The 60,000-nt window shown below is 46.6% G+C and overlaps 3 protein-coding genes across 5 annotated transcripts in view; 1 reads left to right on the top strand and 2 right to left on the bottom strand.

Annotated features, from left to right (window-relative positions):
* Positions 1-21,909, bottom strand: part of LOC308134613 (transcription factor COE3-like) — a gene marked incomplete at its 3' end in the record, with an annotated part of 33,443 nt that extends 11,534 nt beyond the window's left edge. The window contains exons 1-4 of the mRNA XM_080502385.1: positions 21,720-21,909; positions 9,791-9,947; positions 6,219-6,282; positions 3,300-3,355 (exon numbers count right to left, since the gene is read on the bottom strand). Of these exons, the coding sequence (XP_080358511.1) occupies positions 3,300-3,355; positions 6,219-6,282; positions 9,791-9,947; positions 21,720-21,853 (411 nt within the window). The 5' untranslated portion in view covers positions 21,854-21,909. The remainder of the gene's footprint in view (positions 1-3,299; positions 3,356-6,218; positions 6,283-9,790; positions 9,948-21,719) is intronic.
* Positions 21,910-28,968: 7,059 nt separating this feature from the next.
* On the top strand, positions 28,969-35,203 carry ube2d2l (ubiquitin-conjugating enzyme E2D 2, like). 3 transcript variants are annotated; one of them, XM_080502143.1, is made up of 8 exons: positions 28,983-29,338; positions 32,607-32,670; positions 32,774-32,805; positions 33,427-33,504; positions 33,577-33,682; positions 33,770-33,863; positions 33,947-33,998; positions 34,752-35,192. In XM_080502143.1, the coding sequence occupies exons 1-7, from the start codon at positions 29,315-29,317 to the stop codon at positions 33,993-33,995; spliced, it is 447 nt and encodes a 148-aa protein (XP_080358269.1). In that variant the 5' UTR covers positions 28,983-29,314; the 3' UTR covers positions 33,996-33,998; positions 34,752-35,192. The 3 variants fall into 3 exon arrangements, with proteins under 3 accessions (XP_080358267.1, XP_080358268.1, XP_080358269.1); XM_080502141.1 differs by having other exon boundaries at positions 28,969-29,338; positions 33,427-33,682; positions 34,752-35,202; XM_080502142.1 differs by lacking the exon at positions 33,947-33,998 and having other exon boundaries at positions 28,969-29,338; positions 33,427-33,682; positions 34,752-35,203.
* Positions 34,890-56,114, bottom strand: nfkb1 (nuclear factor of kappa light polypeptide gene enhancer in B-cells 1). Its single transcript, XM_080502383.1, has 22 exons — positions 56,002-56,114; positions 54,433-54,476; positions 53,750-53,831; positions 50,245-50,285; positions 50,042-50,140; positions 44,014-44,165; positions 43,736-43,899; positions 43,134-43,292; positions 41,502-41,606; positions 40,649-40,740; positions 40,403-40,541; positions 39,540-39,631; positions 38,892-39,172; positions 38,659-38,773; positions 38,349-38,550; positions 37,879-38,048; positions 37,689-37,791; positions 37,503-37,618; positions 37,240-37,309; positions 36,973-37,136; positions 36,773-36,878; positions 34,890-36,659 (listed from the first exon to the last, which is right to left on the bottom strand). Exons 2-22 carry the CDS (start codon positions 54,469-54,471, stop codon positions 36,562-36,564), a joined length of 2,589 nt encoding a protein of 862 aa, XP_080358509.1. The 5' UTR covers positions 54,472-54,476; positions 56,002-56,114; the 3' UTR covers positions 34,890-36,561.
* Between the last annotated feature and the right edge of the window lie 3,886 nt (positions 56,115-60,000).

Here is a 60,000-nt window from a genome sequence, read left to right as displayed (position 1 = left end):
CCGACCAAAAGTTGCCGGTTTGAATCCCTTAAGACGAAGAGCAACGTACTTTGGTGGGCAAACTGAAGTGTGTGTGTGAGACGAACACGTCCGGATGAGGCGCTTGGCAGAAGGGACGACTTTCTTTCTGCAGATAAACTCCAGTTTGTTGTTCGTAGTGTAACAACCCCCCCCCTCCCCCCCACACACACACACACACGCACACACACACACACACACAAACACACCTTCTCTGTGTGGTACTGTTTAATCTGCATTAATGCACGGGGCCCTAACAGGCGCTCGGCGGGGCCGCCATCGATCCGCCGGGGGGGGGAGGGGGTGTGGGGGTGGGGGGTAGGGGACTCCAAGTCGACCGTCTGTCAACTCCGACTGTCGACCAATGGGGCGTCGCGTAGCGGGAGGTGAAGGTGTGTGTGTGTGTGTGTGTGCGCGAGCCGCCGTCGCCGAGGAGGAGGAGGAGGAGGAGGAGGAGGAGGAGGAGGAGGTGTCAGGATTATTGTCTCCAGTGTGTCGTCGCTGTGCCACATTAGGGCCTATTGATCGCTGAGCGCGGCTGACGCTTTGTCGGGGAGCCGCTTGGCGCATCGATCGGTGACATACCGACAGGCCGCGGAAGCTGGCGGGGGGAGGGGGGGGGGGTGTAGGGGGGGGGGGGGGGGTTGGGTGGAGGGAGAGGGGCGGGGCTTGCGGGAGCTTTAAACAGGTGTTTGCAGACGAGCGGCGTTGGGACGGCGGAGATTAACTCTGCAGCGTTCGGCCACACTGCAGAGCTCCGGATGCTGTTTGTTTACTCTCCATCGCCACGCCGGCTGCTCTGGAGCCCAAAACACACAGCTGCTCTTCAGACACACACACTTTTAACGCCGACGACGAACGTCTTCATGAGCTTCAAACTGTTAAGAAAATATATAATAAATCCGGATCATTTGATTAATTTTCTCTGGTCTGGAGCTGAAATCAGCATCTGAAAACGTACATTTATTGCTCTTTGTCATCTTGCGGCACACTTTAGTCTGATCTCTGGATTCTCTAAAGCCAAGATATATCTCTCGTTTTCCTGGGGAAAGGTTTAATTCTCTGAGCTCGTCCTCTTGTGGGTTTTGGAGAAACTAGTGATGTCATAACGACCTGGAACACTTTGCTAAAACCGGCCAAAATGGCTTTTATTCCCCAAGAAATTCCGTCCTGTGTGTTTAATATTACATTATTATGAAATGATTAAAGGATCTTTAACCAGGCAATAAGGTAAAGTACTGGCTCAAATACTTTGTTAAACTACTGGTAAGGGATTGTGTTTTACCTCTATTACATTCAAAATGGACACAAATATTATGCATTACATATATATATATATATATATATATATATCATCGTAAAACCACAAGTTTTTAAACTGTATTCTTATTATTTTGTCACTTTTACTAAAAACGTTTGGTAAAGTTCCTTAGTTCATTAATGTGACTATTTTCTGAACAATAAACGATATTTGATTTACTCTCCGTACGATAACCACACGTTCTCGACTAAAATTATTTAAAAACATAGAACATTTTTAAAGTATTTCGACATTATAAAAACAAAAATTGTACTCTTAAACCAAATAATCAGTTATTTCAAGGTGACGATTACATGAAGCTCCCTGCCGCACTGCACTCTGGGAAACGAAGCCCCGCCGGCTGTCGGAACCTCAGAAGTGAGGAAGAGGAGGATCGGGAGGAATGTGGAAATATTCGGGGGGGGGGGGGGGGGGTTGAGGGGGGAGGGGGTTGGTTGGCGGTGACGCCGTTCACAGGTTCGAATCCCTGGTGGGTTCCTGAGTGAGTGAGAACCGGAAAGGTGGGAGGACGCGGGGCGGCGGGCGGCCGGGAAGGAAAACACATCAGGAGGGAGCGAAGGAGAAGCTGGGAGGGGAAACACCGGAGCTGCATGGCGGCTGAGGAGGTGCAGAGGAGGTGCAGAGGAGGTGGAGGAGCAACAGAAGGTCTGAAGAGCAGCTTCAAATGAAGGAAGGATATAAATCCCTCAGCTGAGGCTTGATTCACCTCCTCCTCCTCCTCCTCCTCCTCCTCCTCCTCCTCCTCCTCCTCCTCCTCCTCCTGCTCCTCCTCCTCCTCCTCCTCCTCACTGTGAAGCTTGGAGACGATTAAATCAACACGAAGCCTCACACGGCAGTGACCTCCTGGTTGTGGAGCAGCAGATCGTTTAAACATCTCGAGACGTGAAGAAAAGGTGGAAACGACCAATAAATCCTGTTTCAACCAGTTTGACTGTAAAATGAAGATTTTCAGTTTGAAGTGAGACTCTGGTCACGTTTTTACCTGTTTCTTTTACAGAAAATGTCAATTTGCATCATGGATCAGAGCCCTGCTCTTCCTCCTCTTCCTCCTCTTCCTCCTCTTCCTCCTGCACCTTCTTCATCTATTGTACCTCCTGCATATCGTACATCTCCTGCACCTCCTTCTCCTCATGCACTTTCCTCTCCTCCCGCACCTCCTTCTCCTCCTGCACTTTCTCTCCTCCTCCCGCACCTTCTTCTCCTCCTGCACTTTCCTCTCCTCCTGCACCTCCTTCTCCTCCTGCACTTTCCTCTCCTCCTGCACCTCCTTCTCCTCCTGCACTTTCCTCTCCTCCTCCTGCACTTTCCTCTCCTCCTGCACCTCCTGCACTTTCCTCTCCTCCTGCAATTTCCTCTCCTCCTGCACCTCCTTCTCCTCCTGCACTTTCCTCTCCCCCTGCACCTCCTTCTCCTCCTGCACTTTCCTCTCCTCCTGCACCTCCTTCTCCTCCTGCACTTTCCTCTCCTCCTCCTGCACTTTCCTCTCCTCCTGCACCTCCTGCACTTTCCTCTCCTCCTGCAATTTCCTCTCCTCCTGCACCTCATTCTCCTCCTGCACTTTCCTCTCCTCCTGCACCTCCTTCTCCTCCTGCACTTTCCTCTCCTCCTGCACCTCCTTCTCCTCCTGCACCTCCTGCACCTCCTTCTCCTCCTGCACCTCCTGCCAGCCTCGCTGGGCTGTAATCCACCACAGACAGAAACTCGTCACACCGTCACCTTCTACCCAAACAGGAAAAGGTTAATTTTGTGGTATTTAAAAACAGACCATTGCAGTTTGATCAAATAAACTTCCATGTAGGAGGAAACACATTGTTTCTCCCTCTCCAGCGCGACTCTACTCTATTCTATTGTTCACTTGTAATAACTTTCGGGGACGGCGGCTCCTTTTAATGACGTTGAAATGTGTGAAACAAAGGAAGAAGACGTGAGTCGACGTGTGACAGGAGGAGGTGTGACTCACCTGTTTGGTCATGGAGTCGATCAGCCGGACGTACAGATCCTGTTCTGTCCGGATTCCTGCAAACAAACAAAAACAAAAACAACGTCAACAGCGAGCTCCTGTTTTCACTGACAGTGGATCTGGATTGTTCTTTTTTTGTGACGCTCTCCTGAAGCCCAGTGAGAAAAAACACATTTAAAGTAACAAGACGTCTTTTTTTAAGGAAAAAAACGATCTTCTGTGGCGAAAATATGACGTAATCGTCCGTGATGTCATCAAATAACCACAACAATCACACACTAAAAGCTCCGGAGCTGCAGAAGCTACTGACGCTAGCGGCAGGAAGAGCATAGAACTATAGAACTAGAATTATAGAGTGGTTTATGTCTGGGTTCATGAGCAGGATCCTACTTCTAAAGTTCTATTTGCTCTGTCTTCTTCTGTGTTTTTGGTGTGTTTGGTGAGTCACAGCGCCCCTACAGGCCTGGCAGGTGTACTACAGGCCCTGGAGCCTCGTGTTGAGACGAGTTCATAGTGACGAGTGGACGGAGTGTTTTTTTTTTGGAGGCTGGGGTGAAAAAAGATCGTTTTTCTCATCGTGTGGATGAACTTGAAACAGACTTAACACAGAAAGGACACGAAGCCCAGAATTGAACCGGAGACCCTGAGACTACACGGCACCGGAGCATACAAAGACTGAAATGACAAAATAAAGTTTGAAAAAAAATGTACTTTGTCTCCCCGAGACATGATGCACACGCACACACACACACACACACAAACACACACATGCAGAGTTTAGACAAGAATTACTGCTGTAATTATGCGAGTCTGACAACCAACATACATACATGCATTAGCCTCTTATGCTAATTTGCTCCCAGCGTGAGAAAAAGAAAAAAAAGAAAGGAAAAAAATCCCCGAAACAAAAGAAGTGACTCCTAATAATGTGCTGTAAATGAATTCTGGTGTTATTTATGTCCCGGTAGTGTATTTATGTGTTGTGTAGCGCTTGTCGCGGCTCCGCTAACCCCCTCCCCCCCCCACCCCCCCCCCCTACCCCCCCTCGGCAAAAACAAACATTAGCGCTGCTCCGGCGCCGTTCATTATTTATAGGCCGGGCCGCCTCTTTCCTCCAGGATAACAAGGAATCCTCGTTCTGCCCACAAATTAAATATCAATCAGGACTGCTTGTCTTTTTATTAGCTATGCATCCGGGCGTAAATGTGACACAGACACGACATGGGGCGGCGGAGGCAAATTGGCGGGGACACCTGTTAGCGGCGGAGGAGGAGGAGCTCTAATTGTGCTCCACGCGGTTCCTTTCTTTTTTTCCCTCTCTCCCCCTCGCAGCTTCTTCCGCTTTCTAATTGACATGATTCACTTTCTCGCGCCGCCGAGCGCCCGAGCAAGTCGGCGGCCTAAATGGCGGCTATCCGTCCCCCGGTTGCAGATGAGGTCAATTACCCCCGTACGCGGCTAATCCCGACCACGCCGACTCATATTAGAGTGATTTATTCCGCCGCGGAAGAAAACGCTCTTTTATGTCCCACTTTATCTGGCCGGTTTTTTTTTTTCCGCGGGGGTCTTGCGAGCATGAGCGCCGGTCCTGCTAGCTCTGGAGCCCGGCCAGGGGAAGCCGTGTGTGTTTTGAATCAGCCCCGAGCTCCCAGGATGGACAAACCAGAGTCGGGGCTCCGGCTCGGAGCCGTCACATATTCCAGATGTCTGACGTGCGCTCGGGCCTCTGCACGCCGATAATGAAAAAAAAAAAAAAGGTTTTTCTTTCTTTCTTTCTTTTTTTTTTTTCCCTTTCCAAGCCCGGCCCCGCGTTGTTAAAAATGCAGCAAGCGAGTTTAAAGTGGAAGTCCGCTGAGGTGACCTTTTTTAATACGAATTCCTGCTTCAACTTTAAAAATGGTGCGCGAACGAACGCAGGCCGTTTGTACCTGTGGGGTGAAGGAGCCGTCGTTAACGCCGCCGCCTCGATCAATACCGCAGATCTGAAACCCGGCAGCACCCGACAAAAAAGCCCCAAAAGAGTTTACCTTACCAGCGTCACGGATGTAAATATGTCTCATTAATTGACAGGTTGGTTTTTTTTTATTGTGACATTTTATTTTGCACGACCTCAAACCAGGAAACGTGACTTTCGGGCTGTCGGACAATAAAAACTGACAGACGTCCATATTTCCATGTTGGACGGAGTTTAAGATGCAGCTGTTATCCAGGTGGGGGGGTTAGAGGGGGGTTAGAGGGGGGGGGGGGTTACTGGAGTGGGTCCCAGGTTACACCCTGGACGGTTCAGCCGTCCGTCACGGAGACAGAAAGTCCCACTCGGACCTCGTCTTTACGCTCCTGCACACGTGGGGGTGGGGTGGGGGGGGGGGGGGGGGCATGCTAACGACCACGGTGTCATTCTCGGCCTCACAGGAAAAATCCCGCCAGAATAATCCGGATCGAGACTCGTTTCAGGTGAAAACACATCATTCACTTGCGTCGACGCGACGGAAAACGGCGCGGTCGGCATTGTTTTGTTTTTTTTATAATGAAACCGCACGCCGAGAACAAAACACTCCATACGTGATTGCGGTGACTGTCAAAATAAAAGCACCACGTCCCAGGAGACTCTGGACTGAGAGTCACGACACGACGGCGGAAACTTTGTTCCCATTGTCCGTCCACTGAGCGCGTGCAGAAGAGCTACGGCGTTCACGAGGACGTGGCGGTTTGCGTGTCTTCCTGCGTTTCCATGGAGACGGAGCTTTTGAAACATGAAGATCAGTTCCATTGTGGCCCTTCGGCCACGGCGAGACGTCGAAAACCGAATTTATCATCGTTGAGTCGGGAGACTAGTTAGAAACTAGTTACTAAACACTTTCCTGCCGCTCTGATTCTCAACCTGTTAATAAAAATAAAATAAATAAATTTGCTTCTCACCGTTGCTGTAGAGGAGCTGTAGCCTGTAGTGGATCCCGTTGTTGGTCTTCTCGCCGTTGTACTCCTGTCACACCGAACACACAGGAAGCATTAGTTTGAACCTGTTTTGTTTTTTTTACTGTCATTACTGCATAAATTGCTCCTCTTAAATATCACATTGAATTTTTTTTTTAATTAAATAAAGAATATAATATAATAGAAACGTAGAAATACATATATATATATATATACAATACAAACATCTCATTTGTTTTAGCAAAGCTCCTGCCAGTTCACCCGAGAGAAGCGTTTATCTTAAAATATGAAAAAAAAAAAAAAAAAAAACGTGTGAGAAAATCAGCGGCGTACACAGAATTTTTGATGAGAAGCACACCGTGGGACAGTTTCTAGGACGAGCTGAATTATTTAACCAGGAAAGAGCGATAAACGTGTCTTTTTGGTCCGTTTTAAACCACTTTACAACAGACGTGGATGTAAGGGGTGTTTTTTTTTTTTTTTACGTCCAGTTTAAAGGAATAAACGACACCCGACCATATATTTTACAGAGACGTCACTTCTCTTTCACATATCAAATTGGGGGCGGCGGCGAGAGGCCGGGGGGCGTCGCCCCGTCTCAGACCGACTTTAAACATCTGAGCGTCTCTTTCATTCTCCATCTCCTCTATTTTTTTTTTTTTTTTTTTTAGATTATTCTAAATTCCCTCTCTGCTGACCTCACCCCCCCCTCCCACCCCTTCCTCCTCTCCTCTCCTCTCACCCTTTACCCCCCCCCTCCCCTCCCTCCCCCTCGCCTCCCCTCGCCTCTCGCTCCCTCGGCCGCTCGGTGCCAACTGTGCCCGGGAGTGTTGGCTCGGTCCCAGTGTGTTGGTGTCGGGGCGAGAGACTAGAGGTCAAAGCAGAGGTGAGGTGAGCGAGTGGGCGGAGAGGACGCAGCGGTGCCAGCTGGCAGCCCATCAAACAACAAACCCCCCCCGAACCTGTCTGGGCCTTATTATGATTATCATTAGTGGGATTAGCAGCGGCGTTTCATGAGCCCACGACCAGCGCGGGACCGCCTTTGTCCTGTCTGCTCGTCTATGTACCTATATTTAAATATAGATACGGAGATACAAATACACACGTTTAGCCATATACACATACAGTGTCTCCCTCCCTTACACACACACACACACACACACACACACATCTTCAGAGCTCCTTAAACAAACATGGCTTCCATCCAGTGAACGTTTGGACTCAAATCCGACACATCAGCAGCTTTTTTTTTTTTTTTTTTTCTACTTAAATGCGATTCAGCCTACAACCATTAACTTGTGGAGAAATTCTAACGTTACACGTCTCCTGTAGTGAAAATGTCCATCGTCTCTTCTCCGTCTGTGTGCAAATAAAATAAAATAAAAAAAATAAAAATTCTGCACTACGTCGGGAGAGAAAACTCACCCTGTACAGTTTGACTGCAATTAATTTTGCTGCAGCCTTTGAATGTCTGCGACCTGCAGGCAGCATGTAGAAAACACAGCACCAACTAGTGGCCCGGCATGCAAACTGCGGCGCCGGAAAAGCCGGGCCAGAAACCCTTTAGAGCAGGGGTGTCAAACATGCGGCCCCGGGGGGCCAGAACCGGCCCACCAGACCGTCTAATCCGTCCGCCGTGTGATTTTTGAAGTGTGAAGTATTAAAAATGAAAACTGACAGAGGCTGATCTAAAAACACTCGATTGGCAAAAATGGCATTCAAAACCGCCCTTGGTCAGAATTAATTAATGCAATCTGTGGAGGTCACATGACTCAACACCTTTCACAATAAAAGTGTCCAATTTATGTGAAGTGATACTTTAGACATGTAAACTCAAAACAATTTCCAGATGAATACGATATCCAGCTACAGGTGACTGAGGGTTTTTTTGGGTGTTTTTTTTTTTTTTTTACAAATATAATAATATCTGATTTCCTTTAATATGTATATTTCAGAATAGACTGGCGAATTCTTGCAGTTTCAAAAGGATCAAAAGAAGGAAAGACTTTGCATTTGTCCATATCTGCAGTTTAATGTGATGTTTGACTTGTTGGGCCTCCAGAGGTCAGATCAGGTTGATGTGGCCCCTCAACTGAAATCAGTTTGACACCCCTGATCTAAAGTCTCAGAGTCTCCACCCATTTTCTGAAGCGAGGCTCCGTCACACTCTCCTCCTCTTTCTCCTCCTCCTCCTCCTCTGCAGCTCTGCTACGTCACCTGGACGACCCAGTAAAGGAGATGGATGGAGGGACACGACTAATTGGGTGTAAATTTGTTCTTTAAGTAGGAATCGTTTCACCTCGACGCTCCAAACAAACAGTGTGTTCCCCAGTCTGCATGTTCTCACTGTGGGTTTATTCAGAATAATCTATATGTTCTATTGTTTTCACTTTCCAAACACAGGAGAACATGAAAGTGTTCATTTTGTGCAGAAAATCTGTTAACTGATGCAGAAAGGTGAAGAAATGTTGATCTTTGGGTCCAGTTGGTCTGATTTGGATCATTATTCTAGATTGAATCAGGAATTTCTCTCTGGGATTAATCAAGTAGTTCTACTCAGTTCTATTCTAGTTTATTTCAACTAGTTGTTCTAGATTGATTTGAACTAGTTGTCCTTAATTGATTTGGACAATTTGGACCAGTTGTCCTGGATTGATTTGGACAATTTGGACCAGTTGTCCTAAATTGATTTGGACAATTTGGACCAGTTGTCCTTGATTGATTTGGACAAGTTAGATCAATTTGGACAAGTTGGATCCATTTGGACCAGTTGTCCTTGATTGATTTGGACAATTTGGATCAGTTGTCCTAGATTGATTTGGACAATTTGGACCAGTTGTCCTAGATTGATTTGGACAATTTGGACCAGTTGTCCTAGATTGATTTTGGACAATTTGGACCAGTTGTCCTTGATTGATTTGGACAATTTGGACAGTTGTCCTTGATTGATTTGACAAGTTGGATCAATTTGGACCAGTTGTCCTTGATTGATTTGGACAATTTGGACCAGTTGTCCTAGATTGATTTGGGCAAGTTAGATCAATTTGGACCAGTTGTCCCACATTGACTTGGACAAGTTGGACCAATTTGGACCAGTTGTCCTTGATTGATTTGGACAATTTGGACCAGCTGTCCCACATTGATTTGGACAAGTTGAACCAATTTGGACCAGTTGTCCTTGATTGATTTGGACAATTTGGACTAGTTGTCCTAGATCAATTTGGCCCAGTTCTAGATTGATTTTGACAAGTTGGATCAATTTGGACAAGTTGGATCAATTTGGACCAGTTGTCCTTGATTGATTTAGACAAGTTAGATCAATTTGGACCAGTTGTCCTAGATTGATCTGGACCAGTTGTCCTAGATTGTCCTAGTTTTGACTGCATATTGTTGAACATTTGTTATCGACTGTGTTTTCTTTCCGACTTTCTTCCCCAATAAGTTAAAAAACCCAAAACAAACGAGTCCAGAGCCGCTTCCCACTGAAGTCAATGAAGCCAAAGGCTTCGGCGGCTCTGCAACACAGTGTGTCCCACCAGCGAGGAGGACATGGTCACCTTGTCTTTCTCCACAAAGTCCACGTAGGACGTCCTCTCGATCTCCACCGGCTGGCCCTGCCGGTCGTACAGCGCCAGGACGAAGTGGAAGAAGTTGGACTTGCGCAGGTTGGACGGCGGCTGCTTCTCGAAGTGAGCCCGGGCCAAACCCACGCCGCTGAAACACAAAGGGAGACGGACGGTTCAGTCCTCGGGGACGTCTCGACAAGACGTGGTTACACATGAGAGAAGAAGGACGGCGGCGGCGTTCCTCAGGGCGCCGTGTTCGGTACTCAGACATTCTTCTTGAAAAGATAAAGAAGTGCAAAATACATCGAGGACTGTGGAATTTTAAGGGTGAAATTGGAGACGCGGACGTTGACGACATCGGTTTTATTTAAGTTGGTTGAAACTTTTAATAAAAATTAGGATTGTTGAGACGTTTCAGCAAAATTCTTTTAAAGCGACTGAAATGTAATGTTTCAAAGAAGAGGAGGAGGAGGAGGAGGAGGAGAAGGAGGAGGAGGAAGAGGAAGAAGGGGATGAGAAAGAGGAGGAGGAAGATGAAGAGGAAGAGGAAGAGGAGGAGGAGGAGGAAGAGGAGGAGGAAGAAGAGGAAGAGGAGGAGGAGGAGGAGGAGGAGGAGTTGTAATATGAGGAGGAAGAGGAAGAGACGGAGTAACAGGAGGAGCAGCAGAAATGGAGGAGTAATATGAGTAATCTGAGGAGCAGCATGAGGAGGAAGAGGAGTAACAGGTTGACGAGGAAGAGTGTAGTGTCTCCTCCTCCTCTCTCTTCTCCTCCTCCTCTCCTCCCTCCCTCCCGCCCTGCAACTATGAGGTGGATAAATATCTATTCTTGCTTAGTTTCTTTTTTGGAGTGCTCCTCCTCACTGCTCCTCCTCTCTGCTCCTCGTCGCTGTTCCTCCTTGCTGCACCTCCTCCTCACTGCTCCTCCTCACTCCTCCTCTCTCCTCCTCTCTCCTCCTCCTCTCTGCTCCTCGGCTCAGAGGAGTTTTCCCCCGGCGGCAGATTAATGCAGCAGTGACCTTTCTGTACCTCCATTAAGCTTCACGCTTCATTTGGAGGAAGTTTGTGGAGCTAATTCTTCCTACTCACAGCCTCTTCCTCCTCCTCCTCCTCCTCCTCCTCCTCCTCCTCCTCTCTTCCTCCTCCTCCTCCTCCTCTTCGATTTAGGAGGAGGAGGTGATGTGCTCCAGGTTCCAGACAATCACATCAGAGACTCTCAGGTAATAAAAGGATCAGAAAAGTCAACAGCAGTAATAAAAAATAACATTATTATTATTATTATGATTATGATTATGATTATTATTATTATTGTTCATATTGTTGTTGTTGTTGTTGTTGTTGTTGTCGTTGAACTTGTTTGGTGTACTTGATATTCACGGACTCACACGGAGTGAATCAGTGACTTCATGAGGTTTCAGGTGAACTTTGACCTTTGACCTCTTTTGATCAGGACAGGAAACAACTTTTGTCGCTCACTCACACACACACACACACACACACACACACACACACACACACACACATACACACACATACACACACATACACACACATACACACACACACACACACACACACACACACACACACACATAAACAAAAGGACTGAACAGTTTGAGTGATTTGTTTTTTCCGGATGAAGCTGATTTTTAGGAAAAGCTGTAAAAGCTCTCAGAGACTGAATCTGGCAGCTGCTTCATCTTCATCATCCTCATCATCATCCTCATCATCCTCATCATCCTCATCATCATCAGCGTCACTTCCACCACCGAACACCACCATTATCACCAATTACACCCAGACCGAACTCAGTGGAGGAGGAGACACTCTACTCCTCCTCCTCCTCCTCCTCTTCTCTCCTCCTCCTCCTCCTCTCTCCCTCTTCTTTCCTCCTCCTCTCTCCCTCTTCCTCCTCCTCTCTCCCTCTTCTCTCCTCCTCTCTCCCTCTTCTCTCCTCCTCCTCCTCCTCGTCTCTCCTCCTCCTCCTCCTCTCTCCCTCTTCTCTTCTCCTCCTCTCTCCCTCTTCTCTCCTCCTCCTCTCTCCCTCTTCTGTCCTCCTCCTCCTCTTCTCTCCTCCTCCTCCTCCTCTTCTCTCCTCCTCCTCCTCCTCTCTCCCTCTTCTCTCCTCCTCCTCCTCCTCTTCTCTCCTCCTCCTCCTCCTCTCTCCCTCTTCTCTCCTCCTCCTCTCTCCCTCTTCTCTCCTCCTCCTCCTCTTCTCTCCTCCTCCTCTCTCCCTCTTCTCTCCTCCTCCTCCTCCTCTTCTCTCCTCCTCCTCTCTCCATCTCCTCCTCCTCCTCCTCCTCTTCTCTCCTCCTCCTCTCTCCCTCTCCTCCTCCTCCTCCTCCTCCACTCACTGCACTCGTTATCATTATCATCATCACCATTATGTTAATTTCAGCTCCATCCACTCCGATCCGGCTGTTACCACTTTGGCACAAGGTGGAATAAAAACAGTATCGATGGCGTCTGAGCACGCTCAGAGTGTAAATCACACACACACACACACACACACACACACACACACACACACACACACACACACACACACACACACACACACACACACAGAATACAGAGTGTTGATGTTGGAGTAGCAGCGCTCACACCGACAGCAGCTCCTGTCGCCTCCACTGAGCAGCGCTCTGAAACAGGAAGTGGATCGGAGCTGCAGCAGAAAGTCTGAGAACCAGAAGCAGGAGCAGCAGGAGCTGCAGGAGCTGCAGGAGCTAAAGAAGCTGCAGGAGCAGCAGGAGCAGCAAGAGCTAAAGAAGCTGCAGGAGCTGCAGGAGCTGCAAGAGCTAAAGAAGCTGCAGGAGCAGCAGGAGCAGCAAGAGCTAAAGAAGCTGCAGGAGCAGCAGGAGCTGCAGGAGCTGCAGGAGCTAAAGAAGCTGCAGGAGCTGCAGGAGCAGCAGGAGCTAAAGAAGCTGCAGGAGCAGCAGGAGCTAAAGAAGCTGCAGGAGCAGCAGGAGCAGCAAGAGCTAAAGAAGCTGCAGGAGCAGCAGGAGCAGCAAGAGCTAAAGAAGCTGCAGGAGCAGCAGGAGCAGCAAGAGCTAAAGAAGCTGCAGGAGCTGCAGGAGCTGCAGGAGCAGCAGGAGCAGCAGGAGCTAAAGAAGCTGCAGGAGCTGCAGGAGCTGCAGGAGCAGCAGGAGCATCAGGAGTATCAGACACTGAAGAAGCATCAGGAGTTTCAGCTGCTTCAGTCTGACTCCAGCTGTGCAGAAACATCCTGTTAATCCAGTTAAATCTCAAAGAAATGAAGAGATTTGGGGCCTTTTTATGAGTAAAACTGGTGGAAATATAAATTAAAAAAAACAATATTCAGGTGCAGAACTCAGTGTTCTCGTCTGTTAAAATGTGCAACAGACGAGTAAAGAAAACTTATTATTAATCTGAATTAACGAGAGAGAGACAGAGAGAGAGAGAGAGAGAGAGAGAGAGAGAGAGAGAGAGAGAGAGAGAGAGAGAGAGAGAGCGAGAGAGAGAGAAAACGTTTCTCTGGGATGTGAAGCTGGAACCAAATTAAATGTGACACTTTGATGGTTCTTTCTTCTGCAAAAAGTGGCGTCCACTTTCAACATGAACCTGCTTTACTCTGTTATATACACACACACACACACACACACACACACACACACACACACACACACACACACACACACACACACACACACACACACACACACACACACACACACACACACACACCATCAGGTCCCTCTAATTGCGGTGGATGTTGGTTTGTCCTGATAAAATATGCACATATTGTTCCTGTACGCTGCTCCGTGTGTTGATTTATGCAGAGCTGCACAATTACCCTGGAATACATTTACTCAATCACACCCGTGTGTGTGTGTGTGTGTGTGTGTGTGTGTGTGTGTGTGTGTGTGTGTGTGTGTGTGTGTGTGTGTGTGTAATGGGAACTAATGAGGCGGCCGGCTCGTGAGGCGTTCGAGGACGGTTTCAGGTTCAGTTAAAGTCGCAGCGTTTGAATCAATCAGCTCTGATCAATAACTCTGAGAGTCGATAACATAAAACTGGAAATAAATCAATGAATCTCAGAAACTCTCTTTGATTTAAATCCTAAAATTAAAAAAAAAAACTAAAAAGAAACACCAAATTGTAAGATATAACAATATATATAAAAATGTAAATATAGATATTTGTAAGATTAGCGTCATGGTAAAAACTTCAAGGTTTTGTGTTTAACAATTTTGCTTTAATGAAACGTGACGAAATAAAATGAAGTAACATTTATGTTGTGATGAATATCAATCATAACAATTGACCGCATTTAATTGATGATTAAAAAAAAAGAAAAACTTCACAAAACGACAAATCAGAGCATCAGGTTTTGTTTCTTCACAATTTTAGCGCGTAAACATGTAAAAGTAATAAGATTACATTGTAACGGGAAAAGGAATGCAGATACGCTTTCCTGACTGCAGTTTTTTTTTTTCATTTCCAGGTAAATATTCACTTTTACGTGATGTCCTTGAACGCCTCTGCTGAGGATTTCTTCATTTTTAATATCTACAATGAAGTTTCACTATAAAAAAATCACACTTTTTACACTGGATTATAAGTCTTTCGTTCTTCTACCACCTTCCTGCTTCAGAAAACAGAGACTTTGTCTACAAGTAATCAGATTACAAGCGTGAAAAGCATCTAAAATGAAAGTTTACACTTTGGATGGATGAACCATAGGTTTCCAGTTTGACGTGAGGTACCTGAATGCATCATTGAACTGTCAACTGCTTTATTAGTAGTTTTACATGCACACACACACACACACACACACACACACACACACTTCACCAATAAACATCCTTCCAACGAGCTTCAATATAAAATTCCAACAAACGTTTCGAACTCCTCATCCTTACACATTCAAGACAGTAACTTTCTCTCAAAGTAATCAGATTACATCCCTGAGGCTTAGTTACAGTTACAATCCGCAGTGAAATCGTCGATAAAACATTGATTCGTCTTGGATTCCCAAACGCATTTGGAGGTGAAGCCCTGGTTAACGTGAGGTCCTCGAACGCCTCCTCAAAACATTCACATGTGTGACGTCACGGATCAAAACGATCAATTTACAACAAACGTTTGAAAATTTCATTTAACATATTAAAGGACAGTAACGCTTTTCTGAGGTGACGGCACCTTATTTTAAGACTGTAACTGTGTGTGTGTGTGTGTGTGTGTGTGTGTGTGTGTGTGTGTGTGTGTGTGTGTGTGTGTGTGTGTGTGTGTGTGTGTGTGTGTGTGTGTGTGTGTGTGTGTGTGTGTGTTAATTAGTACACTGGATGAGGTGTTCGGCGTGTGAAAATGCACAGAAGTGAAAAAGCAGACGAGGTTTCAGGAACGTCAAACAACCGAAGCAGCTTCACAACAACACACACACACACACACACACACACACACACACACACACACACACACACACACACACACACACACACAGGTCTGGTCTCCTGCTCCTCTTTTTTTCTCGTCTGTTGACTTTGAGCTTTATTCGTTCATTTACACGAGTCGGCTTCACTTCCAGCAGGATGAAGAAGAGGAGGAAGAGGAGGATGAAGAAGAAGAGGAGGAAGAGGAGGAGGAGGATGAAGAGGAGGAGGATGAAGAGGAGGAGGAGGATGAAGAAGAGGAGGAGGATTTACAGAGATGAAGCTGACACGACGTTCATGCAGGCGGATTAATTATCCAACACGTTTTACAGACGTCGTTCAAGAGTTTAATTGTGCGAAAGTGAAGAGGAGGAAGAGGAGGAGGAAGAAGAGGAGGAGGAAGAAGAGGAAGAGGAGGAAGAGGTGTTGACAAACATAAATATCTAGGTTGTGTTTTTCTCTTCACACATTGAAAACCTGAATGAAGAATAAAAGTGAACTTTGACTTTTTCATCCTAAAAACAAGTGCTGGAGTCCGTGGTGCGTTCAGGGTTTCCAGGAGAAAACAGTGTCACCCCTTCACCTCCAGTCTCACCCCTTCATCTTTCACCTCCAGTCTTACTCCTTCACCTCCAGTCTCATCCCTTCATCTTTCACCTCCAGTCTCACCCCTTCATCTTTCACCTCCAGTCTCACCCCTTCACCTCCACTCTCACCCCTTCATCCTTTCACCTGCACTCATTCAGTTAAAATGAGCATTTTTAAGGAAGCGATGTGAAATAAACGTCCAGATTAACGACAGGGGCCCCGCGGTGCGTTCAGGGTCCTGGACCGGCCCCGCGGTGCGTTCAGGGTCCGGCAGAGAACGAGAACAAACCCACTGCTTTTCTAATCCTCCATCGTTTCTCTTCTGATTGAAGGAATCTGGTTTTCATGTTTTCATTCCGTCTGAAACCACAAACTTTTACTATTTTTACAAAAGAGGATTTTCGAGTTTTCCCACGTACGTCCCCCCCACCCCCCACCCCCCCCCACCCCCCACCCCCCCCACCCCCCCCACCCCCCCCCACCCCCCACCCCCCCCACCCCTGTTCGCCCCCGGACCACCAGGGAGCGCCGCCGCCGAACACCGATGATTGAATCGATGACAAATGATGCCAAAGAAGAACGACTCCGTCTTTTAACCCCACAGGACGACGGCGGGGTGGAGAAGAAGGGATCACTCACTCTGCTCCCTCACACACACACACACACACACACACACACACACACACACACACACACACACACACACACACACACACATTTCTTCCAAAAACTGCATTTAACAGTTATTATAGATTCAGACTTTAACCTTAAAAAGCTTTAAAAAGCACTTTGAAGAGGAGAAAAGGATGAAAGAAACATTTTGCTTCACTGCTTCATGGGAAAAAAAACATTTTTTACACTTTTTTGAGTTTTTAACGAGAAAAAACGTCATTTTTCACCTCATAAAATGTGTTTTCAGACGTAAATCCACTGAAATGAGAAGGAATCAAACTGGAGCCTCTGGGAGGTCAGAGGTCAGAGGTCAGAGCTGGTTAGGTTCAGGTGCACGTGAAGAATGTGGGAACTTTCCACGTCTGCAGGATTTTCATCTCTAAATGTAAAGTTCTTCTTGCTCACTTTCAAACTTAAAACCTGTCAGAGTTTTAAACAAGTCGAAGGATTTCCTGTTTCTTCATTAGAACTTTTTGGACTAAAACTTAAAGAATAAATGTTGATTTTCCTTCTTGAAGTTCAGGTTCGACTCAAAACTGGAGATTTTTAATTTAATCGGGCGACTTTTTGAAACGCCTGAAAACAGAAACAGGCTTTTTTTTTTATTCTTCATTTAATCTTAAGCTTATTTGGAAGTTGTTTGTTATTTTTGTCAAACAAGTTTTACCCACAAAAAAACAACAAAACAAAACAGAAAGACTATCAGAGGAAGCTGTTACATTCAAGTGCAAATCAACGTGTGGGATTTTTCAGCGTCGGCAGGATTCACGTCCTCCAAACTGCAGATTCAGTCACTTTTAACAAATTAAAATGAATTTAGATGAAACGAAAACAACCGCATTCATCTGTGCAGCGGAAAACTGTGATTATTCTCATTTCTGTTGATCATTTTGTGGAGTTTTTTCATTTATTGTTGTTAAGATCTTGCGTCACGTCGTCATATCAAACTCCTCGTTTGTCCTTTTTGAAGCCAAATCAGGAAGTTTTTCTCCGTCAGAGACAAACAGCTTTTACTTCAAAGGTCTCAGAGGTCAAAGCTGCTTCAGGTGCTCGTCAAAACGTGGGAAATTTCTGCTCTCACTGTCTGCCGGCTTTATTTTGGCCTTAAATGTGCACATTTAGGAGTAAAGTAAAAAAAAAAAAGTGGATTATTTTAGTTATTTGCTGTTTTGAAAACAGATTATCTCCTGTTTCCATTTAAATCTTTTTTTTTTTTTTTTGAAAGGTTTTACATTGTTTAGATGTTTGTGGAGGCAGAGGAAAGAAAAGCAGAAGAAGAAAGGATCAAAAATGCACTTTTTTTACACGTGTATTTTCTGTTTTTGAGTTTCTGCTGAAAGACAAAACTGATTCAAACACAAACTGAGATTGTTGCTTGAGGCACTTTCACAATAAAAGACTCTTCTGTCCTTAAACCTTCTATTCACTCACTTCTCCTCCTGGATTTCACTTCCAAGCTGAATGAAATTCATTTAACTTCATTTACTGTTAATTTTATTCTACTTATTTTACAAAAAACGAGCGAAATCCTGAAGTCGTCCTTTTGAATCTTGCAGATTCGAGACGTTTTGAGAGAAAAACGACAAATTCTCTCCATCCTCTCTTGTTTTTTTTCACTTTTTCGCTGCTACTTCTCACTTCCTTGTGCAGATTTCGTCTTTTTCCTGACTTCTCGACGTCGTCGCGTCTCGTTTTGTTTATTCCTCCGACAGTGCTGCGGCTCGGCCGACGTTCCCTTCGCCTCTTCCTTTCCTCTGACGTGTCGCCGCACAACATTTCCCTCCGCATTTCACACGTTTTAACGTTTCCTCTGCAGCTCAGAGCTTTTTTTTTCCCCTGTATCGACTCTCTCACTTCCCCGTCGCTCGTCGTTTCTCTTTTGTTTTCGCCCGTCGACGTGTCGAAGTCTGACCTGAGCTTCAATCCTTCCTTCTAGACTCAGACCGCGACACTTTTATTCTCATTTGAATCTTGGAAGTGAATCAAACTGGGCAGATTCCAGTAGGTCTTTCTGGACGAGAGGTTAAAGGTCACGTGGTTCAATTACAGACTGTTGAGGAGCCGCAGGTCGATCCACCTGTCGCTTCAGGTTTCATCTGGACTCGTCGTCCTGAACAGATTATTAGCGATTATCGACATTTAAGAGATTTTTTTGTGGATTTTTTTTCTTTCCAGATTCGACACAAATGAAAATCGGTGATAACGGAAGTGAAGGAAACGACGTTTCCCCGCAAGTGAAATTCAAACCGAAGCCTTTAACGGCGCCTTCCGGCTCCGGAAGCTTCCGTTTCACCGTCTCTTGCAGCTTCGGGGGTAAAAAAAAAAACAAAACAAACAAAAAAACAAGCAGTGATTTTTGTGCAGGTTTCGCTGCTTTGAAGCCGCCGGACGGTCCAGCAGTTCGTCCCTCTGCTTCAGGCGTCCACCTCGGGGGACGGAGACGTCCGACCGCCGGGCCGGACAGGAAGTTTCAGCAGCAGAACCACGCAGAACCACGCAGAACCACGCAGAACGACGACGGGAGACGCAGACCAGGAGGGTTTCGGCAGACGAGCGTTTCTTTAACGTCTGTTTTATTCTATCTGTGGTTTGTTTTTTTTTAATCCTAAGAAACATTTCAGGGTCCGTGAGGAAACTTGGTGAACGTAAAAGAAAACACATTTATACTGAACGTCCCGAAGACTCAGACTTTTTCTTGATTTGGACGATTTGAAACCAGGGCAATGAGACATTTTGATAAAAAAGCCTCTCCTGCTTGCATGTTTCAGATTCTTCTCCTCTCAGGAGGTTGACAGCGAGACTCCGGCGTGACGTTTGACGGCAGAAGCCGCTGTGAGAAAACCTGGGATTCTCAGCGTCCAGCCGGTTTCTCAGAGGAGCTCCGGCTCTCGGCTGCTTTCCAGGGAAACGCAGCCGGACGTTTCGACGCTTCGCCGCTGATCTCAGGTCAGTGGAGAAGCTCGGGGACCGAAACGATACGGAAACACGGTTCAGGCGCTTTGACGCTCATATTGGAGGTTTGAGTGAAGAAACTGCTTCGTCTTTTTCACTTCTTTTCCTTGATTTCTGCTCCACAAAAAACATTTCTGACTTTTTAACTCCAGAACCAGATCAGTTTTTTTTTTGTTTTCTTTTTCTTCAAATATGTAAAAAAATAGGTGGAGGTTCCAAAAAGCTCGTATTTAACAGCTCAATTAAATCTCACTTTTATTCTGACTACTGGAGCTCAGAACGAGTAAAACTAATTTTAAAAAATCAGCTTTGATTTAAAATTAAAACACCAAATTCAAACTAACCTTTAATTTATTTGTCAGTTTGCTCATTTTAATGTAAATTGTTTTGGGGGGTGTAAATCTGTGACAGCAGTTACATGCCTGTAGATATTTAAGGATTTTTAGCCTTTCAGAAGTGTTAATTCGTGTATATTTTATTGTGATAAGGTGAGCATTTCCCCCTCCAGATCCTGTGCAGGGAGCTGCTGTCAGTCTCACATGTGAACATCCTGCCTTAAATAAAGTCGCCTCTGCTTCACATTAACTGGGTGCTGACAGCTTTTAGAGGTCGGGATGTAAAACAGGTGTTTCTGTGTGTTTCGGCTGCAGGATGCAACACCGGCTCTGGATCTCATTTACACTTTGAAATAAAGCTTTTTGCTTGCGACGTGTCTGAAAACAGCTGCAGCTTCACTTTGAAAACAGCTTCACCTTCCGGGAGGAGAAAGAAACAAAAAAACTAAAAAAAAAATCAAGATTTAAATGGAGGGTGAAATGCTGCGGGAACCGTGAAATGTTTGGAAGTTGAGAACGGTTTATTTTTTGTTTTGTTTTGTTTGTGTTTAGTTTTTTGTTTTTTTGTTTTTCTGTGAATAAGCTTCGCGCTGATTTCAACCTGAAGCTTCGCTGTAAAGCCGCATTGATTGATTTTGAGTGAAGCGGTCAGATTTCACCGCGGAGCGGTTTTTTTTGTTATCATTATTACTATTATTATTATTATTATTAAACTCCAACGGAAAGACAAAAGAAAAAAAACTTCTACAAGATCAGAAAATAGACGATGCATTTTTATTCCTACTTCAACGTGTAAAATTATATTTGTCATCCTGAAGCTTGGAATTACTATTAGATTTTTTTTATTTGATCCTATTTTATTAAAGCTTTAAAATAAAACAAAATGTATTTGAGAGACGCTCAGCCGCGGAGGTCTAATATTGTAAATCATTGCCTGTTAAAAGAAATGCTGAATCTTTAATTGAACCTGTGACAATAAAATGTGGATGAATTTTCTCTGAGCTGCTTCATAAATAAACGATCAAAATCTGCGTGTTTTTTGGGGGGATTTTTTTGTTTTGTTTTAAAGCAGCGCGTTACAAACTGTGAGCTGCACGCGACTTAATCCGCGAGCTTTAATTCAATAATGTGCTGTTAATTGTTGAATTCGACGTGCGGCGCCTTTTTACGCGCGGCGCGTCGGAGCCCGAAGTGCGCGGCAGGTTCGCGTGTGGCTCCGCGGCGAGGATCGTGTAAACATTGTTTTATCTGCGGGTTTTGGGAGGAGAAGAAGAAGGAGAAGGAGAAGGAGAAGGAGGAGGAGGAGGAGGAGGAGGAGGAGGGAGATGAGGAGGAGGAAGATCCGCAGCGCACCGGGGAGCCGCTGGAATACGAGTCCGCTGGAGAGACGCGGGAAGGCGGCGTGAGGAAGCTGCGGCTCCGCGCGCTGCTCCAAGCAGCGGGTAGAAACATAATAATAATATTAATAATAATAATAATAAAAGCTCATCTCAAACGGTTTGCTCTTAATCGGGATTTTAGGATTTTTAAACTGATGTAAAGTGACTTTTAATGCAGATTTGAGCGCTTTTGACAAAACGCCTGACGCTTTTTTTTGGGATCTCGGACGCAAAGTTCGCAGCTCGTCTCGCTTCTCTTTTCCCCCTCAAGTTTTCAGATTTATAGAGAAAAGAGTGTGACTCTTTCAGCTCCTGTCGTGCAGCAGCAGCGACCAACTTTTCTTTCCCCCCCCCACACCACATTTTTCACCGGACCTGAGCGTCCAGACCCGCCGCGTCCCGGACGCGCCCTGCGGGACGCCAGACGCCACTTTCCCCTTTCAACAATCAACATTGACAGGCAGCGGCTCAGGCGACACATGAAAAGTTTCCTGCTTTTTTTGTAAGGGATTTGTTTTGCTTTTGTGGTGGTGGGGGGGTTGGTGTGGTAGGGGTAGGGGTAGGGGTGGGGGGGGGGGGGGGGGGTTGTTTGTTTCCTTTACCTCTGAGCCGCCGTGTTCGCGTCCAAAATCCCCGCGCCCTGCATCCAGGAGCGGACCGGGGTCATGCCGGTGGGGAGCGGCTCCTCCTTCATGGTCAGGGCCCCCCGGGGGAGGCTGTCCTGGATGGAGAACATCAAAAGTGTCCTTCTGGGAGCTTTGTCTTCACCGGGAACGGCGGGAAGAAAGAACGAAGAAGAATAATCCTCCCTGTAGCAGCCACTCAAAACAGCCAAAAGGACCACCTGGATTAAGGTGGAGGAAAGAGGAGCGATGCGCAGGAGGAGGAGGTGGAGGAGGGGTGGGGGTGAGGGGAGGAAGGGGGTGGGGTGGGGTAGGGGGGTGGGGGGGGGCACGACACACCACGAGTACCGGGTCCTGATCCAGAGAAAAGAGTCCCGGATCCCTCTGGGTTTCTCCGGGCTTGTTTTTAAAGATCCCAGCCGCGGCTCGCTGCAGCCCGGGCTTCAAACCGGGTGTGTGAAGTTAAAGGAGGGCGGAGAGAGGCGCGGGGAGCCGGGAGAGCATCTCCGAGGAGCCGGGAGGAGAGCGAGGGAGAGTAACTGGGCTGTAGGGGTGGGGGGGCGCGGGGGGGGGGGGAGAACACACTCAGCCGGGATCCGGAGCGCCTGACGCCGGGAGGACGGAGCGCGGAGAGCCGGGGATCAGAGGGAGAGGCGAAGCAGCCGCCGGTTCGCGGAGAAATGAAAAGTGGGATAAAAAAAAAACAAGCCAGCGCTTCAAAAAGGAGTAAAATGAAATGATTAGCAAACAAGAGGGAGGGACGGACCGTGGAAGGCTGCGGCTCCCGGGGGGAAAGGGGGATTGGGCAGCGAGAAATCTCATCCCCTCCCTCCCCGGCTCTTTATGGCTCCTCTGTCCCGGCGGAGCGCTCCTTCTCCCGGGGTCCGCGGCTCGGAGCTCCCCGGGGGACCGGCGTGGAGGAGGAGGCGCGGGTGCGGAGGGAGGGGGGGGGGGCGTGGGGGAGGCGGTGACAGCGCCAAATAAGGGCGACTCATCTGAATACCAGCCGCGCCTCTGGGCCCCCGATTGGCTGCGAGCCTCGCGGTGCGTCATTGAGCGTTTTTGGGGGGGGGGGGGGGGTTTCAAGGCGCGCGCCAAATAAGGGTTTCCGCGTGTCGGACCGCGCACGCACGCGCGCGCGCTGCAAGAAATGAGGTTAAAACGCGGAGTTTTCACGGGGTTGGCGAAGCCAAACGCGGCAGAGAGCGGAGTTAATGAGCGCAACAGATGTGGAGGTGACATTTTCAAAACGTTTCCAATGAGCAAAACAAGAGACGGACGCGACGTCCCCGGTTTGTTTTGGGGGTTTTTTTCACGCCCCCCCACCACCACTCCCCCCCCCCCCCCCGGAGCTCCGCGGGGGGGCCGCGGGTCACCAATCACTGCTCAACACCCGCAAACATCCCGCAAAGTGGCTCGTTCCTGCGCTGCGAGGAATTTTTTGGGTTTTCTTATTTACATATTTCTTTTATTTTGGGAGGGGGGGGAGGAGGAGGGGGGGGGTGTAACTGAGACTACCTGAGTTGTGTGAAGCTGCAGAGACACGAGGTTGAATCTCCTCCATCTCCAAAACCTTCCCGCGTGTCGTTTCCGCCCCGGGCCCGCTGCGCGTTTATTCTGCGGATACGAGACTGTAATACTGAGGCTGATCACCCCCCCCCCCCCCCCCCCTCCCTGACCCCCCCAACGATCTGTATTCACTCCCCTCAGCCGCAGACTTTCTCCAGGTTCCGCGGGATTAACTGGTTTCATGTGGAATAATCTCCTCTGTCATCCCGCGCGCAGGTTGACTGACGCGAGCGGCGCGTAAATTTGGCACCAATTTGTGCTCCTTTATGCGCGAACATATGGCGCGCTCCTTCTCTCTCGCTCTCTCTCACGTGCACGCGCTCACACACACACACACACACACACAGACAATTAGGCCCTGACGAGCACGTGCCTGCCTCTTACGTTTCAGTTCGAGTGTGAAATACTTAATTTCTACTTTCCATCAAACGGATCAACTAGACATCAACAATAATGCCGCTATGAATAAATAAAGTGCGGTGATTTAAGGTTCGCTCTCTTGATGTTTTCAGGGGATATTTGACGTCTCCAGCAGTTATTTCGGTTGATTTCGTGGCGGGAGCAGAATTCTTCTAATTAAGCAAAAAAAAAAAAAAAAAAAAAAAAACTCCAGAGCAGCGCTGATTAAATATTTATCCTCCTTTAGCCCGCTGCCTTCCTCCTGGGAAAGCCAAACGTCTGGAAAGCCTGGAAAAATACTTGTGCGCAGGGAGAGAAAAAGTCAATGAGACGCTGCAAACATGTTGGTGATGAAGAGGAGGAAGAGGAGGAAGAGGAGGACGGAGCGCGCGCTCATCGGCCCCGATCAGCAGGAAATAATTTAATTTACAACTATTGAACTAAAAAAAGCTCAAATACACGCGTCACTTTGATGCTTTATAATAAACGTTATTTTATCAATATGAATGAATGAAACTAATTTAGTTGCTTTTAATCGATTCGTGACGTTATAAATTGTTCTTTTAATCGTATATTTCATTTACAAATTTCCTCCCATAACGTATATATCTCAATTCCAATAATCTCATTTTATTAAATATTAATTTCTATAAAATGACAGATACTCAAACCCGGAATCTATTTTTTTGAAATTGAAATGCCTGGAAAAGCTTCTTTTTTTTTAAATATATAATGACAATCTAAACAAGCTCCTTGAAGTGAACCTGGAAATCCTTAAAAAACTAAAAAGACTGAGCTCTGAAAGGTCCTGGAATCCCCTGGAGAGTTTTGTAGGTTTTTTTTTTAATGAATCTGTTCCAATTAGTTAAAAAAAAAAAAAAAAAAAAAAGGTTAGACCTTGAAAAACCTGGAAACGAAGAACATGGGAACATGACTGGAACGTGCTTTGTTTTTTTTTTTACAGGAGGAATCTCAACAGTCCTTAAAACTCCTCCAGAGCCTCTCAAGCCTTGAGAAACTCCAGAAAACCCAAATCAGGCTCCTGGAGGAGCCCCTGGAACCCCCCCCAAAACCTCCTCACCACCCCGAACCCCCTGGAACCCACTGAGAGGAGGAATTAACACCAGGACCTCCTTCCAGGACCCCTGGAACGGTTTCAAGCACTCCTGGAAGTCACTGCGGACCCTTCATCCCTCTTCAAACCACCTCGAACCCCCCAGGAGGAAGAGGAGGAGGGGGAGGAGGAGGAGGGGGGGGGGGGTCTCAGAGTCTCTGCCAGGCCTCGACTTCAACAACAACAACAACAAAAAATTAAATACACTGAAAATAAACATTTAATATTTTTAAAATACATAATATCAGTTTGGATTGATTTTTTTTCCCTCGTTTCAGGTTTTGGAGGATTTATTGGGAGAGCGGGGTCGTGTAGTGCAGACAGAGGGCGACACGCAGCGGCCAGGCGCGGTACTGCAACTCGGGTACAAAGGTGATCTTTACAAAGGGGAAAAGTGAGAATTTTAAAAGTACTTTAACAGGAAAGTTTCACTGCGTTTGCAGCTTCATTCCGACAGACGCTCACCTTTCCTCTCATTGCATTTCAACTCTGACTTAAAAAAAATTAAACAACAAAAAAAAAAAAAACATGAAGCACTTCTGCAGAAATCATCAACTTTTGTTAAAACACTCCCTTCATCATTGTAACTCTATATGACGTCATCAAACAGGCTGGAATGGACATTTTAGACCCGCAACGATTAATGGAGTATGAAAAGAAATGATTTAAGGACCTAAAATGGAACATTTTTAAAGTTTTTTTTCTACTAGATCACATTTAAACCCACATTTGGATGCGTTTTTGTTGTTATTTTGAAAATGTAACTGCTTAAAATGTAATTTGATGGGTTTAAGATGAATATTGATATTGCTTTGGGGTTTTTCATGTCATAATAATCCCGTTACAATATTTTGTACCGGCTCAGGAGGAGCAAGGCTACAAGCTACAGTAAAAATAATGATGAAGGAAAAATGATTTTAACCACTAAAAGTTGAATTTAATGGATTAATAAGTTCATTATGGGACTATTTTTAAAATAAAATCTGATCGATAGATGATTATATTGCAGTTGAAAAAAGTAAAAGCTTTGAGTCAAGAAGTCTGTGGAGAATAAGATGATTTTAGTTGTGAGAACGTTTTTAAATAAGAAAACACACACACACACACACACACACACACACTTGACCGAAATGTGAAAATCCAGAACAAATCCTTCTTTCAATCCTCCGAAGTGACTCGAGGCTCCGATCAGACCTCCTGCTGTGAGGGGGGGTCACGACACCACTTCTAGCATCTGAGGGGGCATTTAACCTCTGAGACACCCCCCCCACACACACACACACACACACACACACACACCAGCGCTTCTAACCTCGAGCACATTTCCTGTGCAGTTTATATTTTATTCTCAGAATTCATGGAAACATTTTGCCATTTCTTCACCACAACGCAGAAACATTTTTTTTTTACCAGAAACAAACAAACAAACAAGTGTCGGGAAACAAGCGGAGTGACTGAATGTTCTCAAAAAATACGCATAAGGATGGAAAATAAGAAGGCAGAGATCATTTGAATCATCGGAGGAGAAAGAGCGATCGTCACCCATTCAAACGAACAGAAGGTAAAGAGCGACCTCCAGTGGCCACCGCTGGTATCACACCCGTCAAACTCGCCCATTTCAGCGTTTCCTCACTTCTAACAACTTTTAAAACCGCTGGTCAACTAGTCAGGACTTCATCTGGACACAACCGACAGGAAGCAAAGCTTAAACTACAACAAAGTTAATTAAATAAAGAAAAAAAACCAAGCTCAAGACACCAAACTCCCAACAAGAGACAAAATGACCACATTGAGAATCACAAAACTGACTAAAACAAACATGACTTTTATATTAAAGAGACACAAAAAGACCAAATAGAAGCACAAAACTAGAAGGAGACGAACAAAAAGACGCACAACTGTTTCTAGGAACACACAAGAGACTGACAGACACATAATCTGACAGCAAAAGAAACAGAAACGTGGAAAAAAACCACACAAAGCCTCTAAAAACTACCGTCAACAAAACATTTCCTTGAATCAACACGAAATCCTCACAAAACTAAACAACAAAATTCCCATCGACGCCTAAATCTGTAAGCAAAAGTCACAACGTGCAGAAAAATGCAAAACGACAACAGACAGAAGCTGAGAAAAACATAAAATATTGAGGGAAAACTACAAAATAAAATTTTTAAAACACCAACTGTCACAACGACACACAAATATGTTGTCTGGAAAAACCAAATGCAGCAACTGAACCACCACAGAACTGGCAAGAATAAAGTGTCATAACTGATAAGATGTTGTTGTTTTTTTTGTTTGTCTAAAGTACCAAAAGAACACAAAATACACAAATAATCAAAAACTGGTCCAACGTGACAGGAAACTGCAATTTACCAACAAAAACCCTGGTAGAGAAACACAGAACGGCCTAAACACACAATAAAAACAAACAAACAAAACAACAAAATAGCAGAAACTGATGGGGAAAAAAACTGAAACAGAAAAAAGAAACACATAAAAGTGCTGGACGAGACGACGAGACAAAATGTAAACAGAAAAACTAAGAAATTAAAATAATCCACAAAAAACAAGCAGAACGTTTCTATTTTATAGAAACAGAAAATGCACAAATATTTACAAAATTGGGGTAAATAAAGTCTATTGTTATGTAATGTAATGTCTGCTATTGTAATGTAATGTAATGTTTAGTATTGTAACGTAATGTCTTGTATTGTATTGTAATGTAACATAATGTGATGTAATGTAATGTATTGTAATGTCTTGTATTGTAATGTAACGTAATGTGATGTAATGTAATGTATTGTAATGTCTTGTATTGTAATGTAACGTAATGTGATGTAATGTAATGTATTGTAATGTCTTGTATTGTAATGTCTTGTATAGTAATGTAATGTATTCTAATGTGAAGTAATGTGATGTATTGTAATGTAATGTATTCTAATGTGATGTAATGTGATGTATTGTAATGTAATGTATTCTAATGTGATGTAATGTGATGTATTGTAATGTAACGTAATGTCTTGTATAGTAATGTAATGTATTCTAATGTGAAGTAATGTGATGTATTGTAATGTAATGTATTCTAATGTGATGTAATGTGATGTATTGTAATGTAATGTATTCTAATGTGATGTAATGTAATGTCTTGTATTGTAATGTATTCTAATTTGATGTAATGTAGTGTCTTGTCTTGTAATGTCTTGTATTGTAATGTAATGTATTCTAATGTGATGTAATGTGATGTATTGTAATATAATGTCTTGTATTGTAATGCATTCTAATTTGGTGTAATGTAGTGTCTTGTCTTGTCTTGTAATGTCTTGTATTGTATTGTAATGTAATGTAATGTAATCCTGATTCAAACAGACACAACTGTTCTAAAGTTAGAAAACATTCAAAACAAACTCAGAACAGAAAATATCAACAAATATAAAAGTGCCAATAAAAAGCAACACGTCGTCTCAGAACAACGAAAACACTGAAACAACTTCCAACAAACAAAACAAACACAAAAAACAACAATAGGAATTCTAAAAAGAAGTGTAAAGCAGTCTTCTTATTTTGAAATTACATCATTTGGTACAGTAAGAGTAAAAAACCGTGACTTGTGTCACGGCGGTTGACGACTGCTTCTCGTAACGTCCTTCTTCTCCGGCTCGTCTCTAGAAAACTGACCCGTTCAAATAAAATCTGTTTTTGTCCCCGAGTGTTTTTAGACGTTGAACAAAGTCCAGAGTCGACGTTGTTCTGAAGACGATTGTGGACGACTGCTCCACTGGTGGATTTCTCATTAACTGCATCACGGAAGCACTTTCTATGTTTGGAATTACACACTTGTTGGGTCTGTCAGTTTCGATTTCACCGGCAAAGTTCTGTGCTGCCATCTAGTGGTGAAGAGTATTTATACATGACTACTCTGCAACACACTGTCGGCTGTGAGAGCAAATGTTTTTTAGAAAGCAAGTGGGTTTTTTTGGGGTTTTTTTTAGAAAAAATGTGACTTGTTGTGACCCCCCCCGGCCCGGGACACGGTGGGGCCCCCCGGGCCCCGGAGCCTTTGGGTCCGGCCCTGCGCGCCTCCATGTTGTCGGCCGCTCGGTCGCAGCTTTCCGGGGCGGAGTGAGACGTCCTGCTCCCGGGCGCGAGCGTGACAGCTGCTCGCTGCTTGCCTTGAACGGAAGACATTTTGAGCCGCTGCGGTCCGTTCGGTTCCTTCTCGGAGTGTCAGCCTGAACCCGGGGGTGGGGGGGCTGCCGTGCTGGAGAGGCTCCACGCCGAGACAAAACACGACGTTTTAACGGAAACCCGCGTGCTTCTGCCGTTAGCTCGTTTTAGCACCTGCACGAGCCGCCGAAGCTCGCGGTCCTCGATGCTAGTGAGCTAGCCTGCCCTCTTCCTCTTCCTCTTCCTCCTCCTCCTCCTCCTCCTCTCGCTCCAACACCTCCTCCTCCTGCTCCTCGACGGCCGGTCCCTCCTCGCCGACACAATGGCTTTGAAGAGGATCAACAAGGTAACGCGCTTCTTTAATTCAGCACGAGCGGCTCGTCTGTATGCGGCTGGCAGCGTTAGCTCGGCGGCTAGCAGCGTTAGCTCGAGCGACACTCCGCCGCCGCGCGGCGTTTCTGGTCCCAACTGTCAATTGGTGTGTTTGGGATGTGAATGCAGATGTGCAGTGTGTGTGCGCGTGCGTGTGTGTGTGTAGGCAGGCTCCAGACAGGGTCGCGGAGCTCCGGCTCTGTCAGGCTCCAGGACCAGACAATGGCTCAATGCAGTGAGGAGAGCCTGTGACGGGCCTCCGACCAGACACACTGCTGGAGTCGTCTACCTGCAGTAAACATCACCTGGAGTCGTCTATCTGCAGTAAACATCTGGAGTCGTCTACCTGCAGTAAACATCTGGAGTCATCTACCTGCAGTAAACATCACCTGGAGTCATCTACCTGCAGTAAACATCTGGAGTCGTCAACCTGCAGTAAACACCACCTGGAGTCGTCTACCTGCAGTAAACATCTGGAGTCGTCAACCTGCAGTAAACATCACCTGGAGTCGTCAACCTGCAGTAAACATCACCTGGAGTCGTCAACCTGCAGTAAACATTACCTGGAGTCGTCAACCTGCAGTAAACGATCTTCAGATCTTCCAGTGCTGCTTTAGGCTCCAGGTTCAATATGAATCAGCGACTTTACTCCTCCTCTTGGTAAAGTTACTGATTCAATCCTTCCTACTTGTGAACTAAATCCACCAGGAGCCGTTAAAAGTAGAGTTACACTTCTTCTCCCATGTTGAGGAATCAAATTCCAGGAACTTGTTACTGATCCGGGTCCAAACGACTGAACGCCACGCTGGAGTTCACCCTGGAGGACTGGAGTTCACCCTGGAGGACTGAAGTTCCTCCTGGAGGACTGGAGTTCATCCTGGAAATCCTCCCGGAGGACTGGAGTTCATCCTGGAAGCTCAGAAGAGACCAAACGACTGAGGCCCATTGCAGAACGTCTCTCAACATCATGACCTCTGGGTTTAAAAGAAAAACAAGACAAATGTCGGGTCTTGTTTTTTTATTTCAACGACTCATGAGCTGAAACATCAACAACAGAAAGACTTGACAAATTTCTTCTGGAACAAATGCTCAATAAGGAGATTAAACCATTTGAGACGGCAGCCCCTCGTCCTCCGAGTCCAGAACCGGCTTGCAAAGATAAAACGCAAAACTGACGGAGCCGTTCTGAACGGTTCCGGTTCAGGAAGTACCGTTTCCACGTGACTACACAGGAAGTCGGTTACGGGTCCCCGACGGACGCCGTCGCCACGACTCGCCTCTGGACGGACGGACGCCCGTCTGCTTTCTCTTCGCCACTTCAAGTAGCTTTTCAGAAACTTCCCACTTCCTCAACGGGAGATTCCCAGTGACGAGTGGGACTTCAGTGAACAAACCCAGAGGGCCCGGCCTCGGGAAGGAGCAGTGACGTGGAGGAAATGATCATTTTACCAGCAACTTCATCTGAGTGGAACAAAACAAAGGTTGTGTTTGAGACGTGGAACGTCGTCGGTCCACAGCGGAAGTCGTTTCTCTGAACAAACGTTGAACAAACGTGTCGTTCCAACAGAACCAGAGACGACTCGTTGGTACCGTCTGCTAGCATCCCGGTTATTTTAATGTTCTGTCAAACCGAAGTGAAAGAGGAGCCGTCTTGAGCCTGACATGTCCGTCACATGCAGGCTGCTGTTCCTCCTCCTGCAGGCTGAAACTCAAACCCGTCATCCTGCAAGCTGCCGCGTTTCTGCTGCGACATCCCGATCCGGCCTCCCGACTCTTGTGTCCGCACGCCTCTGAGTAAAAATAGCCCGCTGCTGACTCGTCAGTATTGGCCGGTGTGTCTGGTCGTGCTTTGTTTTTTTTTTTAAACGCTGCATTCACACGGGGGACGAGCTGCAGGCCGCAGCCGCTGCATCTCCTGCAGGTGCGACCGCCAGCTCCCGGCCTCCCCCCGCTAAAGCTTCCGGATCAATTATTGGCTCCGTGAAAAGGTCGGCGGTGGTGAAACGCGGCCAGTGTGACGGGATGAAAGTGGCCGTTGATGAACCTGCGGCGGAAATGATTAGCATGAATTAAAAATGCTGGTCGGGACACAAGAGAGTCTGTGTCTCGACCCGGAGCTCCATTAAAAGGCGACTGTGACTCCAGCATGGCTCTTAAGTTCGTCTTGAGACGCTGCAGCGCTCTGAACGCCCTCCGGGACGGCGCGTGTGACCGCGCGGCGCCCAGCTGAATCTGGTGGCAAATGCTGAGTCATGCTGGATCCAGTCACCGTCTGCCGACGGCACTGATGATTCAGGAAACAAACAAAGCAAGCAAACAGTGTGAAGTTGTACTTCAGGGAACGGTTTTGTACAGGAGAGAAACGTGGAGGTGGTTTAATGCTAGTAGCGACTGTCGCCGGTAGCGGCTGTAGAGCTGGTAGCGGCTACAGCTGGTAGCGGCTAGAGAACTGGTAGTGACTGTAGCTGCTTGCAATTGTAGCTGCTTGCAGTTGTAGCTGGTAGCGACTGTAGCCGCTTGTGGCTACAGCTGGTAGCGACTGTAGCTGCTTGCGGCTACAGCTGGTAGCGGATGTAGCTGCTACACCTGTTTACACAAAAAACCAAAGCTGTATGCGGTTTAATTCTTCAGGGTTTGTTCCAGAAAGTGTGTGTGTGTTCAGACACCGAGGTTTTACCAACACTCTCCGTTCCTCCAGTCGAAGTATTATTGTATCACAACGTTCCAGCTCCGGCTGCAGAAACGGGGTCAGCCGGCCGCGGTGATATTTAGCCCGCCGGGTTTAGCCGGTAACCCGACAACCTGTGATGACAGTTATTTTCACGTCCCGGCTGTTGGACTCGGCAACGGTCCAGATGTGATCCTGAAGGAACCGCAGGAACTTGCATGTGAGGAACGGATCGTCTCTCAACTCGGCATCTGATCTATTTGGACGACGGAGGAAACGCAGGAAGGAGAATCGTCCACCACTAAATATTGTTCTCTACATTGTCGTCATGGCGACCAAAAGGTGAAACGCCTCTTAAGCCAAAACAACAACAACCTCTGTCCACGGAAACGACCGAACACGGCGCAGACTTGGGGAAGAACATTGAAACTATTCGTCAGACTGTTGAATTGCTGTTGGGTCTGAACTCGCGGCGCTTCGCCGTGACGGAACCGGATTTTCTAGTTCTGTGTGTTTTTAACCTGCATCAGTCTGAACCTCTCTAATGTGTGTGTGTGTGTGTGTGTGTGTGCAGGAGCTGCAGGATCTGTCCAAAGACCCCCCGGCTCAGTGCTCCGCCGGCCCTGTAGGAGACGACCGTGAGCTCTTTGATGTTTTTCTCTTTCTGCACGTCAAGCAAATGTTGGACCCTCTCTAACCCCCACCCCCTCTTTCCCTCCCCCCCTCTGATTTTCTCTGCAGTCTTTCATTGGCAAGCAACTATTATGGGCCCGGTGAGTTTCTCTCGCTCTAACAGCGTTTTCATTGAAAGTTTTCCTTCCTGAAAAGTTTTGTAAACGACGCAGTTCACATGTCAGGCCACAAGTTGGCGCCACTTGGTTTTTTTTGTAACGACACCACACACGTACAGTGTGTCAGCGCTATAAAACACGGCCGGGCGATTTGGCCTTGGAACAAGTTAGTTGTTTTTTTTCTCAAAAGAAAAATTTGCGTTTCGATTAAATTTTTCTTAGAAATGACTGCAGACGTCAAAAGTGCAACTTTATTGCCGAGATTGTCCTCTGAGCTAAAATACATGGAAACAATCTCAAAATAAAAAAAGTAAACGAGGTTCAGTCGTTCGAGACTTCCTACCAAGGAATGGTAGAACGGGAAATTGTGGGGGATTAAAAAAAAAAAAAAAGTTTTTTTACCAAACCCTTTCTAAACATTACAATACGTGTAATTTGTACAACAGACGACCCAAGTTAGATTATTATGGCGACTGTTAGTTTCAGTTTTCACGTCAATCTGAACCCCAAAAAAAGCCCCGGTTCTATTAAGTGGAGTCACAAAGGGATGAAAGGATGAAAGGGATGCCATCATTCTAACCTGCTGCTCTCTGTCCCCTCCAGCCCGACAGCGCCTATCAGGGTGGCGTTTTCTTCCTGACTATTCATTTCCCCACAGATTACCCCTTCAAACCACCCAAGGTCAGTAAACGCCCCCCCCCCTCCCCTCCCAGGATTCAAACCAGCACCTCTGACCAGTGTCTCCCCCTGCAGGTCGCCTTCACGACAAGAATTTATCACCCAAATATTAACAGTAACGGCAGCATCTGCTTGGATATATTGAGATCACAGTGGTCTCCAGCATTAACTATCTCTAAAGGTGAGTCGCCTCTGGGGGGCGCTAATCTCACGCTAATCCCGCGGTAATCTGAGCATTTGTCAACACCGAGCCGTTTTCTGTCCACAGTCCTTTTGTCCATTTGTTCTCTGTTATGTGACCCGAATCCCGACGACCCGCTAGTGCCAGAGATCGCCCGCATCTACAAAACAGACCCTACAAAGTGAGTCTCACACACACACACACACACACTGAAACACACACACACCCCAGGCTTTAACCCGCTGTCCTGCCACTTGGTCTCAGGTATAGCAGACTAGCCAGGGAGTGGACAGAGAAGTATGCCATGCTGTGAGCGGTAAGCGCCGAGCTCACCTGAGACTCACCCGAGTGTCTGTCCTGCTCGAGGTTTTCCCTGAACGCATGGCTGCAGAATCTCAAAACCTGCATGACGCGCAAGCTAGCAGCGAGGGCCAGGTACCTGCAACACCAGAGTAGCGTTACGGCAAATACCAAGTGACACTCAGCTGGAGTCAGAGGAGGAGGAAGATGCTCTAACCTGGATGTTCTCTGGCGTTCCTTCCTGCGGTGATGAAGCGATGGAGCGGCAGCCCAGGTGCCTGATGGGAAAATCAAACTAACATTGATGTGTGTGGTGCCACGTTGCAGTGAAGTCGAGCTGCACACATTCTCGTTTCCACGATATTTCGAAAACGTCGACAGAAGCCTCACACGAGCTCTCGGGATTATTTATTTATTTGTTTGTTTCTGAAGAGTGGAGCGGCTCTCGGTCGCGTTAAAAAGGAACGACCGGTGGAAAAACAAACGGGGACCAGAGAGTCTCCAAACCCCTCGAGAGGATACGATTCATAGATTTTAAGTTTTATTTCTACAAATACGACACGACATTTCAAAGCGCTTTAACAGAAAAAGCAACGAGGGAAGTCAAACCGTGGGCCGGACTTTGGGGAGCAGCCGGATCGGAGGGAGAAACGTTTCCCCGCAGCGCCACGAGAGAATCTCTCAAATGTTTGAGCGACGGTTTTACATTTTGCTGAGCAGATTAACGTGTGTGTGTGTGTGTCTCTCACCTGTCGCCCCTCCCCCACAGGTACAGCAGGACGGCTCAGGACTGGACTCAGAAGTACGCCATGTGATCCTCGTCCTGCTTCCACTTTCACCTTTTGATTTCTCTCTCACACACACACACACCCGCCAAAAACACACCTGTAACTGCAATTTGTTCACGTTTGTTTTTTGTCCCATTTGAAGCTTTTAAAAAAAAAAAATCGACCTCCGCTTTGTGAAACAGTTAAAAAAAATAAAAGAGCCGAGGACTCTGAGCTGTGAATGTGCCAACTTATTAGAATAAATCAAAGAGAGGAGTGGACGCAGACGGAGCGGATCAATAAGAAGAATCATTAATGCATGTCAGTGATTGGTTCATGTGCTGCTGAGAAACTAATAAAAAAGAAAGAAAAAAATGTGACGGCTTCCTTCGTTCTTCGAGAGCCGTCGGTTCGTCCGACATCGTTTCTCCCGTTTGCACTGAAAAAGAATCGATCAAAGAAGCTCTGTGAACCTTTTCTTCTCAATAAAGACGAACAAATTGCAGCTTCCAGTTTCCTCATTTCAAGCTAAATGAAACGCAAAGCTCAAAATAACTTAAGTATCAAAACAGTTTGTTTATTTAAAAAAAAAAAAAAAAAGGAGTGAGAACAAATGTAGAACCAGTTAAGCGCTGGAGTTGAAACTGTACAGTGCAGTTAAATAGCATGTGAGCAGCACCACTACTTTACCCACAATTCCTTTGTGTGGCGAGGAGCTGCTGCGCAGGGAAAAACACAAAAAAAAGTCCTGATTCCTGGTTTTTTTTTTTGGGACAGATTGTTAAAAGCATTTGAATGAAGGGAAACAAAAAAAAAAAAAACGAAGCTTTCAGGCTCCAGACACACAATAAAAGGTTTTAGTTCACATTGTGGACGTAGACAATATCGTAGTTAACGACCATTTAAAAAAAAAAAAACAAGTAATATAATCCAGCGTTTCCACTCTTCTTGGTCTCATTGATCCGAGGAGCTGCATTCAGAATCTGCTGCGTCTGTGTGTGCTGGACTGGCTCCGCCCATATATGGGAAGATGGAGGAAGTACTTTCCTCTCGTGGTGCCATGTGCCAGAGCAGAGCTGCCTGATTGTGGGAGGAGTCAAAAGGGGGAGGAGCCTACCTTGACTGATTGGCTAAACCCCCCCCCCCCCTCCGATGACGTCATAAAGGGTTTGATTTCTGATTGGCTGGTAGGAGCAACACACTTTTTAAAAGAGCGAGAGGGAGGACGGACTGTCTTCACCTCTGGGACGTCGTTCCAGATGTGGAGACGATTCTTACAGCTGGAGAACCTTTAGCTTGTCGATTGTACATCATGTGAGCCTTTTAAAAATAGACTAGATGGTAGAAATACTGCTGGATTACAGTAACTTGTTACTTCCACACTTATCAGACGCAGATTGTCTTTGGGGGAAAAAAAAAAAAAAAAATCCTCTTGGTTCAAATGACAGAAAAGTTTGTGTGGATAAATAAAGAAGCGCTCAGGTTTCAGTCGTGTTCGTTGATCCGCTCAGGAAGCTGCAGCCGCTTCACTGGATTGAGCACCGGTGCTGACACCTCCTCCACCCCCCCCCCTCCTCCACCCAGGAGGTCAGAGCTTCACATGTCGGAGGAGTTATTCCTCCTTTACACTGACGGGAGATAAACGCTCTGAAAAACATCGACGAGACGCGTTTTAGGCCGTTTTCAAACAAAAAAAATAATAAAAAATTCCCCGATCCAAAAGTCTGATGGAGAAATGTTCCGTCCTGAAGCCGAGCGCCAGGAGTGACGGGGTCCAGCTGCAGGTGTGTGTGTGTGTGTGTGTGTGTGTGGTCAAGTGGTGGAGAGCTCCACCCCGCTGTCACAGACGCCGCTCTCGTTCCCCACGTCCAGCTTCAGGTCCTGCACCTGAGGGCCGAGCGAACACCCGCCTGCAAGAGAGGAGGGCCACAACATGAGGACCACCTGCTGACCTGTGTGTGTGTGTGTGTGTGTGTGTGTGTGTGTGTGTGTGTGTGTGTGTGTGTGTGTGTGTCCCCCTCACCGCTCGTCTCACTGTGACACAGCGCCTCCTCCAGGACGCTCAGCGCCTTACTGTCTCCCATCGACCTCAGAGCAGCCAGCAGGTCGCTGATCGTCCCACCGGAGACCTGCGGGGTCAAAAGGTCACGGAGCAGAAGAGGGTCAACACAAGTTAACAACACACTCATTGTGTGTGTGTATGTGAGAGTGTGTGTGTGTGACCTCGTAGCTGTCCAGCAGGGTCTTGGCGGGCGACGGACTCAGTCTGAACGCCGTGTTGAGGATCCCCAGTCCCAGACTGTGAGCCAGACTTTCCCAGAATCCTTCACTCTCCAGAGAACAACACACGGCCTGCTTCACCCCCACGTCCAGACTCATCAGGTCGCCTACACACACACACACACACTTTACTCACGACTCCTCTGATGTGCAGCACATTTCAGGTTCAAGGCCACAAAAAAAAGGCAAAGGTGCCTAAATCAAGCGCACCTTGAGGAGGAACGAAGGATCTGTGAGGAGTTTTTGGTTCGTAATCTTTACCGTTTAGAAGGTCCAACACCTGCAAACACACAGAATTAGACGCGCGCGCACACACACACACACACACACACACACACACACACACACACACACACACACACACACACACACACACACACACACACACACACACACACACACACACACACACACACACACACACACACACACACACACACACACACACACACACACACACACACACACAGTACCTCTGCAGTAGCGGCCATACTGACAGGCGTGCTTCCTGGGATGTAGCCTTCATCTTCCCCCTCCTCCTCCTCGCTGAAGAAGAGCGGCTCACAGTTCTCCCTCCGAGGGTCGGCGCCTGGAGAACGACAGGGTTAACGGCGAGGGCGGCGGCGACGAAGACGAGCAGAGAGAAGAAGGTCACGGACCTGCGGCCATGAGGAGGGCGGTGAGCTTGACGGAGCCCCGCCCTGCGGCCACGTGCAGCGGCGTGGAGCCGTTGAAGGTGCAGCAGTCCACCTGGGCGTTTCCCTGGCAACGGACAGACGCCCTGAGATCAGCACTGTGTGTGTGTGCATGTGTGTGTGTGCATGTGTGTGTGTGTGTGTGTGTGTGTACCTCCAGCAGCAGGCACCCAGCCAGCGACACGTTGTCGGCCTCCGTGGCGAGGTGCAGGGCGCTCCGCCCACAGCTGCGCTCCCGAGCCTCCACGTTGGCCCCGCCCTCCAGGAGCTCCCTGAGCGACGACAGCCGATTGGCCAGCACGGCCAGGTGGATCGCACACAGGCCTGTCGTCACGGAAACACACAGATAAACGAAGGCACAACCGCTGTGGTTCTGGGTCCGTGTGTGTGTGTGTGTGTACCTGCTCTGTGTGTGTGTGTGTGTGTGTGTGTGTACCTGCTCTGTGTGTGTGTGTATGTGTACCTGCTCCGTGTTCTACCTGCTCTGTGTGTGTGTGTGTGTGTGTGTGTGTGTGTGTGTGTGTGTGTGTGTGTGTGTGTGTGTGTGTGTGTGTGTGTGTGTGTGTGTGTGTGTGTGTGTGTGTGTGTGTGTGTGTGTGTGTGTGTGTGTGTGTGTGTGTGTACCTGCTGTGTTAGTGCGCTCCAGTTGCTCCCTCACGTCGTCGTGTTGCAGGAGAAACTTCACCATCTCTCCACCCTCCTGCTGCGACGCCAGGTGGAGCGCCGTGTTGCCATGGCGATCGGCCAGCTCTGGGTCGGCGCCGGCCAACAGCAGCGCTGCGGCCGCCTCCCTCTGCCGCGTGATGACCGCCAGGTGCAAAGGAGTCTGGGGAAGTTTAGATTAAAAAAAAAAACATTTTACTGAGGTTATAATATTCAACCGTGTGTGTGTGTGTACGTGTGTGTGTGTGTGTGTGTGTGTGTGTGTGTGTACCTGGTACAGATGGTTCCTCATGTTCAGCACCTCCTCTCCAGGTAGAACAGAGACCACTTGAGTCAGACTCTTCAGCGCCTCCTGCTGGCTGTGGAGAACAGCCAGATGGAGCCCACTGTGGGGGGGGGGGGGGGGGGGGGGGGCAATTAGTGAGCTGCAGAAAATACGATGCGCCAGCAGTGTGTGTGTGTGTGTGAGAGAGAGTGTGTGTGACAGAGTGTGTGTGTACTGACGTGTCTCCGTCTTCGTCTTGCGCTGCCATCAGGGGGCGCTGTGGAGCCAGCAGGTAGGCCGAGTCGCCTGTGACGGAGTACCGGAACAGAGCGTCCAGCCGTCTGCTGGCGTCCTGGACCAGAGCTCCGCCCGCCGGCTCCACCGTGACCCCGCCCTCCTCCCCGCTCTCCCCAGCCTCGGGGTGTCCCGGCCGGGCAGCGGCCTGCGGCGCGGCTCCCGACCCCGAGTCGTCGTCTGCATCGCCTCCGTCGCCTCCGTCGCTCGCTTCAACCAGGAATAACTTTTAAATGACGAGGCTGGACAATAAAGGTTCATCTTGAGTCGGCAGAACTTACAGTGTTTGATGCCTCCTCCTCCTCCCAGACCAGCTGAGTACCCCGTGGAGAACCCCCCCCCACCTCCTCCTCCTCCTCCTCCTCCTCCTGCTCCTCCTCCTCCATAGCTGTAGGCCGGGAAGCCCTGGTAGTACCCTGCAGGAGGAATCGGACTCAAATCCATCAGCTGCTGCTGAAGTCTGACGGAAACGGCAACGTAATAATGATGCAAAGTTTTTACGTTTCTTTGAATGTACCTCCTCCTCCGCCTCCTCCTCCTCCGCCTCCTCCTCCACCACCGCCTCCTCCTCCTCCTGCAGCTGGACCTCCTCCTCCTCGGTACAGACCTCCTCCTCCTCCATGGCCGCTGAAGTCCTGGAAGTTTGGCAACGTCTTCTGTCGTTTCCGCTGCACCTCCTCTTTATCTGAGCACAACAGACGACATGACGACTAGTGGAGTCATGTGACCTACCTGCGATCTGGGGGTGGAGTCATGTGACCTACCTACAATATATGACCTACCTACGATCTGGGGGTGGAGTCATGTGATCTACCTACGATCTGGGGGTTGAGTCATGTGACCTACCTACAATATATGACCTACCTACGATCTGGGGGTGGAGTCATGTGACCTACCTACGATATGTGACCTGCCTACGATCTGGGGGTGGAGTCATGTGACCTACCTACAATATATGACCTACCTACGATCTGGGGGTGGAGTCATGTGACCTACCTACGATATGTGACCTGCCTACGATCTGGGGGTGGAGTCATGTGACCTACCTACGATCTGGGGGTGGAGTCATGTGACCTACCTATGATCTGGGGATGGAGTCATGTGACCTACCTACGATATGTGACCTGCCTACGATCTGGGGGTGGAGTCATGTGACCTACCTACGATATGTGACCTGCCTACGATCTGGGGGTGGAGTCATGTGACCTACCTACGATATGTGACCTGCCTACGATCTGGGGGTGGAGTCATGTGACCTACCTACAGTCTGGGGGTGGAGTCATGTGACCTACCTATGATCTGGGGGTGGAGTCATGTGACCTACCTACAATATATGACCTACCTACAATCTGGGGGTGGAGTCATGTGACCTACCTACAATATATGACCTACCTACGATCTGGGGGTGGAGTCATGTGACCTACCTACGATCTGGGGGTGGAGTCATGTGACCTACCTATGATCTGGGGGTGGTAGGTGAAGGGTTTGGGCTCGCTGGTCTCGTTGTCGGACTTCCTCTTCAGCTGGACGAACACGGACGTCGGCTTCTGGAGGTTCTGGTCTCGATACTTTGGAGTCTTGAAGACGATGGCGAACTGTTGCCATGACAACACGCCGTCACCACCACAAACACACAAGTCGCACCTCCGATTTCCCCCCCCCCCAACCCGTCGCCATGCCGGCTCCGACTCGCGGTACTGACCTGTCTGTGGACGTCTGTGGGGGAGAAATCTCCCAGAGCCTCCCAGGTCAGCCCCGAGTCGTCCTCCTCGTAGAACCGGACCTGGATGTCGTCTGAAAACACACGGCGTCACTAAGCCCCGCCTCTTACAACCCTTCTGGAAGTTGAATGTTCTTCCTCCTGCCGACTCATTTACATATCGGAGGGAAATCCCCTGAAACTAGACTTCCTCCTGGACGAGAGAATTCTGAATCGGTTCCAACCAGGAAAAAAACCCCAACAAAAACACAAGAAACCTCAAAACGAAACCGTTGCTCAACTTTGATCAGGAAAATCTGCTCAACCGTCGCGTTAGAAACCTTTGAAGCAGAAACGGTAGAAACACAAAAAGACCCCGAGGAGCAGAGAGGTGAAATAAACATTAAAATCAAACGTCACCCGTTTGAATTTTGCTGGTTTGGTTTCACTTGTGGTGCTTTTCCACTCGCTTAGAACATTAAGAGATGTGGATGGTGCTTCACTGTCCGGTGTTTCGGTTTCACTGGTGCCCCTGTTAACTGGTGACTTCTGCCACCCGCCGTTAAAATAAGAAAAACAAACGCTACGATACTTTAAACTTTAATGGAAATGCGGTGAAACGACGTTCACCAGGACCGGTTTTTAACATCTGCTGGAGGAAGGAGGTCACCAGTTAACAGGGGAACCAGTTAATCCTCAACACCGCGGCTCGGAGAATCCTCCGGTCGTCCAGCAGCACCTCGGCTTTATTTCTGAGCGTCGGTCTCTTGTTGGTGAGCGTTTCTGCTACGATCGGGTTTTTTTTTTTTTTTTTTTTTTTTTAATGGCGGCAGAGCGAGGCCCTCCCCCGCCTCACCTTTCTGCACTTTGTCACAGAGCAGGTAGACCTCCTCCCCCCCGGTGACGCAGCCGGCGGTCCGGTCCATCCTCACGATCTTCAGGTTGGAGGCGTTGGGAGCCTCTGAGGGAACAAAGTGAAACTGGTGAGCTTCTCCGTGAGTTTCTGTCCCGTCGAGGACTTCAGGGACGGACGGAGGACGGAGACGTCAATAAAAGTTAATAAAGTTTTTCTGGTTCTTCCTTTCTGCCAGTTTGACTCCTGATTTAGTCTCCAGTCGACCAGCATTACGATGGAAAGCGACTGTGATTGAAGAGATTGTAACATAAAGCAGATTTTAATGAAACCTTCTGGTGCAAAACACACAAAAAAAACCCACTTGTTTGTACAAACTCTAGGAAAATGCTTGTTTCCTAGGTTTCTTGGCAGAATCATCAGTGTCTCAGCTCGGTCTCAGGAAGTCGATAAGGGACTCATCACCTGGTATCGTCACACATCCCGTTTAAATTTATTTGTAAATAAATCCACAAAAAAACAACCACAAAAAAACAAACAGAGCTCATTCTGATCCTTTTCATCTCGTAACTTTCTCTCGCGATAGTACATGTGAGGCTTTGGTGTGCATGTTGATTGATGGTGGTAGCCTAGCGGTAGCCTAGCGAAAGCATAGCGGTAGCCTAGCAATAGCATAGCGGTAGCCTAGTGATAGCATAGCGAGCCTTTGCTCACATGAAAAACCACAAGACAGTATTGTGGAGCCGTATGCAAACCGCCCCGGGAATTTAAAATTAAACAAAAGGTCATTTGTAAATCAACACGGGGGTTTAAAGTTTATACTCGTCCTCCTAAAGCAGTGAGCGGTTAACAGATATTAGTACGACACCGGAGCACAATCAAGACCTGCTGCTTTGGGGGTGTGCCCCCTTGTGGGAGATTCTGGTTTCAACCAAGAGCCCAAATGGGAAAAAAAAATAAAAAAATCTTTCAAACTCTAGATTTTCCAGCCAGTTTAAACTGATGTCCAACACCAATGTACATTTTCTAACAAGAAAAAGTGTGAATTCCAAGTAAAAAAAACAAAAACCAATGACATTTGTACAATTTGCCGAACGGTTTGGTTTAGTCAGAATATCTCAAGCACCCCCTGGAACCACAGCCTCTGTCAAGACTTCAGATTGTAAATCAACACGATGAAGACGGTGACGTCCGGTCGCCGTGCCGCTAAAGTGAAAGTAGAGCAGAGAGGAAGCTGCAGCGCAGAGAAACTGACGGAGGCAGGAAGAAGAGGGAAACGAAACCCCGTCACCACGGCCCCCCACCGCCACGCCCTGACAGCGAGACGACTCCTGCAGCACAAGCGACTTTCAGGCTCAAATCGAAAAGTCGAGCCGTCAACACCCAGAATGCAACAGTACAGGAGACGCTCCTGGAGCCTTTCACTGCATTTTGTACCAGAAGGTTTCATTATAAACGGCTTTACGTCGAGATCGGCGGCGTTTTCTGTTGTAATTAAAAGGATTTGTGAAAATAAGGGCATTTTTCTTCAAGTCTACCAAAATAAAACACTCCTTAAGATGAGCTTGGTCTTGTCTGGGGGGAGGGGCAGTAACTACCAGGTCAAAGCCCCCCCGCGGTGACGTTTGGACTCACTGCTGTCGTAGATGGGCTCCGACACCACCGGCTCCAGTCGTCTGGAGAAACCTCCGTCGCTGTCGGGCAGGAAGGCGGTGAACATGAGGCGGACCACGCTGAGGTCCATCTCTTTGGCCTGGAGGGACGCCGCGCTGCCGATCACACTGCGCTGGTGGTCTGGAGACACAGAGGCACCGGGACACTCAGGAAAGACCGTCACGTCTTTCTGAAGATTCCACTTCTGTCAGGACTGTCCTCGCTCTCACACTCTGCCATCTTTCTGAAGACTGTCCTCGCTACCTCACGACGGTCCTCGTCGGGAATGGTCTTCATGAAGCCAGGATAGCTTTTGGACAAAGATTGTCCTCAATCTCTAAAAATGCCCTCACCGTCTTTAAAGGACGTCGAGACCCCCTATAACGGACGCCGACGGCCCCTAAAGGATGTATGTCCGAGCACCCTATAAAGGACGTCGACGCCCCTATAAAGGACATCGACACCCCTATAAAAGACATCAAAGCCCATATAAAAGACATGAAAGCCAAGACACTGTCCAGACACTGTCCAAACACTGTCGCGGACTCGTTCCAACGCCATAGCGAGACGAGACTCGCGCTCACCACTCAGCTCTCTCGGGAGTCGGACCTCGCCCTGCTGGGCGTCGACGTCTGGGTGGATGGACACGCCACAGTTGTAGCCCATCCTGAAGGCCTCCGTCATCCGCTCCTCCAGGGTCTTCGCCACGTTCTTCTTCGTCACGTGGAGGATGCCCAGGTTGGGGAAGCTGCCACAAACCAACGGTCAACGACGGCAGCTCGGGGGTGTGTGTGTGTGTGTGTGTGTGTGTGTGTGTGTGTGTGTGTGTGTGTGTGTGTGAATGTGTGTGTGTGTGGCAGACCTGATGGTGGCGTCCTTGGACTGCACGTCCGCGATGCAGACGCCTTTGTCGCACTGTTTCCCCACTAGACTGTGAGCGTGCAACTGAGGGTGGGGGGTGAGCGCCGTCACCAGCTGGACCACCACCCGGGCCTGTCCCTGGTAGTTACTGATCTGGAACACACACACACACACACACACTACGTCATCTGCTCATACAACGCTCACCCCAAGAAGAAGACGACCACAATCTCCCAGACGTCTTTTTCTTTGAATTTAAATACTCGTTTTCACTCCATGCATTCCTCGCCCTGCTGCCCCCTACTGGAGCTACTGAGCTACATGTCGCCCCCTACTGGAGCTGCATGTCGCCCCCTACTGGAGCTACTGGAGCTGCATGTCTCATTACAAAAATGAGCTCTAAGTGGAATATATTACAAAACATTATTTGAGCCCCGGAATCTTCCCTGTAAACACTTATAAAAACCTTCAGTATTTGATTTTCAAACACTTTTTGTCCGTGACAAATAAAGCTATTAAGTGATGTTGGTTATTGTGCATTTTTACAAACTTCGTCACGTTTTTTTGGTTTGTTTTGTTTCAACTAGGCGACAATTTGTCATCTTGACATGACTTTTCTCATTATCCAACCATTTCTCTTTGTTTCCGTCTGACACTTTGTTCTTTATGTTAATTTGTCAAAACCTTCATTTCAACACTGTTAAACCGTCTTAATAATGCACTGCTGCTGCTGGAATTGTAAGGTCAACATTTCTCTCTTTCAGTCATTCAGCATCACGAAACGTTGATATTTTACCCACAGTTTCACAGTTTGAGTCACGACGTGACACTTTGTGGTCATTTTGAAACTTTTCTTTCCTCAACATGCAATTCACTTTTTGCACTCGCAGTCACCGCCTGTCAGACTTTCTCCTCACGTTATATATATATATATACATATATATATATCACCATTTCTCCGTCTATTCACAGAGGAAATCGAATGAAGCCGATCAGATGAGATGATCTCCTCTTGGTTCCTGTTTCTGCAGGCCTGAGCCGATGCACACGAAAAAAAAAGCGGCAGTAAATAAACACAAGCCCACTTCCTCTTCCCGGCACTCCGGCTCAGTTCCTAGAAGCACAGCGAGCGTCGTCGTTCGACGGTTTCCTGACCGGGCCTGCGTGGCGCCTCAGCCTCCGGGGGGGTTTGGATCCTCACGACACGTTTATTAGCTTTTCATTTTCACAAACGAGGTGCAGCAGCTCTTAGTTCCTCACCTGTGGAACAAACGTCCTGAAGACTGCCGACACTCACTTCCTTTAAATCAGGACTTTAAACATTATTACTTGCAAAAAGAATTTACTGATTCAACTTATCTTATTAAATCTCTTGCCTTATTTATTATTAGTTTTAACGCATTTCTTCTAAACTGAGTCGCTTTGTGCTTGAATGTCGCCGTATAAATAAACTCATGACGTCACTGCTCCTTCAGTCCGTCAATATTGAGCTTCGACCTCAAACTGAAGTTATCGCCTTTATTATTTTCACATTTAAAAGGTGTTTATGGACCAGATTCGTTACCAACTGAATACATTTTTTTATAAATTTTTTTAATAAGCGAGCCTGCATATTAAAAGATCTTAAATGAAGGAAGACGAAGCGTGAAATAGAATCTGTAATGTATATATGATGGAAAAGTTATCTTCAGAATACATTTCTAAAAACGGAAAGAAAACTGGATTGAATATATTAAACAAATTAGATTTGCCTTTACCCCTCCAGTTCGTCGCTGCAGTTAAAGTGACTCGTTTTATTCTACTTTTCCTGCGACACCAGAAACATCGCTTGTTCATGAAGCCAGAATATGTTTGACAAACTTTATTAATGTGCAGGTATGGATCGTCTTCGGCTCGAGTTTTTTGAATCATTTCAGGATGGTGACACATTACTGACATATTAGTATGAAAGAAAAAAATAAATAAGTGTGCCAGGTGTTTGCAGAATGTTTGTTATAAAGTTAAATAAAAAGAAATAAGAAAAAGAATCTGTAGCTACATTACACTCCCATTAAACTGAGTAAAATCCACCATATGGAACTTTTTGAGACGACTGCAGCGTGTAAATAACGTGTGGAAGGTTTAGTGGAACCATTTATATAAAAAAAAATGTAAAAAGCAATAATATCACGTATGGTGTAACTGAACACACACACACACACACTACAGTTGCCTATTAAACTGAAAAATCTCAACTGTGTCAGCATTGAGGTGAAAATCGCTTTTTTTTTTTTTTTTTTTTTTTTTTCATTCGACGAGACTCGGAGAAGAAAAAGTGTTACACACGTCCGATCCGTCAGTTTCTGGGTCAGAGTGGGCGCTCGCTCACGTCTCCACACCTGTGGAAGCGCCGTTCGTCTGCAGGGGAGACGAATCAACACCTTTCCTGTTCGTGACGCAACCACACTTCCTTGTAATTACACGTGGGCGAGGAAATTCCCAAAGACATGAAACGCCACGTGTATGTGTGTGTGTGTGTGTGTGTGTGTGTGTGTGGCGTACACACACTCATCGGACAGGTCCGGACCAGCACGAGATTCTTCACAAAACTCAACTCTGACAAAAAAACCAGCAGAAGTGAGCGCTGAGGTTTGACACGGGAGGTAAAACCAGCCCAACTTCTCGCGTTTAAAAAAAAAAAAAAAAACGAGGTGAAAGGTCACATGTCGATAAAACGTCCGATAGTCGTCGGAGCTGCTCTCGACTGGCGGGATGCTGAGAAAACACGTTTTTCACATTTTGCTCTTTACTACAACAACAACACAGAACTAGATGATCTGCATTTCCCGCGGCAAATGCATGATAGTGTGAATGCTGCTGGCAAACTGTAATGCTTTGTCCTGCCGGCCCGTCTCTGGTCTGGAGTGAGAGTTTTAACTTTTTAAAAGTGTGCAACTTTTGGAAAATTGTGCAACTTGTTAAAAAGTGCAACTTTTTGAAAATCGTGCCACTTTTTTAAAAAGTCTCACAGTTGAAAAAGTGTCAAACAGTAGAAAAAGTTGAAAAAGTTTCAAAAAGTTGAACAAGTTTAAAAATTTGAACAAGTTTCAAAAAGTTGAACAAGTTAAACAAGTTGAAAAAGTGTCCAGTTGAAAAAGTTTCAAAAAGTTGCACAAGTTTCAAAAAGTTGAAACAGTTGCAAAAGCTGAACAGTTTAAAAGTTGAATGGTTGAAATCGGTAAAGATTTGAAGAAGTTATAGCGAGTTAAAAAACTTCTCCATCCGTAAACATTGGAAAAAAGTTGCAAAAATGTTGAAATATTTCAAAAAGTTGACGAGATTACAAAAAGCTAGAACTTAGCCGGAAAGTGCCAAAAAAGTTGCGGTTCGAAAAACGTCCAGAATAAACAGAATAATAATAATAAAGATTTGAATCTCTAATGAATATAGTGTAAAACTAACCTGCCTGCTCTTTAACAAAAAAGTTGCCTCGTGAGGAAAACTTAACTGTCAGACAGCACTTTCAAGCTAATGAACAGTTTAGTGCGATAGTAACTGGAGAAAAACCAACACCACACTGAGGGAGACAAATCGCCAATTACCGTATTTCCCGCACTGTGGAGCCCCTCAATTTAAGCCGCACCCGCAAAATTAAAAAACAAAACATCTATAAGCCACACTTGACGATAAGCCGCAGGTTATTTGACGATTGTGATTCTGAGGAGGAAAGATTCCTCATCCACGGAGTCCAGCGCTCTACTTTACGTGATGCACCTGAACGCATCATTGCTGCTTTGAGCTCCAGGAAGCAGCAACAAGACGAGACCACCAGGAGCACAAATGTCACTTTTAAGACCAGTTCTGGAGAAGCAGAGGCTAAACACAGCAGGAATCTACATGAGGAAGTAGAATCTGGCAGTGTGAAGTCTGTTAATCCGGAAAAATCTATAAATTAGCCGCAGGGTTCAAAGCGTTGGAAAAAAAGTTGCGGCTTATAGCCCGGAAAATACGGTACTTTCACACACTTCTTAATCCTCAATGATTCCAGAGGCGGGTGTTTCAGCCGTTGGAACTATTTACAATGATTAAGAAAAAAGCTCACAGGAGGAAAACGAGTCAATGCTGGAATATTAGTAGCAGATTTAAGCCGCAGTTTTAGGGGAAACTCCTGTTTTCTATATTAAGCCGTCAAAACAACCGAGCCACAACCTAGAAATAAAAGATTAAAGGTGATCAAGAACAAAAAAAAAGATACCACAGACAGTGAGAAGAGTCTGTATGAACTTCCCACAGGTTTTACCAGAGAAGGGGGGGTCCCAGCGTACACCGCCCCCCCCCCCATAATAACATCCACATCCTATAACAACATGCTGCATTCTGTGATAAATCGAATCGAGGATGTCATATTCTCTTGCACTAAATTTCCACATATTACAGAAGGTTGCGACACTGTGATGCCACAAAAAACAATACAAACATAAAAAAGTAAACCCTTTGCAACTCTGTACTGTAAGTTCAAGATACATTAATATTCTTTACATCACATATGCACTTTTAGACTTTTGGTTTAATCACTAAAATGTGAAACTATTTACGACAAAACACAGTTATTTCATGCTGGAATCAAAGAGTCTCGTGGATTTACTAGTATTACATCATGTGCTCTTCTATTAAATGTCCAACTGATGCCGAGTGGAGCCGGCCAGCCGTTACCATGGAAACAGCAGAGTAAGAGCGGAGGACAGACTCTACGGTGGCGAGGCGGAGAGAATTCCGCCGCCGGACCGGAAACCATGAACGCAACACGAACCGGCAAAGGAGCCGCTTCAACGCAGAAGCAAAACAAACGGTTTTCCTTGTAAACAAACAAAAAAAAAACTCTGGACCACAATCATCATGTTTTCTTCGCCGACGGGGCCGAAAGAGTGAAGCTTGTGAAACAAAAGACGCGGCAGCGGCAGGAATCTGGGGATTTCCCACCGTCTCTGGTTTGGTCGGAACATGTGGGAGCTTCAGAGGCCGAAGCTGGAAACTTTCTGCTGTGTGTGTGTGTGTGTGTGTGTGTGTGTGTGTGTGTGTGTGTGTGTGTGTGTGTGTGTGTCCCTCCTACACCAAAATGCAGATTAAACCCGACCGGTCCGATATAATCATGTTCCGAGGAGGTTCTTCTGTTGTCTGCTTCCAAATGTCCCCGTCCAGATTTAACCCTTCCCTACCCTTATATATTCCCTTATTATTATTTTACCTTACGGATTTCTGACACCATGTTCTCATCCATTTTTTTCCCCCCACAAGCGGGGCGGTTTGATGACTTCACCACTTTCAGTCATTTCTGTACCGATTTAATGCAGTAAAACTTTCCACTTATCAAATTTATGTGAATAATCAAACTTCATTTAAAAATTCCGTCATGTAGAATTTGCAGAGCTTGAAAAACAAACCAGAAATATTTACCTGCAATACATGTTCTGGGGCGATCATTGCAGTAAAATTTGCTTTTTTTATTTTTTCTCCCGAAACATCAGTTTTGTGCAAAAAGTCTAAAAGTCTACTGAAGAATTGAAGGCCTGCCTTTCTTTTGGCCACTAGGTGGCAGTGTTCTGATCGGCCCGCAGTCATTTATTCCAGAGAAGAAGTCGGGTTTTTCCTCTCACTGCCACAAATCTGCAGGAATCCGACCAAAAACCAAACAAAGAAAAATCTACCAGATGTAAATATTACCTAGAAAACCATCAGTAAATACTTCAATTAATTTTTATTAACCGTATTTTTAAATCAGCAATTCAAAAGTGTCACTGCGTGTGACTTCAACTAACAGAAAGTTCCATTTTCTACCCATTTTTCTTTGCAACTTAAAAAAAAAAAAAGAAAAAGTGTTTCCGGTTCAACAGAACCACGTTTGCTTCCATGACTCAGCACCTTTTACTCGGTTTGTGGTTTTAGACGTTTCAGCTTTATTTCAGGAAACGTCTCCACACTGACAGAACTCGTTTTTCATGTAAGGTTTGATATTTTGAGATTTCAGTTTTGGGCGCGTTTGATTCGGTTACCTTGATGGTGGGGTAGGTCTTCCTGTTCTTCTCGCTGGAGGCTCCGGGCAGACCCCCGTGAGACGGACCCTCGCAGCCGTACCTGAACCTGAATCCTCGCTGGAGACCAGAGATACAGAGAGAAAACGAATAATCAGACGGAAAAAGGGGAAAAACCTGGGAGAAGCGTTTCCTCCCGGCTGCAGGACCGGTGAGGGGTTTACCTGTTTGGGCTGTTCCAGGATCTGCAGGAAGGGGCCGTCCACTGGAACAAGAGGAGACAATTAGGGGTACTTTAAAAAAAATAAAAAAATTGTTTGGCTGCTGACTTGCGATTAAAACACGATTTACACATATAAAATAAATACATGGTTCGTACCACATGTGTCCTCCAGAGGTCACAGTTTGACAGAAGAAAGCTGCGACAGGACCGAGGGAAAACCTCCATTACTGCGGTAGTTAACTGGCAGAGCAAGAAGAACGTGCCCAAAAAGAATTCCAGGTAAAAATAGAAAAGGGAAAGAGTGTGAGTGGCTGGAGGAAAGTGGAGGAACCGGTTCTGGATCAGCGGCAGCAGGACCTGAACTATCGACACTCGCGTGACGTGGAGAATAAATGTTCCGATTCCTAACCCGCAATAAACCCGCAGTCAACCCGCAATAAACCCGCAGTCAACCCGCAGTCAACCCGCAGTCAACCCGCAGTCAACCCGCAGTCAACCCGCAGTCAACCCGCAATAAACCCGCAGTCAACCCGCAATAAACCCGCAGTCAACCCGCAGTCAACATGCAGTCAACCTGCAGTCAACCTGCAGTCAACCCGCAGTCAACCTGCAATAAACCCGCAGTCAACCCGCAATAAACCCGCAGTCAACCCGCAATAAACCCGCAATAAACCCGCAGTCAACCTGCAATAAACCCGCAGTCAACCTGCAGTCAACATGCAGTCAACCTGCAGTCAACATGCAGTCAACCTGCAATAAACCCGCAGTCAACCTGCAGTCAACCCGCAGTCAACCCGCAATAAACCCGCAGTCAACCTGCAATAAACCCGCAGTCAACCTGCAATAAACCTGCAATAAACCTGCAATAAACCTGCAGCCACATCCTCAACTCGTCACCACGGCAACCTGCAGGTAAACCTTCCACAGACGTACGCTGCACCGTGAACTCCACCAGGCAGAACCCAAATCAATAGAAGCTAAACAAACCGTCGCAAGTTATTAAAAATGACAAAAAAACAAACAAACAAACAACCGTCAGCTTGAAACCACCTAAAATATAAAGAACATCTTTCTACAATAAAAGTCACTGGTAGAAAATCCATTTGGAGGCATTAATAAAGTAAAAACTGACCTGAGTATTTATAGTGTGTAAACTTTAACGGGTTTTTCCTGTAAACTCCAGACAAACGACTTTCAAAGACGTGCGACCAGGAAACACGTTAAAGAGGAGAGACTTCAGAGGGTGTGTGTGTGTGTGTGTGTGTGTGTGTGTGTTTACACAACTTTCTTTTTGCAAACGGCTTCCAAGGAGGAATTTTTTGGAAACAACTTTTTGAAAACGTTGCCACAGATGCAGCAAGTAGTTCTTCTGCACGTGCTCAGTAGACGGACAAAAAACAACAACGTTTCCCCCGTGGCCTCATGGCTCCCCGTCCATATTCTCCTGGGGCTTTTATTTTGACAGTCACCGTAATAACAATCCAACTTGGTGGTCTGTCCACCAGAATGTCCGTGTTCCATCATCGTTCATGTTTAGAGCTCATTGTTCTCTGCCAGAATAGCAGAAAGCCGCCACCCGATTCTGGTTCTGCGAAGGTTTCTTCACGTTACACTTTTTCCTTTCACTTGCTCGTGTGGATTTGTTGGGTTTCTCTCCATTAAGAGCCCCTCGAAATGACTGTTGTTTGTGTTTCTATGTCAATAAAGTTGAATTGAACTGCTGTGTGTGTGTGTGTGGTGGCTTTGTTACAGTAACGACCAGCAGCACCCACTACTGGCCGGGCGTGGCAACTACATCTTTTCACTGCTTCTGCTACCGTCTTGAAACTTTTCTAAAAACACAAGAATGATGCGCTTTCACCTGAAATGTCGTCGTGTAAACGGGGCAGGAGACAGATGTTTTAAAGACGGAAGACGGGAAACAGAATAAAACAAAAAAAAAACACAAAGAATTCAGCAAATCAAATGTAAACAAGTCCAATAAAACGAGGGATAGGAAGACAAGCAATTCACTGAAAGTGACACAAAAAACTACAACAAGTAATGCAGAACAACCGCACACACACACACACACACACACACACACACACACACACACACACACACACACACACACACACACACACACACACACACACACACACACACACACACACACACACACACACACACACACACACACACACACACACACACGAGGAAGTGAGAGCCGTCACTCTGCGTTCGTCATGAAACTCGTCTTTCACTATAGCGCTTCTGGGTTTTTTTTTTCCCCTTTTCGTTTTCCAAACCCGGAGCAGAGTTTCAGGTTTTTTTTGCCGTTTTCACGCCGCAGCAGCACCACCTGCCTCTCCTGCCTGCACCTGCCTCTCCTGCCTCACCTGCACCTGCCTCTCCTGCCTCACCTGGCGGAGGTTTTTCGGAGCGTTTGGGACCAGAGTGAACAAAGTCCTCTTTCAGGCGCGAACAAAGAGCTCCAGTGTGACTCGCCGCGCCGTGACTCAAAGTCCAGCACACGACCGCGATGCATGTCAGAAACGACGCTTCCTGTTTCAGACTCCCAAGATCAATTCAATTCGTCGGATTAAACGATGATGCATGTTATTAGTGCACGTGCAGTAGAGCTGCTCCATTATGGAAAAAAAAAACCAATCATAATCACGATTATTTTGGGCTACATGGAAATCACGATTATGTCTTTGAATTTGGAAAAAGCATTTATTGAACACATGTTGCTAGTAGCCACCGTTAGCATGACTCAGCTTTAAAATGACACGTGTCCTAAAACCCCCGGTGTGACCCACCGTTATCGTCGTCGTCAATATATGTTAGTTAACGGCAGGTACGTCAACGCAAGAACCAGTACACTCGTTACTTTCTGGCGAAATTTAAAGCAGCATCTTAGCGCTAAGTAGCTAGCACCGGCGCGTTAAGGTTAAATGTGTCGTCACTTCCTGTCTGACACCGGAGGCTGCACCGGAAACCGTGTTGCCAGATCAGTTGACAGTTTCCAGCACAATCGCATCTCAGAACCCGTCCATTCCAACAAAAACCAGCCCAAACCAAGAAGTTGTACTTACCAAGAACCAGCCCAACGTGTTTTTTTCCCCGCCTGACGTAAACAAAAAATAATCCGATTGGGCGGAAAACTGCCCAATCTGGCAACACTGACCGGAAATGCACCACATAAATCATTTTTTTCCCTCCTTTATATGAATTTTGAGATCGTCTGGAGCCGAAATCATCGTCACGGTTACAATTTGATGAATCAAGCAGCTTTAACGTGCGGCATGTAAACACACAGACAATTCAGGACGAGTCGGATGCGACGACGCAGATCCTGCGAGAAAAGGAATCAGGAAAAAACTTTTTTTTAAAAACAGGTTTCACAGGCGGGGTTCGACCGGCCCGAGCAGCTGACCATCGAGGAGGACAGAGGCGGAGACGACGTCATTCGACATCCTGCGATGGCGTGAAAGACGGAGGACGTCCCGCAGGAGTCTCACCTGTGCGCACGGACGTGGACGGAGGCATGACTTGGAAGTGTGTGAAGTCCCAGCCCGGGTCCATCATGATGTTGTCGAAGATCTGCCAGGACACAAACGTGAAGCTTCAGGGGTGAAAAACACACAAACACACCTGAACACACACACTAATGTGAAGTTTCTACAGGGAACAAAAGACTGATCCCACAGTGACGGTCCGTTCAAGGACTGTTTTGTTTTGTTTTTTAACGTCTGTATTGACATATATATCCTGCACCTTCACCCCCTGCCTCCCTACAATACAGCCCACATCATCACTACACATGTGAAGGTTTGACTCCTGCCTGCGAGTTCAGCCTCAATCTAATCACTACCAGTAAAATAGTGCCATAATAACCTTTAAAAGTTGTTTCACGGAGTATACGTCATGAAAAGTTCAATAATTCAACAAACAACAAAAACAACTACTGAAAATGACTCAATTTCAAGAAAAAGACTTTTAATGAAAAATTCTCATGCAAAATACAGTGAAATGTCAAAAAAAAAAAAAAAAATTCTTAAAAAAAAAAAAAACATATTTAATTTGAGATTTACCTCGGAGAACACCTGAACGCTACAAACTGAAGCCTTCACAGCATCCGGCTAAATTAAAATAAATTTTTTTAACAATATGCCCGAGTTCTGTGACGCACAGCCGAGTTTACCTGGTTGGGGTTGTGAAGGTAAGGGTCGTCTTCAGCCATGACGTCTGCAACATGAAGAGAAAGCAGTCAAAACACTGCAACGACAATAAGAGACAATACCTACTGCTTTTTGTGCTAATCAGTCATTTCTATTCGTTTAACCATTTGCTGCTTATTAACATTTTGAATAGCAATTAAAAAACTTTTTATACAGCAAATAATACATGATACGTTTTATTCGAATTATTTATCGACTTGATAGAATCTGCCAAGTATAAATGAATAAAATAGATTTTTTTTTTTGTTTTATTTCTGTCATGGCAAGATCTAAAAAAGTGTTTTTGTTTATAGAATTGTAAGAAAGCAGACTTTATTCACCCACACGGGCTTTAAATGTATTTAACCATTTCATAATTAACCTTGCGGGTCAAAGGTCATGCTTAGCTGGAGACCCTTCAGCTGTGGGATTCGAACCCGTGAAGTTCACTTCCTTAACATCTAATTAACCCCTTCATGATTACAGATTTTTTTAAATTAATTGATTCTAATTTTATTCATGTTAACTTTAGAAAAAAAACATTGAAAGTTACAATTTAAATCCTAAATACTGTTTATCACAGAAGACATTTACTTATGTCTTTTTTAAGTCTGATTCCAACACTTAAAAATACATTTTACTTTTTTTTTTTTCCATTCATGTTGTTGCTCTCACTTGTTGCCGCTCAACGGTGCGCGTTCCCGCTGCGGTCGCTCATGAACGCGCCTGTGAAGTTAAGTTAGCTTTAAGGCTAACAGCTAATTAGCGCTACTGTTGTTGTTTCTGCGGTTAAAGCCGCGGCCACAAAACAAACTATTCTTATCAGAAGACTCCTCTGCAGCAGCCGCGGAACCGCAGCTCCTTCCCCGGCCGTGGGCTCCTCACCGCGGCTCTGTCCCGCCGGCACTCGCCGCTACCTGTCCCCGCTGTCCAGGCGGCTAGCCCCGGGGTTCCGTATGCGGAGAACGTCGCACCAAACTCCCTTGAATCAACGTCCAAGTCTCACTCTCCTTAACTTTACAGCACAACGCGCACGTTACATGACACGAATGACTGCACACCGTATTAATAGGACAAACTCTTCAATTCGGCTTTCATAAAATTCACATAAACAGCTTCTAGAAATAAAAAACAAGCATGTTATTATGATTTCACCTCCAACCGCACCGTGTTCTGCCGCCAGGACCCAGTGAGCAGCGCAGCGACGACAAAAGGTCACAACTGCCCCCGAAATACCAACTTCTTGCTCAACACGCACACGCCGAAATCCCCCGTGGACGTGGAACGTGTCAAATCCACGGTTCGCGGTGAATTAACGCGTGCGGGCGGCCGCGGGCGAACATAAACACTGCCAAGTTCCTATTTTCTCAACGGAGTCCGGCGCGACGGTCTCGGCGTTACCTGGCCAATGAGGAAGTGGTTGAGCACAACAAAGCGCAGCTCGCGGAGTTGTAACGGGTCGCGCGCGAAGTTGCGATAACCGGCGGGGGGGGGGGGGTAAAAAATCAGCGGCTCGGCCGGACCGAACGGGTCCGCGGCCGCCGCGGCCGTACCTGGTGGAGGAGCGGGTCAGGTGTGAAGAGAGAAATCCGAGCTGGGGGCGGGGGTGGGGGGGGAGAAGCAAGCGGTCCGTCACATCATCTCGCCATGCTGAATCAGTGGATCCATTTCAGCCTCGCTCTAATTGGAGAGCGTCATGACGCTGCTGCGGCGGCGCGACGCGGTAGGTCGCGTCTGGCGCGCGGCACGAGCGGCGCGGCGCGAACAGGCGATTAAACCACCGAGACCAGAGGAGGTGAAACCTCAGAGAGAGAGAGAGAGAGAGAGAGAGAGAGAGTGAGAGAGAGAGAGAGAGAGAGAGAGAGAGAGAGAGAGAGAGAGAACACAACAGTCCCGCAGGGAGTGTGTGTGTGCGTGTGTTTGAGAGAGAGAGAGACAGAGAGAGACAGAGAGAGACAGAGAGAGATAGAGTGTGTGTGTGTGTGTGTGTGTGTGTGTGTACTGAATGTGTGTGTTATTAATAAAGTTCACTCACTGCTGCGTTTCCTTCCCCACTGGAAATTCCCCGTGACGACACATCTGCCAGAGAGGAGACAAAAAGCAGGAGGTCTCACTCTGACGGCAAAACTCAAACTGCAGGAGGAAAAGTCACGATGAGATGAGATGAGATGAGATGAGATGAGATGAGATAGACTGTGGAGCTGCACTTTACAAGGAAGTGAGAGAACAGAATAAGAAACACTCAATGACTGTAGCGACATGTCCCATAAAAAAACAAGAAATATATATATATATATATATAAAATAAATAATAATAATAAATAAATAAATAACACACACGTACAGTACACACACACACACACTATATATACTCAGACCTCAGAGTGTTGGTGTTGGTTCCAGTGGCGGCCGGCCTGCCGCCACCAAACAGTCGTAATAAACTCAAAAAGAGACACAAAGTGGAATCACAAGTAAAGCTCTGATAAGATACGGTGTAGAGGCACTGCGTCCAACTGCACACATACCTGCGACAACAATACAAGAGTATCTGCAGTAAGACATGAATAAAACGGTCCTGCTGACTTGTTTAATGCAGGAGTAGAAGGATCAGTCCAGTTCCAAAGTCCCTCCCAGGTTACCTCACGGTGGTCCTGGAGGTCAAAGTCATATTACGGCTTTTATTTCTTCACGTTTCGTAGAGAAACAGATCATCCTGGTAATATTCCCTGCAAGGAACTTTTGTAATGTGAAAAGCATAGGTCCGGAGACAGAGCCCTGTGGAACTCCGTGTTTAACTTTAGTCTGAACCAGCGGTTGCATGAGGACGTGACCAAAAGAAATCCTATTACACACAAAGACACACAAACACCGGAACAATCCCACAGTTTCCTCTCTTCTTTCTTTATCGAATGAGGGAATGCGTGTGTGTTGCGCTACGACACCCTCCGGGAGGGGGGGGTCTCACAGCTCCATGCTTTGTGCTGTGAACAGGAGTTTGTCTGTTCCGTCACTGTGACAGACGGCGTCCGACGTCCACCTTCCCCCCTGCTGGAGCAGCAGAGAACTGCAGCACAGCTTCTATTGTGACACCAGGAAACGATAGAAACCGTCCTGTTTCTCTGTTCCTCAACCACACGGTGAGGGACGAGGGCCCCTCGGGGGAATTCAATTCAATTCAACTTTATTTACATAGCACCAAATACAACACAGTCGTCTCTTGGTGCTTTTAACAGAGAAAAGAAAAACCTAACGCCGTGTCGTCACTTTGTTCATTCTGACAGTTGTTTTCTGTCTCACTGGAGCTGCTTTGAGTCTCTCTGGACTTATTTAGTCTCTCGGCGTCGTTCAAGTTTTGTTTTGATGGTTTTTGTAGTAGTTTTGTGTCCATATTGTAGTTTTTGGCTCTCCACTTGTTTTTGTATAGCTTTGTGGTGGTCTCTTTGTAGTTGTTTGTCTCTGTGTTCGTTGTCTTGTTGTGTCCCTTTGTAGTTGTTTTGTGTTTCTTTGTAGTCGTTTTGTGTCTCTTTGGAATGGCTGTGTCTTTGTGGTTGTTTTGTCTCTTTGTATTTGTGTTGTTTCTTTGAAGTTGTTTTATGTTTCTTTGTAGTTGTGTTGCTTCTTTGAAGTCTTTTTATGTTTCTTTGTAGTTTTGTTTCATAGTAGTTGTTTGGTGTTTCCTTGCTGTTGTTCTGTTTCCTTATAGTTGCTGTCACTCTTTTCAGTTTTGTTTCCTTGCTCTTGTCTTGAGTATCTTTGCAGGTGTTCTTGTGTTTCTTTGTGATTGTTTGCTTCTGTGTTGATTCTCTTGTCATTTTGCGTCTCTTACGTTAAAAAGTTCCATCTCCGCAGAGACTCTTGCACTTCAGCTGCAGAAAATACGACACAGCTCACAGAGTTTAGTTCTTAGATGGTCCTTAGTTTATTATTCATTGAACATATATAAGAATCATTTACTTAAACATATATTCATATATCTATACTTATATATCCAGTTTCAGTTATGACAACATGGTTACCAACCTGACGGTCACGTCTAAGAGCATCTTTAAAACAATTAGTGCAATTTACAGTTAAAACCTCTGAACTAAAACAAAACAAAACAACAACAAAAAAAAAACCCACCTTCTGTCTGCAAAAATATACAAATCATCTCTTTCATCAAACTACGAGTAAAAACGAAGAGTCACAGCGAATCAACGGACACGAGTCTGACGGACGTCTAGAGGCACATGAGCTCAGCGCGTTGGAGGTGAAAACACCACGGCAACAGACGACGGCACAGCGTGGGACACTTCGGTACGGGGTCTGGGGGGGGGGGGTGACGTGGCAGAGGGGGCGGGGCTAAGTGTCTGAGACGGGGGAGGACAATGGTCAATAGGTAAGGCAGGGCGAGGCAAGACTGATGGTCAGGAGGTGATACAAGGTGTCCGAGAGGCGGGACCAAAGGTCGACAGGTGAGTCAGGGTGGTGCAAACTCTCAGAGAGGCGTGGCCAAGAGGCAAGAGGCGGGACCGGGGGTCGACAGGTGAGTCGACGGGTCAACCTCGGGCTTCTGCAAAAGGCCGGAAAGGAACATCTACAGGTGGCGGGACGCCGTGATGGAGGCACGAAGAGAAGCAGCGACATTCGACAGAAGAAACGGAACAAAGGTTGTGCGAAAACAGCAAACAAAAAATAAAAAAATCAAACAGTCAAAGTAAACTGTCCAGAAAGTCTGAAGTGCGACTGAAGAGACACGTCGTGAAACATTGGGGTGAGGATTTACGCCCTCCAGCATCACCGCCACCCAAAAATTAAAAAAAGACTTGTGACATTCAAAGGTGTGGCTAAAGCGAAACTCCGACGACGGAGGACAAACACGTGACACTCGTCTCCGGGTGGAAGTAGAACTACAGAACTTCATGTACGTCACAAACACTCAGGCGGCGTCTCATAAAAACGACTCACGGCTAAACACCCGACTAGCTCACAGACACGGAAACACGACCGTCCCGAGATCCGTCTGTCCCAAAGATTCCGCAAAATTATGAGCTAGCCTTAAAAAAAAAAAATCTTTTAGCTTCGGACCACAAACATCACATTCTGTCGAGTTAAAAACTTCAAAGAGCTACGACATGATCTTCTAGCACCAAAACATCGAAACGACTCTGTTCCCACGGATGTTTAAAAGGTATAAATACTACATCGATCAAATACTGTTGAGGCTACATGGAGCGCTGGGGACTTCAGCATCAGATTCGCGTTTCACCGCCGGCGCTTCTTCTTCCTCGGCGCTCTGGGAATGTGGACGAAGCGTCCGCTTTCGGAAAGTTTCTTCCCGTCGGAGGCCACGGAGCGAAAGTCGGGAGGTGGAAACGAGTTCCGACTCCCCTCACGTCGGGCCCAACTGCCATCTTTGGATGAACTCATTAGCAGCAAAATTAGCTTAGCTTATTAGCCTAAAATAAAAAATTAAAAAATGTCTTCCGTATTTACAAAGACACAGCCGCTGCCAGGCTCCATGTTTGTTTACTGAATTTTTTTTTACTAAGTGAAAACTGAACCCTGAACTC

This window comes from Blennius ocellaris, assembly GCF_963422515.1.
Source record: "Blennius ocellaris genome assembly, chromosome: 9".
Classification (NCBI taxonomy): Eukaryota; Metazoa; Chordata; class Actinopteri; order Blenniiformes; family Blenniidae; genus Blennius; species Blennius ocellaris.
This window is presented reverse-complemented; position numbering and strand designations above follow the sequence as displayed.

Bases quoted from the DNA above. Each gene is read 5' to 3' on its own strand.
- ube2d2l (XM_080502141.1), top strand. From the start codon at position 29,315: ATGGCTTTGAAGAGGATCAACAAG. The intron at 29,339-32,606 runs GTAACGCGCTTC...GTGTGTGTGCAG, and splicing joins CTTTGAAGAGGATCAACAAG to GAGCTGCAGGATCTGTCCAA. The intron at 33,864-33,946 runs GTGAGTCTCACA...ACTTGGTCTCAG, and splicing joins TACAAAACAGACCCTACAAA to GTATAGCAGACTAGCCAGGG.
- nfkb1 (XM_080502383.1), bottom strand. From the start codon at position 54,471: ATGGCTGAAGACGACCCTTACCTTCACAACCCCAACCAG. The intron at 40,542-40,648 runs GTCAGTACCGCG...TCATGGCAACAG, and splicing joins CCACAGACGTCCACAGACAG to TTCGCCATCGTCTTCAAGAC. The intron at 37,619-37,688 runs GTCCGTGACCTT...GTCGTTCTCCAG, and splicing joins CGCCCTCCTCATGGCCGCAG to GCGCCGACCCTCGGAGGGAG.